At 37.6% G+C, this 60948-nt stretch overlaps 3 protein-coding genes across 5 annotated transcripts in view; 2 read left to right on the forward strand and 1 right to left on the reverse strand.

Moving 5' to 3' along the window:
* LOC136827747 (death-associated inhibitor of apoptosis 1-like) overlaps positions 1 to 587 on the forward strand; it is a 6497-nt gene extending 5910 nt beyond the window's left edge. The window contains exon 5 of one of the 2 annotated variants that reach the window (XM_067085217.1): positions 432 to 587. In XM_067085217.1, coding sequence (XP_066941318.1) covers positions 432 to 462 — 31 coding nt within the window. In that variant the 3' untranslated portion in view covers positions 463 to 587. The remainder of the gene's footprint in view (positions 1 to 431) is intronic. The other variant, XM_067085210.1, reaches the window with a different exon arrangement.
* A 2854-nt stretch (positions 588 to 3441) lies between these two features.
* mRpL53 (mitochondrial ribosomal protein L53) lies at positions 3442 to 10972 on the reverse strand. The gene is made up of 3 exons (XM_067085227.1): positions 10393 to 10972; positions 7593 to 7705; positions 3442 to 4669 (listed from the first exon to the last, which is right to left on the reverse strand). The coding sequence occupies exons 1-3, from the start codon at positions 10542 to 10544 to the stop codon at positions 4521 to 4523; spliced, it is 414 nt and encodes a 137-aa protein (XP_066941328.1). The 5' UTR covers positions 10545 to 10972; the 3' UTR covers positions 3442 to 4520.
* Positions 10973 to 18635: 7663 nt separating this feature from the next.
* Positions 18636 to 56279, forward strand: AGO1 (protein argonaute-2). Of its 2 annotated transcripts, XM_067085237.1 has the most exons (19): positions 18636 to 18759; positions 20939 to 21148; positions 23615 to 23820; positions 27103 to 27177; positions 27440 to 27571; positions 27736 to 27910; positions 28197 to 28339; positions 31425 to 31504; positions 33475 to 33583; positions 33722 to 33955; positions 36358 to 36580; positions 37230 to 37373; positions 38050 to 38209; positions 41118 to 41277; positions 45500 to 45580; positions 46812 to 47044; positions 48015 to 48144; positions 52332 to 52531; positions 52690 to 56279. In XM_067085237.1, exons 1-19 carry the CDS (start codon positions 18741 to 18743, stop codon positions 52796 to 52798), a joined length of 2823 nt encoding a protein of 940 aa, XP_066941338.1. In that variant the 5' UTR covers positions 18636 to 18740; the 3' UTR covers positions 52799 to 56279. The 2 variants fall into 2 exon arrangements, with proteins under 2 accessions (XP_066941338.1, XP_066941346.1); XM_067085245.1 differs by lacking the exon at positions 45500 to 45580 and having other exon boundaries at positions 52690 to 53766.
* The last annotated feature ends 4669 nt before the right edge of the window (positions 56280 to 60948 follow it).

The raw sequence follows: 60948 nt of genomic DNA on the forward strand, positions 1-60948 counted from the left end.
CTGAAGTGGAAATTAACAGTAAAAGGTTTGAAAGGCGTAACAGGAGGAAAACCACCTAGTTGCACTAGGAATCAATTGTTAGAGGGTGGAGATTAAGATGGAAGAAAGAGAATATGAAAGGAGGTACAGTAAAAGGAACAAAAGGGGTTGCAGCTAGGGGACGAAGGCACACCAAAGAACCTTAGTGACTACAGGGTGCCACATAAGGTGCTCTGACGGCACTACCCCTCTACAAGGCTAGCCCTTCTGAGATTTGATCTCCTTTGAAATTTAACAATATTAGACGCCCAAAAATACATTTATATTTGTTTCGTTTCAGTAGCTTAGTGGTTAAAGGAGTATTTCATGAGAAGAGATGCACGTCATTAATTGTTTAGTTTTCTAGGATCTAGTAAGACCTCGAAAATATTCAGTCAAAACTTTTGTTTCAGAAGCCGTGCTGCCCGTAAAGGAACCAAGTGAAGATGTAATAATTGTCCATCATGGTGGTTCTGCAATTGTAATGCCCTGAAATGGTATAGTTTATCCCATGTTTAAATTTTTTTCCGAGATGTTAATGGTTGTGAATAAATGTTGAATTAATCATTTTTATAAGTATGAATTTTCGCCCAACTGTAGAACTTGTCTATCATAGGCCTATTAACAAATGGCTGGCACTCTAATCCAAAAGTCTCTCCTTCAAGTAAAACAAACCCTAATCTTAGGCTTCAAATACCTGTACTTTGCATTGTAGGGTCTTGAAATAACTCTTGAGATCCATGTTTTCAATGTGTTGCAAATTTTTTTTCAGCCATGTTTGGAAATTTTTTTTGTATCAGCCATGTTAAAAAGTTAATTATTTTGTATTTTGAAAGCTGCTGTTTTTGAAGGAATTTCTTTGATATGCAGTTCCTTTGCAAAGACTTAAATGTCTAGGCACCATGCATTGATATTACGTAGACCACCATTTTAAATTTCCGTGGCTAATGTAATATATGAATTACATACTCTTGTATTGGTTGCACAAGTCTCATGGAACTAAATGGAAGGAAAGGGTATTTTTTATCCACTTTGAATTGGCAGGTGATCCAATCAAGAGACTTTGATCAGTTCAAATTTATATCACTGCTGGAAGGCAAATCACCCAATCTTTTGCTTTTTTCAGTCCAGGAGGGCTAATGGTGGACAATGTGAATTGCTTTCTTTGAACAGTTATGAGGCAATTTCAGTTTCCTGAGATTTTACCCCACAGTTGTGGTTTTCACTAAATGACTAGCTAGTTACCTTACACAATAAGCAACGGGTAGTTGTGTAAACCTTTTCACAGCTGTATTTGTATAGGAATATTCAATAAGTATTCAGTTAAGGTAGGAGAGTCTGTGTTTGTGATAGGTTTTTGTACTGTGCTTTTTTTTTTTTTTTTTTTTTTTTTTTTTTTTTTAGTACTGTACATTATTTTATCATTATCCCTTGTGGAAAGTTAACCAAGACTGCAGCCTGTCTAGATCACACCCAATGCTGAGAGCAAGCTCTGACAAAGTTTCGTTGGGTTGACTGTGTTAGACATAAGTTCTAATGTGTATTGGTACACCACTGAACTCCTCACTCCGTCAAAACAGGAGTGTTAAAATTAGTCAATTGGTTTGGGTTGGTAGTCAGAAATACCAAGGAACAGATAAAGTGCAAGTTCAAGTCTTTGACTGGCTACTCAGAATTGACTTTAAAATGGTCAAACAGCAATTGCAAGAAAACCTGCCCTGTATCAATTAAATCTTTCTTGTAGTACCATCTAATCCAGTTACTCAGTGCTAGGCCATTGAGGTCTTGATTTTTGTGATTTATCAGTCACCATTCATGTATTTTTGGAAGCTCTCCTATTTTAAGGCATGAGCGGCTTATGTATAAGGCGTGAGGTCTTGATGTTTGTGATTTATCAGTCACCATTCATGTATTTTTGGAAGCTCTCCTATTTTAAGGCATGAGCGGCTTATGTATAAGGCGCCCGTTGCCATCATAACATCTCCCAATCTAGTTTTGGTGGCATCAGTAGAAACATCAGCTACAGTATTGGCCAGTAACCTTCTTCCAGCTAAATAAAAGCAATAAGGGTTAAGGGGCTGGTAAAATTTGTGTATGGGAAGAAAGCGCAAGAAATCAGTCTTTCCCAATTTTATATGATTTCTTCAGTTCGTAATTGAAAATTTATTAATGCTGCAACTTGGGCAGTGGGTATTGTTGTGAAGATTGAATCTAAAAACACAGCCCATTAAATGTGTTCTAGCATTTTCTCTGGTCTGTGGTAGTTCTGTGAAACTAGACTGCCTCATATTTCAGCCAGGCAACTGTACTATTGTACTGCAATCCTGTTCCTGTTTACTCTTCACTAGAGGTATATGATATGCCTTGATATATTTTTGTAATTATCTAGCAATATTTACTGTATATTTATGCTATTTTAGCAGGTATGTTCAGATACATGAATGGCTTCTAGAGAAAAGGATAAATGAAGACTGCTGAAGCTCTGATAAATTTGAAGTGTTATGCCCACATGTGGGGAGAAAAACTACCTATACTTGAAGAAATAATCCCATGACTTTGTGCTTTTGGAGGATATTACAGTAGTTTTTATTTTTTCACAAAGGGCTTGATTAAATTTAAACTGGGACCTTGCAACCCTAGAAAGGGAGACGTAAATGAAAAAATGAAATCAGAATATTGAAAATAGTTTCTCAAGACACCCTGAACTCGAAGGATGAGTCTCTCCTCTCATTGTGAACTTAGTCTAACAAGCCTTTGTACTTAAAATGAAAAACAGATTGACAGCATTGGTTTTCTGGCACCAGTTTATGTCCCTATTAATGATACATCACCTACTCACCAGGTGGCTTGGCTAAGAGTTCACAGACCAGGGTTGAGTGTCTTGGCAGAACATAAGTGCACCAATAGAATTGTATCTGCTTCAGTATTCAAAACAAAACTACTTGACAAAGGAAATAATTTTCTCCCAACGTAATATACCAACAGCATAAAGAGTTCTCAGTCTGTTGGGTTTACAGTTCTTTTGTGGAGACTGTCTCCAGTTGGGAAGATAGGTATACCTAATCCCTGATTGCATATTTTTTTGTGTAGAAAAATTTGATGAAATTCACACAAAAAATGTGATTTAAAGCGAGACCTGCCTCTTTTGGAATTGCCAATAAAATGGGTTTAGTAGTACTGTAGTAGTAGCTTTACTGTCATTATGAGCTTCAGAGAATTTCATAGTGCATAATTCAGAGAAAGGTTCTGCGTGTGTCACCTTATTTTACAGGTGCATTAAAACCTTTAGTTTGAAACCTGTAGCTTTTAAACTTCATGAACCTTAACTTAAAATGTCATATACTCGCCACACAACAGAACTTCATTGCCAGCACCAAATCTATAGACTATCTTTTAATTATTCTAAGGTTATAAAAATTCTCCTACGAGGACTAACTGTTTAATGGGACATAAACACAGTTATGAGTAACAGTAAAATGCGCTGTATTTCAAATATAAGATCACCTAGACTAGAGGTACTTCGAGAAGTATCATGGTAATGGCACTTGGCTATTTGAAATGTTGGGAACACTGTTCTTAAAAGCACCAAGATGATTAATTTTTTTGTAGATATAAAATGATAAAAAGTAACAGGAACAACCAAAGGGGCACCACAGTGGTATGAGATGTGAACAGTAATAAATGGACGGTAGTGGTAACTTATAAACAGGCAATGAGGAGAACTTAACGGCATCAAATGTTACTTTGCAAAGAAGCAAACTGCACTTCAGCAACTGCCATTACATGCCTAGTCCAAAAATTTGAATCTGCCTTTTAAAAGTATTAACACTAATATACTTTCATCATTAAAATTCAGGCTTGTAAAAGAGTTACCCTTGCACAGGTCACTTCATTGTAAATCTGAAAGGCGTGAAAGATTACAACACTGGGACATCAAGGAAGAAAACTTTTGGAATGGTGGTTTGCAATAGGAAATTTCTAGTCATACTTAATTTCCACTCAAATTTAAACTCGACAGTAACTAAACCTCAAATTTCACTATAATTTAATTTCTTTGATTTTACCTATGACTAGATCATAAGGATAAGTCATGGCAGCATTTGCTCCAGACAAGGTTTGAAGACAAATGAGGTGGGATAGAACACATTTCTGCCAACCCGCAAAATCAGTCCACGGGTTTCAGGGTAACGAATTTTGATGCAACCAACGAAAGAATGATTGTGGCTGCAGTGAAGCAGCCAGCAAATATGTACCAGCTTTCTTCATCGAAGACATCGGTGAAGGCTGGCACACTATCATAAACCTTGTTGACAATACTCAGAGTAGCTTCGTATTTTCTCTGTGCCTGAGTAGACATTTTTTACTGTGTATTGACCACTTTGATGTAGGAAAACTCGAATGGCGTGCAGTAGTTCTTTTCTACGATGTCTAAGTCCTCTGTTTTGTTATTAAATACAAACCTAACAAAACTAATTTATAACTATTTACAAATTTAAACTAACTTATTTCTTCTTCTTCAGAGCTTTGGTCAGTTTCACTGTCGTTGCAATTTCTTCTGGCTTAAACTGGCTGCTAACAAATTTGTTGAACAACTGCAATATTTCTAGTGTTTTAAGATGTTCTGTCTTGACAAGAAGCTTCTGACCTGTTTCTGGAAAAGAAAAAAAATTACATAGAAATATTTCCATGCCAGATTCATTGCTGATAAACACTGACCACCTGATCACTGCTTTACTTTGTTCCTCCAGTGCTGGTTTGAAAGCAAACACAGGAGACTGGGATTAATGAACATGATACTGAGTTGAGAGTTGAAGAAATTCAATGTTCTTAGTGTTCTGTATGCTTCAAGATCACTTTGTGATTTATGCTATGAAATATATTCTAACACCCTTCTAAAGCCAAGCTTACTCCACTTTTCATGAAAGCTTCTTTAGACATATAATAAACTGATAGATAATGCAAATCTATCCAAGGAACTTTTATTTATAGAAAGTTGGACAATCTAACAAAATAAGGAGCCTTTTCTGTAGTAATATTAATTTTTATCTCATTGTAAAGGTCAGAAAATATCACAAAATAGTGAGCTGTTAAGTACACATTACAATAGCAACACAATAGGCAAAGAATAAATTACCTATAAAGATAAAAAAAAAAAAACAAATACACCACTTCCAAATCTTCTACATAATCCTTATTGCACGAAAATTTGAACTACGATTGGTGCTGTAGGATTCGGAAAGAAATTATGATTGCAAATGTCAGAGTTACCAGGTAAGACTGCAAGGGAATTTTTTTTTTTTTTTTTTTTATCCTAATCGCAACCAAATTCAAGAGTGACAGTTGCCAGTTGACTGCAGTGATAAATTCTCAAGTTACTTCAAAAAGGTTTTGGCTGGCAAAGATTCAGGAGTAAAGTAATACAGTATTAGACTACGCTATCAATCAAGCCTTGCAACATTTACTCCGGACTCGAAGTCATGCTGACAAGTTACTGCTTTGAGACCTCAGAGGGACTCGGATGAAGAGTACTGGTGGTGTTTGCTGCGAGGGATTTTTGCCAGGAGTTTGAAATTTTCTCCAAATAAGCTGCTCCTTGATGTGTGTGGTCCACTGATATGACTATATGGTACTTGATACAAGAGTTTTAAGTCCCCATCTCTTGCTATGCTAAACAGTGTACAGGTGGGTTGCAAGAAACAAAAAAATTGCTAATGACAACTTAAAGTACTGCAAGATGAAATAACAGTTTGGTTAAGGGACTGGAGAAGAATTATGGAATGAGTATAAAGTACTTGTTTTTACCTATTGGAAAATAACCCTTACAGTGTAAATGGGAAGGATATTTTACAACCACTGAAAAGCATGGCAGATTAAGCTCCAGGAAGGATGGACTTCCTGAAGTAATTTATGACAAATTAGTAAAAATTATTGGCGTAAATTGACCACAGTGGATGAGGATGATTTTCCTCCAAAATAGAATGTGAAAATTTGTAATTCAAAACCAAAAGTTTACAATCCTGAATTCTTATCTAATCCTGCATAAAAATGAACTTTGTCTGCCTAGTAACAGGTTTAAATTATTCCACTTCTGGAACAATTTAGTGTAGTATTCCCAGGGATGCCTCATTCAAGTTATAGCTGTGGTTTTCCATGAATGTTGTCCTTTAACCACTAAACAACCCATCAATGTGCATGCTTTGGTCATGGGCCTTGCCATGCATCCTAACTTCTAAACCAGACAGAGAGATCATTTCATCTATGTGCCCTAAAGGGCAGTTAAATCTGTAACTGGAGACAATTTCTATCTTCTTTCACAAACTGATGACTACTGGTTCAGGGAGAAATGCTGAATTCGTCACTTTTGATTTCCTGACCACTACTATGCAGTTTCTTATTACTGAAAAGCTAAAAAGTCACTTTTTCTTACGCTAGATTTTGTATTAAAAAAAAAAAATCGTCCTGTTTGGTATGACAAATGCTGCTGCCATCTTTAGGCGACTAATAAATAACTTCACCTCTGGCTTGGATGATGGAGGTGCCTATACTGAAGATGGTTTTGCAAGGATTTTTGGTGTAGGCACCTTAAGAGATCACTATTTTGTAGGAATTTGAGAAGCATGGCTGGTGGTCAATTTAGAAGAATATTTTCACACAAGAAATGTTACTTTGCGGGTCACCATTAGCATTTTAAAAACTGAATGAATGAAAACATGATTTTAAAAAAATTAGTATAAATTTTAGGATAAATTTTTACAAGACATCCTATGAGAGAGTTCTCTCTCCCTGGTCTATGACAAGTCCCATCATCGCTACCTAGCCGTAAGCAAATGAACAATGAAAAATACAAATGGTACAAGTCCCCAAAATCTGCAGAGTCACGAGTGACTCCATGGGGAGCAGAATCGCCTATTAGTGGTACCAGATTTACGAAAGGTTTCACTGAATGAATGGCTATGAGTAACTTGCAACTTTATTAAAGCATGCAAATTATCTGCTACATTACCCTATGAAAAGTCAAAGGCTACTACAATTTCCCCGAGGTACAACTGTGGGGTAGGCTGCGGAAAGACTCCCTCATCATTATTTAGAGCCAATGGAAACCTGGCACCTTGAGAAAAGCACAGGCTTCTTGGGTCAGAGAATGGCACAGTTGCCTCTTGGTAACACGATTACTAAAAATACATTCCTTTTAGCAATTAATTACAAAATAATAATTTACATGAAAAATTCTTGAGTCAAAATGTTATTTAAAGGCACCAAAACTAATACAAGAATAGGTACGAGAGGTACTCTTAACTCAGGACACAATGTGTTGTGACTTATCACTGTTGGTAGAGCTGGGGTCCCATAATGCTTTGCCAACCACAGATTATTGTTGTTCTTATTCATTATAGAGTGTGTCTCTCTCGGAGAGCTGACTGCACAAACAGGCTCATGTCCGCTAAGGGGTTTTATGTTGAAACGAACATCATGCGAAAAATAATTTTTTATAAATAACTTCTTCAAATCAGAGGGCTAACATTCAGACTGAAACTTCTGTTGATTACAAACCTGAAACTTGGAAAAATACTTACCAAGTGTGATATCTATTGTAGGATTTGCTCTGGTACTTATGATATTTGGTCTGACAATACACTTGGGATTTGTATCTTGTGCATATGATGTGCTCATGTGAAACAGGGCATCCCTGACAAAGAGAAAAATACCATCTTAGTACATTGTAAAGTTCTCCCATTAAATATACACATTTCAATTCATAAAAAAAAAAAACTAGTTACAATGACATTTTCAAAAACTGTCAAAATATAAACCCTTAAATATGAATGAATTAAGAGGAGCAAAAATGGTAGTTCCAGATTCTGTTTTATTTTACAAACATTCTACATTCATTCTGAGATCATAAACACACAGGAACATGATTACTAAATATGCAGAACATAGTTAAAGTTGGCAGCTACACCTCATCTAACTTTGCCCAGAAAATACACAGTACTTTATATAACAACACATGGGAAAATAAAATGTAACAGAAAATAACAATGATTTGTAGATTATATAATGTAAATTAAACCTTAACCTTTGTCACTTGCAATACTGTATGAACAACTGTCCAACTCTAAGGCCAAAGGTGTATTTAAAATTACAATACTGTACTAAAGAATTATTAATTGTCAATGATGCTGGAGTTCACGCTGAGCAGTGCGTGTATTGAAAACACTATGGAATACTGTTTACACTGAAACTACATTTAACACCAGCTGTTTACCAAAACTCTTCGGAATTATGATGTACATCCCCAAACATCCCCATTGGACAATTTTCTGACAAGTGGATTTAATTCTCTATTTTTCAGCAAGTAACTCTGCGACTGGTTAGTCCTTGGCACCAAATTATACATGAATGGATAAATGTGCTGTATTTGTTATTTAAAAATTTTATCCATTTATGTCTCTTTAAAGTGTCCTGACTCCAAGCGCATACGACACCCTTGCTTAGTAAAACCTAACATGAGATGGCTGGCAGCCTCTCTTACTTGTACAATGGTATTCACGTGAATTTGATCTGTGCTGACTCGCATTTCACAATTAACCTGTAAAGCTAAATTTTGCTTTGGAATTGGTTTACCTTTTAATACCATGGTCCTTTTAATACCAAGGCTTGAAATTAACCTATTATATACATCCTTTATATACATATATATTATATACATTCAACTAATGACTGGGTTTCAAAAATGTTCAGTATTTTGGGATGCACTGAATTCTTCACCACCTTTCCATCTAAAGGTGGTGTCAAGATGAATCCCAGCATTTCTAAGGTAGAAGGCAGTTTTTTTTTAATTTAAGGGCCCAATTCTCATCAAAATATAAACCCTAACCTAATGTAGTTTGCATCTACAAGGAAATTATCTGAGCTATCCTATGTGAAAATGGGAATTCAGCCTTAATTTAGTATTCCTATGCCCTTAAATATAGGAATTTCACCAATCTAGGGACTTGAGAACAATAAACCTTAAATAGTTTTGGGAAAATTTTGTAGTTGCCTCAGAACTAGAAATATACTGCACTTCAGACAATACACTCACCAAATCTAGGGACTTGTGAACAATAAACCTTAAGTAGTTTAGCTTAGGTCACTTCAACTTTTTCTTGCCTTGACAAAACCAGTGCATTTGTTTTTCAATACCAACCTTCGCCGTGTTTTTTTCTCCTATTCATATTTACATTGGTACGGGATATCAACCTCGAAACCTCACTTGGGTACAAAACCAACGATTCATTTTTCGTAGGGTAGAGTTCTTACCAGAATAACGTTAAATTGTTAATAAGCCCAAAATCTCTACCATTTATTAAGTGCTACAACATTCTCTGTGCTATCATTAAGCTTCCTTCACGGTATTTATCAAAGTCTGGGTTCTTTGCAAACTACTTACTTAAAACTGTAACAGACTGGGACCAGTTCACTTTGAGAGCCCATGTTTGCCGTTCTCCAAAGATGGTATAAGTCGAAACACTTTGGGTTTTGACAACCAAACAATAAATGACAATGAACGCGACAATGAGGAACGCATGGTAACAACTTGTCGATGTCAGTAATAAACTGCTCAAATTCCAGTGCTTTAATAGGCAAATATTGTTTCTGTGATTTACAGCCTGTGACAATATAGGCAGGTTAGGCTCGGTCAGGTCAGGTGAGTCCCCCAGGTAATGTCGAGGATGGCCAGGTTAGGTTCAGGCAATTTGAGGGGGTACAAGAAGGGGATTATCACTGTACTTTACTAATTTTTGTATTTTACCACAAAAAAAAATTACAATTAGTTTCCTAGTTTAGGCTAGGGGAGGGGATTAGGCTAGATTTGCTACTCTGATCATCTGAGGGGTGTAGGGGGCTAATCGTGAATTCTGTCAAAAATTCAACATCAAAATTTCTCAAAATCGCATCCAAAAATAACAATTTATTACACTTTACAATCATAATTATGCGTGTACAGATTATGCAATATTAGCACCTATTAAATAGCCACCTAGTCTGTGCCTAGACATAACTAGGCCATTCTAATTATCTATATTAATTAAATCAGTGAATTTAACAAAGTGGTCCATCTATATTCACAACCTTGATATAAACCTTGGCATGCCGTAAGGGGGTAATCTGACTCCCGAGACGATTATCCCCCAATTGGGCTGCAGAAGACGGTGGCATGGCCAAACCCAATTTAAATCTTAAATAAATACCAAAATACATATCCTTCACGACCGCTATAGGTCCTAATCAGCAACCAACCAAAAAAAAAAAAGAAGCCCGATCAACTCTGGTCCAGATTCTTCTGCCGACTTGCGGTCGACCCTTAACCCACTTTATTTCGGCCCTTACCTTATGGAAGTCACATTTTCCCCAAAGGGATCAAAAGTGAAGACAATGCGCTTGGCCGGCTTCAGATTCAGGAGCTTTGCTTGCTTGTTCACAGCCGCGTTGATGCCGCCACTCCGTAGGAATGTCCCTGCGTGTTTGTAGGGAAGAGCCATATTGAATTTCCCCGAGTGTCAGGAGGAGGAGCAATTCCACCGCGTTTATAAATAGAATCTCTGATTGAGCAACCACAAGTCTAATTTATCATCTCGCATGTTTAAATTAGCTTGCAAGGACTGCGGAAATAAGGCATTAATAAATGCTATATCGAGCGTTTAGCTAAATGGTATTTATGATCGGAAATTTTGGCCGGGGAAATCGAAAATATTAGATAACGTTGACCAAATTCGAAAATTTGGCATTTGCAGCCATTTTTTTTTTTTGCGTTTGCGCTAGATAATCAACTCACAAAAGCGAAGTCAGGTTTTGTATATTTAGCAGTAGTAACAGAGAACCCACAAAATAAATTATGGGCGAGTACTCTCGGTTTGTAGCAGACGACATCGGAATCGATGATATTGACAGGCCCTTTTCGATCAATGAGTTGAGATTCTGGAATCCGTGAACCTGTTTCACATTCCTGTTTTTATATTTCGCCTTAATTGGTTACGTTTGGGCATTTTTTTTTTATTTTCTTGCTGCCTGGCAAAAACGACCTACCGTTAGGCTACAATATCTCATTCGCTATGTTACCATTTCTAAATAAACTCTCTCTCTCTCTCTCTCTCTCTCTCTCTCTCTCTCTCTCTCTCTCTCTCTCTCTCTCTCTCTCTCTCTCTCTCTCTCTCAATTGCTATTGTACTGCTCATGATTTCTGTCATGATTACCAACTACTTAGTCTATAATACATTCAAATACAGTATCTAGCTGCTATTTCTATTATGGGATTCTTTCTTCTAGCACTTTTTATCTTAACTTTCTTTACTATCACAGTTACTTACCGCTCTTGCGGGCAAATGTTTTAATCATTAAATAGGAAAAGTAATCTATTGAATGAGTTAGTTCAGCGTTCGCCAATGCAAAAAAATATATCTGCGGTTAGTTCAATTACTCATTGCTCTTGGAAACAGTAAAGCACAGTAATGAAAGTAAAACAGTGATAAATAACTGTGGTGAACACCGAGGAACAGCAGTGCTTATTGTAGACGTTACTTGACTGCAGTCATTCCAAGAATCATACTGCGTGTTCCATGGTAACTGTCAAATGCACTCTGCCATAACCTTAAAAGATAACTCTCTTTTCGTGGAGGACTTGATATTTTCAGTCCTCCTAGTATCAAGTTGGAGCTTATTGTGTAATTTGAAGACTCTGAAACCTGCAATCGAGGAGCATCCGTCATTAGTCTAGTGTTGAGCGATTTTGTTGACAGCTTTATGAACAACAAATCTTTCAGTTATTTCGGACATTCAGTCTTGATAGGTTGATGATTCATGACCCATATTTTAAATATTATTTAAATATTATTCTAGCTTTGACTGACAGCCAGTGCAACTCTCGGAATATCGCTGTCGTTTATAGGACCTACGAATATGCGGGTCCATTTCGATAAAGTGGGATCGGATAAGACGCCAACTATAAGTAAAGGGTATTCTTACCCCGAGGCGTGACACTATTAATCTTGGCGCTCTGTTTAGCATATTTTGAAGCTTCCTAATTGTATTTCAGGTAGATTATGATAGACAGAGTTGCAATAATCCACTGCATTGATTATCCAATTAATAATAAGTTTCCTAACAGAGCTCTCGCAACAAGATATCTTTAACTAAGGCAGCATTTCAAAGATGGTGTCCAGTAACCCTCACAACTTATTGATTTGAAAGACAAATTCTAGTCAAGCAGAACGCCTAGGCCACGTACCTTGTTAGTAATCTGGACTAGATTACTCTTCATATTCTCTTGAATATCACCAAGACCTCTTAAGTGACTTTTTCCATATCACCAAGTGTCTCTTCCCAAAAATTGTACCACCAAACTACAGATTTAAATACTGCTTTATTTTCAGATCTTATTACAAATGAAGCAACGTTAATTTTGCAATTAAAAAATACCAAAATTATTAGTGAATAATTCAAAAATCAAAATGGTGTATGAATTTGATCTTTCTATCGAAATTTCATAAATCAAAGTGCCTTTGATTAATCTTAGATTATCGTGAAAGACAAACTATTTAACTACAATGTAAAGTCAAGTCTAGAAAATATATCGGCTTTTCTGTAACTCTTTACGAGACTGAGGGTAGAAAAGCTCCTTTCTCTCTCTCTCTCTCTCTCTCTCTCTCTCTCTCTCTCTCTCTCTCTCTCTCTCTCTCTCTCTCTCTCTCTCTCTCTCTGCAGAAGAAACAGGCAAAGATGCATATATTTGTCAGCCTTCTAGTTACTGGATATTTTTCAGAACACCTTTCTAAAGTCCTGCACACTGACGATAGAGAGAGAGAGAGAGAGAGAGAGAGAGAGAGAGAGAGAGAGAGAGAGAGAGAGAGAGAGAGAGAGAGAGAGAGAGAGAGAGAGGGTCCTTTTCAATTGTATCTCACCTTCCTCTCCAAAGTTTGTGTTCAACTTCATATTCTTCAACATCGGTTATATGGTCAAGTATATAATTTTCATACATATTCAATGCAGGAACCAAGTCCTGGAATGTGGTGCAACTGAAAAAACCTGTCATCAGTGAGCTCACAATGGCTTTGCAACACTGTGATAATTAGCAAATCTATCATGAAACTGAGCAAAGACGGAATCCAAAAATGGCAAAATAAATGGTTCTCTTATAATATTCCTCTACACTATTATATGGGGGTTAGATCTGTATCGCTGACTGATAAGTTTACCTTAGTTTAACCAGACCACTGAGTTGATTAACAGCTCTCCTAGGGCTGGCCAGAAGGACTAGACTTATTTTACGTGGCTACATGAACCAACTGGTTACCTAGCAACGGGACCTAAAGCTTATTGTGGAATACGAACACCACATAGCTAATATATATATATATATATATATATATATATATATATATATATATATATATATATATATATATATTAATCTTTCACCTCGACAGGACTGAATCTAGAACACTGCTTACGTTGTTTTTCTTCTTTATATTTCATAAGTTAAATATAAGTATCCGATCTACACAATATTTTCTCTCATGCAAATAGTCTTGCAATTACTAAACGAGCCATTAATAATTCAGTGAACCTTAAATCATTTGGAAATAGCTCATCAATAACTGTACCAAAGTGGTGCTAAGATGAGGTAAAACTAAGGTACAACCATTTCCAGTACGGTAGATCAGTGGTAACAGAGCAAATGGCGGTCACCGTAAAATACAATTTCCCTTTTTGGACGCGATTGATGGATTCGAAACTGGTCTGCATTAACGTAAGTTTTGACAGTCAAGTGCACTTTTCAAAACTGGCTTAATAATAGCGCCCTGCTTAGACATAGGAAGCTTGTGCTAAAAAATACTGGCGTTTGAAGTTCCCATCATTATATTAGAAAAGTGTGAGAAATTTTTCACTCCAATATTCATTTGCATCGGTCAATTTCACAGTGTTTTGTCTTTCCCATCTTCATAATCCTAATAACATAATTATTATTATTTACATGAAAAAAGAAAATATGAACGGAGATACAGTAAAAGGAAGGAAAGGGGTAGGGGTCCTTCAACTAAGCTTACTCATCGCCGAGGTTCTCATTGATAATGAGATTAAGCTGTGATCAACGTGGAATGAGGATTTTATGAATATGAGTCCAGTGTTTTGGCAACGTAATTTGCACTGACGATGCCCTCAGGTAAAAACATGCAAAAAAAAAAAATACCGTCCATAGAAAAATTTCTTAAAAGCATAGCATTTTTATGTGGACTCAGCTTTATCTTGAAATGAAATACCTTCGTCTGAACAACTACAAAACAACGGCTGACATCTTTTTAGGGCGCCTATTCATAGATGTAGTTTGTATTTTCGATCGCTTGTTAATGATACGGAGCCATATTTGAAGTCTTTTTTTTTACCTGCCGCAAATTAACTTATATCGTGAAGCCGATATGTTAAGCCTGTCTCGTATTAAAAGCTTTGACTGCACTTTTGAACACGGAAGAAGACGAAAACTCGTCTCCTAAAATGGTTAGAGTGCCTTTCGAGAAATACAAATCTTACGGTGTTCCTTCATTCTTTACACATCTTATCTTAGTGTTAATTATCATTATTATCTATTATCGTGGGTTTCAGCAATTGTTTTGCAAAACAATAGCGGTTTATTTTTTTAATCACCTTGCAAAGTATCTTGATTCGTTTCAAATTCTAAATGTTTATTAATAAGATAAACTTGAATATTTCATTATTTAAGGACCTTTCCAATGCACTTCCTTGTTGATTTTAGAAGAGCCAGTTCACGCCGCCGTCCCACATAATTTTGGTCAATCAGTTTTCTTGAAACTGACAACTAGTTGGATAAAAGTCCCAGAAACCCGGACCAGTAAGGGAAATAAGTATTTGGCTATGACACGCTATGAACACCCTTTTCCCAAACACAGCCGAGGTATCACAGCTTTTTGGCGTGAAACAGCAGACAAACGTTTACCTCAGCACTCCTACCTTTTTTTTAATTTACTTCCAGTAGACTTTCCATGCCATCTTTTATATACCCAACTTTTTAGTAATGATTTTGAATAGTCAAAGGTGACAAAAAATTTCAGCTATTTTGTTTTATAAATTATTTATTAAAGAAAGATCTACTTACCAAAAGAAAATGTCAGTCAGGAGTGTCAGAGCGTGGCCACCGAGAGAGCACAGGCGACTCTAGCACCTGATCTCTCGAAGTGTACTCTGCTACAGACAATCCGATAGCCAAAATATCTTCTATAAACGGAGCATCAAGATTATTTTCTCCCCACACTCTAATCAACGGAGTAAAATACAGGTGCTGGCTCAAACTGGACAAAACATAGACATAGCTTTGAAATTCTGGCTTGAACTGTTAAGTTACAGGATTCTAATTCATATCAACAACACCCAGTTTAATGACTTGTTGGAACCTCTCGTCGAGGGTTCATTGACCAAAGAGTACACACGAGGTGGTGTCTCATCGTAGGCCTTTCAGTTCTCAGGTATGGGGCATGCCTGGGAAAGGTCATCGATCTTTTTAGGCTCCTACAATAATATGAATGCAGTAGACAGCATCCAAGAGTTGACAACACCGAGGCCTCACTATACTCAAGCCGGAAGGAATTAGGCCAACTCAAGTTCAGGCAGCGTCCAGTCACACCCGAGGAGGCATACGCAGGATTTGAACCTGGATGAGTAGGGAACGAGCGAGTTAAAGTCAGCTGGACTTACACAGGAAGAATAGGGCTACTGGAGGGGCTAACAAATAGGAATTCTGCATACAAGAGGATCATCAGAGATAGACTGCAAGGAAAATAAGTATAAAAAAAAATAGGGCAGAGCGCGGAGAACTGGTTGTATGTCCTTAGCCTCTTCTTGAGTTTTTCTAAGTAATCCTCGAATTAAAATATTTATTTGTCAACTCTTTCTACAGTTGTTTGAATCATCTGAGAAATATGCGTTCGAACAATATTCGTTTTGAGTCTAACAGAATCTTATTTAGCGGTTTTTCCTGAACTTTGAATAGAAACGGATATAATAATAATAATAATAATAATAATAATAATAATAATAATAATAATAATAATAATAATAATAATAATAATAATAATAAGAGTTTTCTTGATGAAACAACTGTGAATGAGGCAGACAGAAAAAAGAAACAGTTTCGAGTGAATGTTCACAACACAGTCTTAGATTTAACCTTTATTATTCTGCATTTTTTTAAAAAATAGGTCTGGCATTTTGCATAACTTCAGACTGTGGTTGTTTGTTCTCAGTCTCAGAAAAGGATGGTGAACAAATTCAAGATAATTTTATGAAATTTAGTCAAATGATAGAATGTACATATGGAAAATTGTTCAGTCACTTACGATTCATAGATTTTATTTACTTTTCTCCGCCATTGACGACCAGTTGAATTTTATATCATGAAATTATATGAATTCTCTAGACCTGAGAAAACTAAGAATGATTATCATTACTGTATTCGGAAGATGAACCCTATTCATATGAAGCAAGCCTACAGGACCACTGACTTGAAATCCGAGCTTCGAAAGAGCATGGCGTTCATTGAAAGAAATTACAGAAGATAATAGGAAATATAGGAAGAAGAGATTAATTATTTTAAAAAAATATAAATTAACACTTTAGTAAGTAAATAGGTAAAAATATAATTAAATGATTAAAGTACCTACAAGGTGAATTGTTTTATGATAATAATACAATGCATTTTCTCTTGAACTTTTGAGGCTCTAATTGTACAACACGCCCGGGGAGATTGTTCCACAATGCAACGGCGTGAGGGATAAAACAGCATGACACATCTACTGCTGTTCAGCAAATCTGGTAGCTCTCGGCAGGAAAAGAGAATCAACTGTGATAGCGGAAGTTCGCTGTTAAGACAACTCATGGAAAATTGACAGAAGAGACTATCCGTCGATTATCCGAGTCATGACTGCTAGTGTTAGGAAACAGCACCCTACTACCGCGAGCCACTTAATCTAAGAAAGATAAATCTTTATCAGAAGCAGATATCCATACTAGAGAACAGTATTTATAGTAAAGGAAGGACAAATGACCTATAACAGGTTGCGTTGATTTTATAATCATTGTTAATATTGACGCATATTCTCGACAGTAACGTAAATAAAATCTTATATGCGCTTCTAAGAATCACCAAAGATTTATCCTCCAAACTCACGTCTGCGTTTTGAATGAATTTTTGAATAGCAGACAGTATTTGAATGAGAACCACCCACTAATTTCAGTAATTAGAGGAACTGCAATCCTGATCTGCAATGGTCTTTTCCTTACAGAAGTGTTTGAAAGGATTTAAGAAATAAATAACTGAAAATATTTCAAAACATACAAAAAGTTTTCGATATTTATTTACATGGGGAAATGAACTTGAACCTTTAATAATGTATTTGCCTTACGTTGCAAAGGAGCAAATGCTATAAAAAGATATTGGTTCTTGAATGCTTAAATGATTAAAATTAATATTTATATATATATATATATGTATACACACACACACATACACACACACACGTGTTACCACCACTGCTTGTTCAAATAAACATTTTGAATACATTTTTGCTGTGTTCATTGTCACTAGAATATTATAGTAATAATCTATTTTCATACTGACTTTGTACCAGTTAGTACAACCTGAACTAGTGAGAGAAATGATGTTTCTGTTGAAACGGTTTCTTATAAAGGGAATTATTAGTTGTTCCAATTTAGCCATAAAAAGCATCCCCAACTGTTGGCTTCCGAGGGGCAGTAGGCGGTCCTTAGATCCCGCCCAAACCCACGGCCTTTAGAAAGAATTGTTTTTAGATCGTGTCTAAACCTATTTTGGATTCCCCCAATGCTCTAGGCTTCTACAATCCTATGTAACTCTTATTCACCACACCTCGCTCCCCGTATATCTAGTTAATGCCAAAATTAAAAGACTTTTTCATATGGGACCGAGTAACTTGTTAAGTGTAATGGTTGCTCAGTTTAGATTAAGCCGGCCTTATGCCAACACGGGCCTTTACCAAGGCAGCCCGTAGATGCGGGAAGATCTTAAAGGGCATGAGAGGACTCGGGTGGACCTCTAAATCCTTCCAGACAATAGAGACGACTCTTCTGATGTCAGTCTCACCGCCGTTTTCCGAGAAACGTTTTACAAGCTTAGCCAGAATGACTCCTTACCCTTTTTAGAGGATGATGCGAATCGCTGACACCAATTTTCCCAATGCTATGTGCAGACTATTACTGATAACACGAAGAGGCGTTTCAGATTTCGACTTGCAAATTGTCAGGGTAGTTAATGAACAGACTTCATGCCTCACTGAAAACTCTTTTAATATCATCCCCAGTTCTCGTAAATTAATGAATCATCGAGTGACACACCTTAACCTGTCATCCGAGTTTTAGGGAAATTGGAATAGGGAAACGTTTCCTTTGTTCAAAAATCTATGAAAATGAGGTGGAATGTAAGATTTTATTCAAATTACGTATTATTATATAATAATAGATAGGTTTATGAGAAGAGATTATCTTTTTATAATATTCACAATTTGTTTACAACCCACCTTGACTGAAGAACCATCACACCCGTCGTCATACTTCGGGACAGGAAGTAGAGTACGCCATTTTCAACATATCAAATCTTAGTTGTTTCGTCCCGAAAGTTATCAACTATTGTAGAGTTCATGTACCCCGTTGGGCAGCGTAAGTATTCCCCCACCTGGACAGTTTGTGAAACCGGCCGAAAATACCCCGTGGGCCTTGGCATTGCCCCGAGAGTTTTGTGGATCATTGACACACTCCCCGTTTCCCTTGTTTGCGGAGGGAGAGTTGACCTTGTTAAGTTGAACATCGTCGAGTCCCCCAACGGAAATAACCATTTTATTTCGTCCCGCTGCCGTCGAATCGAAGTAAAATGCACGTTGCCAATCGAGCGGAATGAACGAAATCTTTCTTTCGACTTTTACTGAGCTGCGAGGTTAAGAATTATGATTAGAGAAAGCAGGTTAGGAAGAGTTAAAACCAGCCAGGCTTGGTTCGGGTAGCGAATAAATTTTTTTATTTTAATGGTTTTCAAGGTTTTGCAGACAGAACCTTGCGGTTTCTGCCGTGTCTGAAGGTCTGTCTGTTATTCGATGGTATTTTCCTTTCACGGTGGTGATTGGTGTTGGCCCCTAGAATTTAGGATGAAGCTCACTTCCGTAATGTCCATCCTAGGTAGCCTTGGCCACGCGATGCTTATAAACCTAGTGGCTATTGTAGTCGTAATCTTTATTATTCTTTCATTGGATTTCCAAACTTTTGTCCAAATAGGACCCCTTTTTTCAGGTTACTTGCTCCCCAGGCATAATGGTGGGGATGAAGATTCAAAGAACAATTTTTCTGATGTAGCTTTTCTCGAGACTCCTAATTACTTCTTCAAAGGATTTGCTTTCAATTTCACGTCAGTATTTTCATCACTTAATAATTTTGACATTTTTGAGACGACCGTTATTTATTTACCCTAAACACGAGAATGGTTTTATCAGTTCTCTTTTGCACTAAGAAAATGATCTGGTAGGTCACTGAATTTTTCAAAAACGATGATTCCTTAATATGTTTTTTTATGGTTTTCAACTCTTAACGTTGACTTGTGGCATGGACGCCAAGTGGGTTCATTATACTTGTTGCAGAAGATATAATAGTGACAAACATCCTCATTAAAACTAGGTCTGCGGCCACTGCGAACGTGTTATTGTTTAATGTCAGGTTTCATACTAATCACTTTGCTTAGAGTTTTATCTTGGTAACAACTAAACTGTGGAATTGTTTGCTTATTGGTTGTGGAATTTTCTGATCTCCAAATGTTTAAGCTGGGAGCAAATTCATTCCTGTTTTCTGTTAGTGTCTCCTGAATTCAGTTGTATAAGTTTTATTTTCTGTTTTCTTAATTATTTATTTACTCAGAACTTTTTCCTATAACTTGTCTCTGCCGGCTAATTCCCCTCTGGAGTCTCCTTCGATTTATACAGGCAGTCCCATAGTGGAGCCTGAGTTCCTTTCCCGAGGTGCGACTTGAGTCGGATCTTAACTTTTATCCGTTTATAAAAAATATAAAAAAAGTGACGAAAGCCTTACCTTTACTCCTGTGGTTGGCTTGCGCGCTAGAAGGAGGGAGACTTAGTTATTCACATTAAGGAGCTCAGAAACTAACGACGCCTTAACTTTGGAATTTCGCCATACTTGGGACTGCCTGTAGTCTGTTGACTCTGTCCAGAAGGGTTTTCAGATGGAGATTTAAAGAAAGAAATAAGATCTAATCAAGTCATACAATCATGCTTTGAATCTACTGATTTAGAGATTTATTGTTGCAGGTTGATAAGTTATTGTTAAGCTGTTTGATTTTTCAGGCGTATAATTAACATTTTGTAAGAAGGTTGTGTACACATGAATGTTAGCTGCACATGTGTAATAATACATTCATAATACAGTACCTATTTCCTTACACCATGCTAGTTCAACATTTATATTAAATAATTTCTTATAAATGTACATTGACTTTTATCCCATAGGGGGCTAGTGTCGTCAATTCACCTTGCTTACAGTGCACTGTAGGCGTTACATAAGGAGCTTTGCAGTGTCCCTTCAGCTCCTAGGTGCAACCCCTTTCATTCCTTTTACTGTGCCTCCTTTCATATTCTTTCTTCCTTCTTACTTTCCACCCTCTTCTGACAATAGTGCAGCTGCGAGGATTTCCTCCCGTTGAACCTTTGTAACTTTTTACTCCCAATTTTCCTTTTGGCACTGAGTGACCTCATAAGGCCCCAGTGCTTGGCCTTCTACCTAAATTGTGTATTCTGTTCTATTTTATATAACTTTTAAAAAACTGTAATTTTTTTTGCAGCACCTGGTCCTCCTGGCCCCCCCGGCCCACCTGCTGGCCCGGGGGGACCTCCAGGACCAGCTGGCCCCCCAGTGCCCCGCCCCTTGACGCTACCGCCAGGACCTACCCCAGCTCCTGGACCGATTACCACAATTGTTCCGCAAGCTCCAGGTACTCCAGCCGTTGCCACTGGAACTGGCATCAGTGCGTTGCTACCTCCTGAACTGCCAAGTGAGTTGAGTTTGCCGTGTGTGACTTATTGGTGTGAGAGGGTCTACCTCTTTTGTTGCTTGTTAAAATTGTGGTACAGTAAACCCCCGTATTCATGGTTTCACTATTTGCATATTCGTGGATTTCTCTGTGGAACGTATCTACCCATTATTCGTGGAAAATTCACCCATTCGTGGTATTTTTCGCTGAGAAATAGTCACTAATCGCTGTATTATCATATTTTCATGACGGTTTGCACATTTTGTGATAAAACAATTAAAATACTCGGGTATAAGCATTTCTAGAGGTTTTTTTTTTTTGTGTTTAAACTATCAAACTATCAAAATAGGCAGTTCTAAGTGTTTTAGAGGGGTTTTAAGTATTCGCGGATTTTAGCTATGGGGGGGGGGTTGCAGTATGCATCCCCTGCGAATAGGGTGGTTTCCTGTATCTTGATTTAAAACCTTTTTAAATTATAGCATTATGCAGTGAAAGCTTTTATCCAAGGAACAGTTTGCCTCGTGAACATTTATGTTTGGAATGGCTAATACATAAAATTTTGCAAAAAAAAAAAAAAGGGGCTGAATTTGTACAGGATTTTAAATATTATCAAAGGTTTAGCACAGCACTGTTATATACGTGTTTTATATAATTTGAGAAAAAATTGATGCATTTCTGGCGAGCAATTGAACGGTACTGACAGTGAAAAAACGTAAAATCCTTCAACTCACACTTTGAATATATCTAAGTTACCCTTCTGTTAAAGTAAAAGAAAGCCTAAAGTAGTAGGTCGAAGATAATAACGGCATTTTTGTGAATAATCATAAGAGAAAATTACACCCCAATAACGTTAGCTGATGAAAGCACACAGGGACAGATGAACAAATGTAGCCAGTGGATAAGTGTACGTCGTATGATCAGCCGATGAGGAGGGGGAAGGTAGAGGTCAAGGGTGAGGGAGGTTTCTTAGGTCAAGGCTTAGTAAGTAAATCTGGGGTTGATTGAATAACATTACACACTTATGATAAATAACCATGTTTACTGGAGTAATAAAATCTGAAGTTAATCGATTACTCTGTGTAAAGTTTGATTTCAGGTTGTTTGTGCACGCCAAAGTTATCAGCTTGAATAATTTTGGAGTGCTTAGAAAACCTGATATCAGAACATTAAACTACATTTCACATGAAATTCAATGTAAAATAGGAAGAACTATACATTTTATTTCTGCCAGACAGGTCTTGAAACATCAGGGGTATGATTTATTCATCCAGGGTACCGGACGTTATAGTTATTAATATAATAAAACGTTTTATTCTGACATAGAACACTATGACCAACAAAGCAAAATATTAATGTATTTTGGTGATGCTGAAAGAATAAGTACAGGTTTCTTTCGTAAGTTTATTACAGACATGAAATACTTCAAAACATTGGGCTACAAGTCACATAGTGAAATTATAGTTGATACAAGATTTTAGTATATATATGATGTTATAATGGGTACACAGTAAACACCCCATATTCGCATATTTCTCTGTGGAACGTATCTACCCATTATTTGTGGAAAATTCGCCCATTCGCGGTATTTTTCACTGAGAAATATTCACTAATTACTGTATTTTCATATCATTTTCATGACTTAATGCACTTTTTGAGATAAAACTATTAAAATACTCAGGTATAAGCATTTTTAGAGGGTTTTTTTTGTGTTTAAATTATCAAAATAGGCAGTTCTAAGTGTTTTTAGAGGGGTTTTAAGTTTTTGCGGATTTTAGCTATTCGCAGGGGGGTGCGGTACGCATCCCCTGTGAATACGGGGGTTTACTGTGTGTGCAATGATATGCAATAAAATTCAGGCAAGATCACTCAGTTTTTTAATGAAAATCATCTAGTTCCTGTACATTAGGGTCCATTTCCTGTACAGTAATTGTTTCGAGCCTTCGTCAAATGAATTGAAAAATAAAAGTATGTAAGATCTTCGTTCTGAATGTTCTGGTGGTGATCTGAAGAGTTATTTTTGACTGTAGTGGCTTTTGTTAGTTTTCCTTGTTAAGCTGGCTTTTACAAATTAAAACAAAATTTTATGGTTGGGTATTTTCTGAATTAATGTATGCCTTGTATTTTATATGTAGGGGAGCCTGAAGTGGGTTCAAATTCAGCTTTTGACATATTGTGTAAACTTGTATCTTCTCCATTGAGAGCCCCATTTCGTTAATTTCATTGAGAATCGTGTTGAGAGATTAAGGGGATAGACAATTGCTTGCACAATTAATAAAGTGAACACTAGCATAAGGATGTGTTGAATGGTGGATGTATGATTTACTCAATTTACAACCAAGTTAGAAATATAAAACACTCTAGGGATGTTGTGCTTTCCATCTTAATGATATAAGTGAATTCCAGATTTTCTTATTTTGACTTCCCTTTTGTATTTCATTCTGTGTGTTCGGTAATGTTCTTTGTCTAAACCAGTTTTGCTCTTCACAGCTTTTGTGGCACCGAGGAGACCCAATCTTGGCCGCGAAGGGCGCCCTATCACGCTAAGGGCAAATCATTTTCAGATATCTATGCCCAGAGGTTACATACATCATTATGATGTAAGCATACAACCGGACAAGTGTCCCCGGAAGGTTAACCGGGAGATTATTGAAACAATGGTTCACGCATTCCCAAGAATATTTGGCAGCTTGAAGGTTGGTGCATTAATATTTGCTTTCGTAATTTTCAGTACTTGTTGTTATTGGCCGGTTAAATGGCTTTTTTTTTTTTTCTCAAGGTTTTAGGCAGTTCTGGATTAACTGTTAAGCAGAATAGCTTTTTGTTTTGGGTCTCAGGGGAAAATGGGTCCACAGAACTTTGTTCCTGTGCCAGATTTACTATGGACCATTATGTGAATGTTGAGCCCCCAAAAAAGGGGCTTACAATTAGCAAAATACAAATGCAGGAATATTAATAAGAAAATATTACTGCAAATATTATAATGTTGAGGGGTTAATAATGTAATATATTCTTGGGGATATAGCAAAATTTGATTCTGCAACTGCCACATGGTCCATGGAGGAACCTAAACTCACTTCAGATTTAGCCACCTCTGTATTCTCGGTCTAACATCTACTGATGCTGCTGTGTGTACTGAGAATAAATCTTACTATAAGTTTTGTTCATTATATATAAGTAATTTACCAAGTAATTACATAGCTATTAGTTCACTTACACGGCAGCTTGAATTCAAAATTTCACGGGTAACACTTCACACATCTGTATAGGTCACCAGTTCCGCCCACTAGCGGGAATATTAGGAACAACTTTAGCAAATAAGTTCAATCTGTTCCTGCCGTGCTTGGGTGAACACCGAGTATGGCGGCAGCTGTATTCATTATTTTCAGGATATAATATCTGGATTTCGGTGGCGTACTCATCATGTGAAACTAGTATTAGTAAATGTCATGAAGTCTCAGGATGAGTTTTTTTCCTTGTTTTGTTATTATTAAAGCGATTCATGAACAGAATTTTGTCTAAATGTCTTTTAGGTTACATCTAGACTTGCGAGCCACCAATAGCAACTCTGCCCTAAAAGTAATCCTCGCATGTGTTACGCAGTTCCTTTAGGCTGAGTCTTTTGCATTTTGTTTTGTTTACGGGTCTAGACTACTTGCAAGCCTTCGGCACAATTTTGTCCTAAAATTAATTTTCGAATGGTGTTTTCCGGGCATAGGCACTTGCAAGCCGCCTATATAATTCCTTTAAAGTAATTCTTGTATGTTTCATCATTCTTTTAGGCTAATCCAGGCCAAACTTTTTTTGCCACGGCTACTTGCATGCCGCCGATGTAATTTTGCTGTAAAAAGTAATTATTGCATCTTTCATAGATAACTTGCAAGCCTTCTGTATAATTTTTCCTTGAAATTAAATTTCGAATGGTGTTTTCCAGGCATAGGCTCTCGCAAGCTGCTGATGTAATTGCTTTAAAAGTAATTCTAGAAGGTTTTGTCATTCTTTTAGGCCAAAGATTTGCATTTTGTGTTTGCTAGCCGTCAGTAAATACTACTACCTTAACCCTCACATTTTCATTTGCAGAGAATTTAAGGGCATAGTTGCAGTTCCTAGATTATATAGGAAGCTCTTGCGCTGAGGCAGTTTGAGGATTTGAAGTCTTTCAAAAGGAACCTTAAAACTTTTTGTTTATCAATGTTTTGTTTATCAATGCTGTGTTGTGGAATATCAAACAGTGAATATGGAACATGCAATGTGATGACACATTTCATCTGATGAATGAACTTTCAGTTTGGTAATGGAGTCCCTATTGAGCACTTTGGAAATAGTGGGGACTTAGATAAGTGTCAAGTAATACTTTTTCGGCCGGCCGAGAATTGGTCCCAGTATTTGCTCAGTAGTGGATGGCAGTACATTTTGTTGAAATGTTTTTTGAGAAATCTCATGTCTCTTGTGCAAGGATGACACATATCCAGGTTAATGCACAGATTGTCTGAAGTTGTTTTTATTTTGCTATAGATGGCGCACACTGGCGCCAACTCGTGCTCTGAGCAGCCAAAGGCGCCCATAAATGGCCAAGTGCCCCCATGGGCGGCAACTGTAGCAGACAGCCAGGCATGTACAAAGCTGACATACCCTTTTCCTCTCCTTCTACTAGCCATATGCGTTTATCCGCTTGTTTCCGCACATGGCTCCCTAGCTTCCTTCCCATACCAAACTTGTGTCTGGGCTAACAGAAAATTAACCTTCCAAAGTGAGTGGCAGTGGAGGAGGTGAAGTTCTCCCCAGACCTAAGTCACTGTCATACTTCTCTAAACTGGGAGGAGTCATACTTCTGAAAGTCCAGTGGAGGCTGGTGGCAAGTCCCCGGATAGTTGTCCCTCCTTTGAACCTTTCACACATTCCCAGGTATCGACATACATCCACTGAAAAGGCATCTTGTTGGATGTGTTGGAAGAGATGATTGCTCAGCTAGATCTGTCAGATCCCTAAAGAGGCATACTGGAAGTCCAGGGAGGTCGGTGGGGTTTGCCCATTTCAGTGACTGGCAGTAACTGTCTCTTACCTTGATAAGGTGTCGTAGTTTTTATGGAGCGGAGCCGGTAATACAACTCACCACTCTCACTGGATGGGTTGTGGTTTTATCTCAGTGTAGATGACAAAGTTGTCTGGTTGTTTTTATTTTGTTTTCAGGGCAAGGGCAATACCTGTCATGCTTTGTTAGCCATCGGAATACTTCCTTCTCTGCAAAGTAGGAGGCGACCCATGGCTTTTTGATGAGCACCTACCAGAATATAGTCCATGATAATACCACCATTGGTTTTCATTGCTAGCACTTTTTTCTGTTTTCAAATTCATTGCATACTTAGTATTTTTGGAGTAGAATATGTCCATGTATCCACCTTGTATCAATGTGGGAATCAGTTATGTAATTACTTGGTAAGATCCTTATATAAAAATGACATTTTTATAATAAAATAAAGGATTAAAAATATTTACCAAGCAATTACATGATCAGAGTCCACCCTCCTCCCCGCTGATGGACCTAAGGCATGAACAGATTGAAGTTATTTGCTAAAGTCGCTCCTAGTATTCCCGCTAGCGGGCGGAACTGGTCACCTACACAGATGTGAGAAGTGTTACCCACAAAATTTTTAATTTAAGCTGCCGTGTAAGTGAACTAATAGCTATGTAATTACTTGGTAAGTATATATAAAACTTTATTATAAAAATGTCATTTTCCTAAGAAAGTTTTGTTTTAAATGTCTATTATTTTTATATATATATATAAAAAAATAGAAACATAGGGCTTCCAAAAGTCCTAATCCAGCCCTGATATCAGGAGATAGCTTCAATAGGCTAACTGCATCAAAAGATATTTACTCTTTGATATTTCACACTTCTTTTGAGGTTTCAGACGGTTTTGTTTTGCAAGAAATCATGGCTCAACAGGTTTTTTTTTCTTTCTTCCTTTTTTGTAGCCTGTCTTTGATGGGAGAAGCAATCTGTATACCAGGGATCCATTGCCAATTGGAAATGAGAAGATGGAACTGGAAGTGAGTACTGTATATCTCTTGTTAAGAAAAATTAGTACAGAGAAGAACATAGTGTATTTTTTCTATCAAGTGCCCAATTATATTCTGTTTGTGTGTTAAGTGTGAACATATGAAAATAGTTTTTGTTAAATTAACGTCAAGGTTTTGCAGTGTAATTTTATATTGCTAGTTGCAGTCATAGCTGTTATAGCTGTCAATGTTGTCTGGAGGTATTGATTTGCAGGAAGGTTTTCGGTTGTTGAAAGTTTTTGTCTTCTGTTAGGTTACCCTACCGGGAGAAGGTCGTGATAGAGTCTTCAAAGTTGGTATCAAGTGGTTAGCCCAGGTTAACCTATATACTTTAGAGGAGGCTCTGGAAGGACGAACTAGAACCATTCCATATGATTCCATTCAGGTATGGCACAGTGCTTGTTTGATTAAGCACGATAAGTTTATTTATGTTTGAATATAAAAATGCTGTATGTTTGTTACTGTAAGCATGCATTTTATTATTTTATTAGCACTCCAAGTTTGAGACAAATATTATACTAATAATTATTTCCTTATTTTTCATGGCAGGCATTAGATGTAGTAATGAGACACTTGCCCTCCATGACATACACACCTGTTGGCAGATCATTTTTCTCCGCCCCTGATGGGTATTACCACCCATTGGGTGGTGGCAGAGAAGTTTGGTTTGGTTTTCATCAAAGTGTACGCCCATCACAGTGGAAGATGATGCTCAATATAGATGGTGTGGAAAATACTCTTTTGTTTTCTACTGTATTGTGTTCTGACACACTGTGGTCAACACTGAGAAAAATATAAGATTTTAGTATATTTACATTTTTTCACAAAATCGTTTTGATACAGTTGTTAGAAACTTTTGGTTTATTGTGCAATTATGAAATTCTGTTTCCTAATTTAGACATTTGTCATTTCTGTAACTAAATAAATAGATGTCATACACTCTTTGCTGTAGTCTGTTTGGGTTAAAACTTTGCTGTTTTGTAATAAGATTTTATCATTTTTCTTTTCAGTTTCTGCAACTGCTTTTTATAAAGCCCAAGCCGTTATTGAATTTATGTGTGAGGTTTTAGATATTAGAGAGATTGGTGAACAACGCAAGCCCCTGACCGACTCCCAAAGAGTAAAGTTCACAAAAGAAATTAAAGGTCTCAAGGTGAGTTAATGCTGGAAACTTTACATTTAGAATATTGGCTCTTGTGTCTGCAGGAGAAAGGTTTTATTGTCTTACCTTTACTGGGATACTTGTTTTGTGGTGAACTTGCAAACCTCAGCTGTCATTCAAAAACAGGATGACGTCTCAATGCATACTCCATTAGATTGTTAAATTCTTGCACATAGTTTTGCTGAAATTCAAGGAACTTAAAGTTAATTTTCAAATTCCAGTCCAGTTAATCTGTTATTAACCATGCCATGCTAATGAAATTGGATCAAGTCAGATTATATATGCAGCACAAGTTGTAGCTTAGCAGGGAAAGGCATGGGTCATACTTAAGCTCCATCCAAGGATAGGCATTCATTGATGGAAGCAGGTGAATGGGAGCCTGAAGGTCCCTGCCAGCTGGAATTATTTTTTTTTTCACATTCCAATTTGAGTATTTATATCTCTGGCAAGATGAGTGAGAGGGAATGAATCTTAACCAAGGGAGACAAAAAGACTTCCTGCCTTTCAAGTACACTTGATGTATGGTTAAGAATTGATTTCTGCACGCATACACAAGCCAACATCTCTTTTCTTAATAAATAATTTTACACTCGTCCCCAAAAAGCACACCAAATTACTCATTTCTAGCAATTGTTAATAATTACTTGACTTTAAAGCAAGTCTGGATTTACTCAGCATGTCCTGATAGTAAAAGGTAGGAGCTCGAAGTATTACCAACTAGTGCTTGAAAAACTGAGTAGCTTGAACTTGAAAACTACTTGCTCAGTTTCCTGTAAATGGAGATGTACGTCCTTTTCGTTCTTTCATATGAATAATAATTCAAGTAATAGGAAAATGAAAAGAAATTTTTAGCCAGGTCTGGAAAGAACACAGACTTGAGCAGAAGAAAGTTTACCACAAAACAAAGTAGACACAAAGGTGATGGCTATCACAGAGGCTGTCAGGAGGAAGTTAGGATAAGCTGTGAGTGAGCAGTGAGTTCTATGTAGTTGCTCACTTGAATCAGTGATAATTGGGAGAATAAGCTGAGGGTATGGACTTATGAATTGGGAGTGGTCTTTTACTGAAAGTCACGTTAGTGCAACTGGGATATTTTTACTTGGAACAGTATAGGCATCTACTGTTAATTGGTTATTACTATAATGGATTAAGGTTTGTAAAAACCTTGTCATATAGTGCCCACACCATTCCCGTACCTTTAAATTAAGATAATTGGAAATGTGTGGTAGAAAGAGATTGTTTTTCTTACACAAAATACAAATCGTTGGTCTTTACATAAGGAATATGCTTCAGCGCAGCTGGAAATGGCCATTTAACTTTTAAACTTGGTGGTTAGCTAGTTAACTACTGTCTGACTGCTGGGAGTCCCACCCAGATGGTAAGTATTCACTTTGGTTTGGGCACTGTGCAGTTGCTTGCCGTTTTGCTTCGTTTTTTCCCTGTGGGATTTTTTTTTGTGTTTTTGGATATACTTTCTTAATTGTGTTTGTGATATTGAGATGCAAACCCACGAATCACCCAAGCCCGATCAGAAGGACAGTGCCCAGCGTGTTTGCCCTGGTACTGCTTCTAGACCATGTACGCATTACCGCTCCCCAATTGATGTTGACCCTCATGTCCTCTGTACCAGTTGCCGGGGGCATGATTGTAATCAAGACTCCATGTATGACAAGTGTTGGCTCTGGTCCCCTGTGCAGTGGGTGAAGTTTTTGCAGAGGAGGAAATACAAGAAGGCTTCCAAGGCGTCTGGGAGTAATATGCCTCCGACGACACTGTTGGTTGCCAACCCTCTTTCCTCTTCCCTTATTCCTGCGAAGTTTCCCCGCCTTGGCCGCATACACGAGGCTGCTCTCCCAGACCTGTGCAGTCTTAACCACTGTGGGTTGGCAATCGCCCATGGCTTTACTCTCCTGCTGGGGCTTCGACCTCCGGCAAGACAGGAAAGAGTGCTCGATCCCTCTCACCTATCCCCTCAACCTCCTGGGGTTATACCAGGAGGCGTGAGTCAGATAGGAAGGACTCCAATTGGGGTGCCTTATCCCAACGTAGCCCCACCACAAAGGTTTATGTTTCGGGTTTGGTCGTAGGATCAACTTGCACGTATGCCTAAGTGGTCGAGAAGGGATCCAGGGGTTCTGCTGAGGTTCTCCCTCCTGCAGGGAGAGTAGGCCAGAGAACCGTGCCCTCCAAAGAAGTAAGTTTTCCTTAATGTAAAGACCGAGGTTTGTATTTTGTGTAGGAACAAATGACAGATTTTCAAAGTGATATGTGTTTTTCCTAACTCTACTAACCTGAGGTCTTTACAGTTAAATGCCCACCTCATGCCATCCCTCATTCTGATACCTGGGCCGAAAGGCAAAGGGAATGCTTACCGTCCGGGCGGGCTGGACTCCTTCCAGTCGGACCGGTAGTTAACTACCTAACCACCTTGTTTAAAAGTTAAATGGCTGTTTCCAGTTGCACTGAAGCAGATTCGTTGTGTAAAGACCTCAGGTTAGTGTAGTCGGGAAAAATACAAATTACTTTGAAAATTTGTCATTTTTATTGTTATATATATATAATTTTTTTTGCAAACAGGCGTGATTGAAGAGGATTGGTTTTTGTAGACAAGTGTGATTGAAAAAGAGGTTTTTTGCAAATGTGTATGATTGAAATGGGTGTAATAAGTATGCTGTGTATAATGCTAGGTAGTTGCAATCCTAATTCTTATACTTGTTACGGTGCATATACTGTACATATTTCAGGTATGAAAAATTTGCAAATACTGTAATGATATTACTGTAAGTGAATTTGTACAGCAGCTTGGCTGGCTGTTTATCCAGTAAAAGGAAAATGTTGATACATGTCAACAGACAAGGCCTGTGTAGTACTCTTTTGTGATATTCATTTAATGTCCTGCTCTCCAGGACAGTCTGAAAGTTATGCAACGTATATCGTTAGATTTTTTTGAGGCCAGCCAGGTCAGATCAAACTATCCTTCAGAAGTAGCTAATGAATGTATAATTTTAATAAAGCTTAGCTTTTGTTTAATGTTGAAGGTTGAAATTGACTTTATATTTTTATTTCCTTTTTACAGATTGAAATTACACATTGTGGTGCTATGAGACGAAAGTATCGTGTATGTAATGTTACGAGAAGGCCAGCACAGATGCAGTCGTAAGTTTTTTTCCTTGTACATTGACGGCAACTTTTTATCCTCACATTTTGGGAAACTGATGCAGAAGATTACTTATCTTTTTATTTTTGCAATGCTAGGGACCCAAGAGGCAAGTGACAGTTGTGATGGGGATTTTGATGAATTCTTAAAAAACTTATCTGAAAGTATTCATGTAGGCTGGATGATAAGAAAACAGCAAAAATTTGAACCTTGCTGATAGTTAAATATCTTTTTTCAGTTTTTTTTTATTTTGTTAAATGCACATTTAGTCCTTAAAATCTACATAGATTCTTGCAAATCCATTTTCTTTGTTTCCATTTTGCATGAGGTTATATTGAAACTACTAAATTTTTAGGCTTTTATACAATGCAGGAAATACTGTCAAGTAGGTTTGTAAATTTGCCACATTTCAGGAAGATGAATAAAAAACAGAATTGGGGAAGGGCTTTTGGTCCAGTTGTTGTATGTGGCATTAAACATAGCAATTAAATATAGGTCTTTTGGGGTGTTAGTGGCAGAACAAAAATGAAGTTTGATAGGTTACCTGTATTGAAAATATTTTTATGGTAAGCTTGAATGCATGGGGTGATTTGAGCACACGCGTGCATCACATATACAGAAAGATCATAAAAACAGTGTTATTACAATAAAACACCAGACACCAACTAAAGAGATTTGAAAAGAGGAAACCCCATTGTGCATGTGCCAACTAACTCCATCAGGTTGTCTAGAGATTTATCAGTGCTGTTCTCCATCTGGAGAGTTAGGGAAGGGAGTAAGGCACTGGAAATAATGGTGAATTGCAGTATGGGAAGGAGGATCAAGCCTGCAAGCCCTGGAAGAGACAGGTGAATATAGCATTCGAAGTCTATTGCCCATAAGATGGAAAATGAAATATATAGTACTTGATATTGAGCTGCCATCAGATACATAAAATGAAATTGCAGGTGAGACAGAATTGAGAACTGAAGACACCTGTAACTCTAAGAAGGGAAAAAAAGCAAACTACTACTGAGCTAAGTTAAAATCTTAGTTTAAATAAGACCACTGAAGCTGATTAACAGGGGCTGGCTCAAGGATTAGATTTATTTTACAGGCTAAGAACCAGTTGGTTACCTGGCGGGACCTACAGCTTATTGTGAAACCCGAACCACATTATGGCGAGAAATGAATTTCTATCGCCAGAAATAAATTCACTCTTATTCTTCACTGGGGTATTGGAGATTCGAACATACCTGCCAGAGGTAGCTGAGAACGGAACCCAAACTTGCCCAACAAGGATTTTGGTTAACAAACCATATTGAAACCAGATTAGGGAAGGGTTAAGAGGCTATGCTGTACTGCCCATTACTTTCTGCCAAGAAGAGCCTTGATTTATCATTAAATATTGAAGAGAATTACTGAAGTTTTCAGAAAATCACTGGAAAAAGGAAAAGGGGAATAGAGTAATAGATGTGATGTGTCAGTCACCTTCGAAAAGTAAAAATAAGTAAATAATTTGCTAAACAGCAGTCATCACACTAAAGTGAAGAAAGGGGAACAAAAAGTGAATAATAGAAAGTAGTAATGTATGTGATGGAGCACAAAAATGCAAAGCACTGCCCAGGCAGCATTTCCAGACACCTTAAAGGCTTGGGAGAGGAAATGAGAAGGGTAGTCTTGTAGTTGGCCCTTGTACATCCAGGTTTTTGGTACAAATCTCTCCTTTGGTATGTCTGGATCTTTTCAGCTTGGAATAAGGTTATTTATTATGATTAATAGGATAAAAAAACTGCAAATTATTTTTGATTGAGGGTTGGCCAGAAGGCAAATAGTCCCAGTAATAATATTGTTTGTCAACATTAGATTGAGAATTATATTATAGTAAACTTTTGTTTGTTTTAAGAATGAATCTGTTTTGTGTGAGCTTAGAGGGTATTTTGTTGTAATAAAGGTAAACTGTTTAAGAATTTGGATTTCTCTTCCTCAGGTTCCCCTTACAGCTTGAAAATGGTCAAACTGTAGAGTGTACGGTAGCTAAGTACTTCCTTGACAAGTACAAAATGAAACTACGGTTTCCTCATCTGCCTTGCCTTCAGGTAGGTGCCAGAATTTTCCCAGTTCACTGATAGCTGTCATTAATGGTATTGTAGTGTATAGTGTTTGTGCCAGAGCTTAATAATAATGATTTATACAGTCTTTGCATTGAAGTAATGATTACGTTTTTTCTCATTTAGGTGGGCCAAGAACACAAACATACATACCTTCCGTTAGAGGTGTGTAATATTGTCCCTGGCCAGCGATGTATAAAGAAATTGACTGACATGCAAACGTCAACCATGATCAAGGCCACAGCTAGATCTGCTCCGGACAGAGAGCGTGAAATCAATAATTTGGTTCGCAAAGCAGATTTTAATAATGATCCGTATATGCAAGAATTTGGGCTAACAATAAGCACAGCAATGATGGAAGTAAGTGGTTTTTTTTTTTTATCCCATCACCATCTAGTGATTGACCTTCTGTTTGTTAGGGTTAAATGTTTATAAAGCAACACTAATATTCTAATAGCAATGAAGTTGGAGACCTCAGACTTCTATATATCTGTCTGCCTATCCATCCATCTGTGAGTTAAAGTAATAAGAGGAAAAATCTAGTAGGGATAGCACCAAGGTTATTTGGAAAAGGAGACAATTAAGAAAATAAAAACATTAAAGAACACAGAAGTCCATCTAATTATAAGTTTTATATACGTAACTCACCAGATAATTACATAGCTGTTAGTTTCTACTTGACGCAGCTGCTCAAAAATTCAAAATTCACGGGAGCTCTCTTGTTTTGGGTGTAGGTATACTGCCCCGCCCACTTTTGGGGAAGGATAGGTACAACACAAGTAAAGAGCTCAATTCACATCTGCCGGTCAATGACTAAACACTTGGTTATTGAGCAGCTCTGAATTTTTAGTTTTCACTGGATGGTTGCTGATATTCTTCATTTGATGAAGTACTCTTTCCTTTTTGGTAGCATGCTACCAATAATTAGCTTAGCGAATTCAGGATTCGTAATTGTGACTTTCCCTGACTTTGACTATTTTTGGCTTTAGTGATGGCTGAAAGGGTTGGTGAGCTGCATGCCCTTGATAAGAGGGTAGGATTTGCTCAAGGTGACACTTGTTTGCTCGACCCTAGGATTCACAGCGAAGAACAAGACTCTGCTAGACCCTGGCCACATTCCTTTTCAGTCAGGAACCTGTCTAACATTCTAGGTCAAACAGATCAGGAGAGAATCCTCTGCCCAGTTCAATCTCTTCATGAGTATTTACGGAGAACCAAGGGAATTAGAGGTTCTTCTCCGAACCTGTCATGTTCGGTTAAAGACCCCAGTCGTTCTTTATCTAAAAATGTTTTAACATTCTTTTTGAGGACTGTGATTTCTGAATCACACTCCAGGATTCAGGAGAATTTCCTTCCCTTATGTAAGGTCAAGGCACATGAAATTAAAGCAGTTGCGACTTTGCTGGCCTTCAGACGTGACCTATCGCTGACTTCTCTCCTGCAGTCCACGTATTGGCAATGCAGATCAGTGTTTGCAATGTTCTACCTGCGTTATGTTGAAACAGTTTATGAAAGATGCAGTACTTTAGGCCCATACTTTGCGGCTGTTTAGTGTTGGGGAATGAGGGTTAGAGGAATGTCTTATTTTTCCTCTATGCACTCTTCTTGAATAAGGATTGGTATTTTCTTTTTCTTGGGAAGCCTGATTGCCACTGTGTCATGAGTGCCATCAGTTGATTTGAATTTTGACGTGTTATGTGGTGCAGGTTTTAAATTTGATATTTGGTCATATTTTTGTACTGTGCCCAGGGGAAGGGCACACACATTTTGATGTGTCTTTGGATTGTTAGCTTTGGCAACCTGCGATTGACTCCTACGTTGCAAAGCACCCACTAAAATAGAGGCAACTCTTGGCTCTACCGCCACGCCTGTACGGGTCGAGAGGAACTCTGACCAGAAGCGGTACCTACCTGGTAAGATTACAACAAGCATTTTGTGATGCTAGCTAATTTTCTATTTCAAATTCGTCTCCATCTCTGAATGTTTTTGAGTAGGTTTGTCCACGTATCCCACCAGCTGTCAATGTGGGATTCAGCTGTGTAATTATTTGGTAAGTTATGTATATAAAAGACTTTTTATATAATAAAATATAGTTTTCTATATACGTACCAAATAATTACATGATTGGAGCCCTCCCACCTCCCCTCTCATTGTACCTCTCCTCCCCCGAAGTGGGCAGGGCAGTATACCTACACCCAAAACAAAAGAGCACTCCCGCAAATTTTGAATTTTTGAGCTGCTGTTTAAAGTAGAAACTAAAAGCTATGTAATTATTTGGTAGGTATATATAAAACTTTATTTTATTATGAAAATGTCATGTTTTTACTTAGGTATAGTTAAGTAGATATTTTTATCTACTTATTGATATTTGTTGACTACAACCTTATTATGACTGTAGATTTCGCTTACAGAAATCAAGCATGGTTTTTTGCAGAAGAGTACCAAGCAGAAAAGGTGCCATATCTCAGTCATTAATAATTATGAAAAATAACTGTATGTAAACATGTTGATGTATTCTAGCATGCTCGGAGGTATGCAGAATTGTAGATGTTCTGAAAAAAATTCCATGAAAGTTTTTGGCATCTGGCCTCTTCAAGGCTGAAGGATAGACATGCAAGGATTTTATCTTTTTTAATTATAATGCAGTTTAACCAGACCACTGCATCACATGTTGAGACACTTTTATAGTTTTACCTGAAGGGAGATTATTCTTAAATAAATGAGGCCTAAAAACATTTCTCAATTTTGTTGTTTTTGCTCAGGTTAGAGGTCGAGTTTTGCCGCCACCCAAACTGCAGTATGGCGGTAGAACAAAGCAGCAGGCATTGCCTAACCAGGGTGTGTGGGACATGAGAGGGAAACAGTTCTTCACTGGTGTAGAAGTTCGTGTTTGGGCAGTTGCGTGCTTTGCGCCTCAGCGAACTGTAAGGGAAGATGCACTGCGCAATTTTACCCAGCAGTTACAGAAGATTAGCAATGATGCTGGTATGTTTTTTTTTAGTATATTTAAAAAAGCCAAAGTAATTGTTTTCATTTGTGATATTTATTAAATGTAACTGGAGCTTATTGAGTCACATCAGCATAGGTTTATTTTCTTTACTGTTTAGAAGTTGCATATTAAATTTTTACTCTTACTGAGTATGTTGAATGCAAATTTAAGGCTGGTATAGCAGTGAAGCTTAATTTTATTCTAATCCTAATGACAGTGTAAGGGTAGGTACTCTTGTCTTTTTCCTTCACAGTACAGGCAGTCCTGGTTATTGGCTGGGGTTCCGTTCTGGGGGTTTGATGATAACCACGAAAATCGCCATTTTAACCGAAAATTGCGATTTCAGCGCTTATCTCCTCCGATTTTTGGGCTTATCGCAGCGAAAAGTACGATACCTAACAGTTAGGCGCCTCTGTTAGCTATGTATTGGTGTACCCAATTATCTTTGCCGATAAGTGGAAATCGGCAACAGCAATTTTCAGCGCCAAAAATTGCCGATTTTCGTTGCTAGACAAGCCCCATAAAACTGGATCGATCGCCGTTAACCGGGGACTGCCTGTACTGTAGATTGCATCCTAATTTCACCGTTAGGAATTTTACTGTACCTGTTGGAAATTGTCATAACATGTTTCTGCTTCTCTACAGGAATGCCCATCATTGGTCAGCCTTGCTTTTGTAAATATGCCAATGGCCCAGACCAGGTTGAGCCAATGTTCCGGTATCTCAAAAGCACGTTTACGGGGTTGCAGCTTGTTTGTGTGGTGTTGCCGGGGAAGACTCCTGTTTATGGTGAGCTGTTCATTTGTAAAAAGTGATAGTTTAAGAAATTGTATTTTTCTTAGCTATATAAACTAAAGCCTTTAAGCTTAATCCCACCTCAACCATTCTGTGGAGTCCTTGATGCCGTCCCGACCCACCCATCTTCTACCAGTCAACTATTTTGTTATGAAGTTACAACTGGCTCCAGATTGTGCCGAGTAATATACATATGTAAAAGGTTCATTTTTTATATACATATAGGAAAAATACAATGTGCTTGAAAAATTTGTGATATTTCTGAGTCTAAAGAAGTACAGTAAACCCCCTGTAATTGCAGATTTCCCTGTGGAATGTATATATACACATTATATTCTCGGAAAATTCACCCATTTGCCGTATTTTTCACTAAGAAATATTCACTCATTACTGTATTTTCACATCATTTTCGTGACTAAATGAGCTTTTTGTGATAAAACTATTAAAATACTCAGGTGTAAGCATTTTTAGAGATCTATTTTTGTGTTTGAACTATCAAGATAGGCAGTTCTAAGTGTTTTTAGAGGGGTTTTAAGTATTCGTGGATTTTAGCTATTCGGCGGGGATGTGGTACGCATCTCCCGGGAATACGGGGGCTGTACTGTAATCTGGTAACTGATGTGCAGCTTCAAAAGTTTTTTCATCTATGTTTCATTTATGTTCCTTACAGCTGAAGTGAAACGAGTTGGGGATACAGTTCTTGGAATGGCCACTCAGTGTGTACAGGCCAAAAACGTTAATAAAACCTCACCGCAGACATTGAGTAACCTGTGCCTGAAGATTAATGTTAAATTAGGTGGCATCAACTCTATCTTGGTACCTGGAATTAGGTAAGGTTTACAGCAGTGTTCAGAACTTTATTCACAAATTGTACTTTACCCTATGAAGTTTCAATATTGTCATCTATTTCGAAATTGCACTAGCTATCAAAGTGTCTTGGAAAGTGCAGTAAAAAGGGATGGGTCAATGTTATGTATGTAGTTCTGTGCACAAACGTGCAGTAAAGTAATCGTTACCAAAGAAAAAATAAACACTTTCCTTATTCTCCTTACACCCATTTCCACCTTATTAGTGTTTTCTTGATATGTTGTAGCAGTCCAACAAATATTTCTATGGTGATATATACTCGAGGGTAATTCTTGTATACAAATTAAGCGCCAAAATTCTTCCTCCCCCAAAATCTAACTGATGTTCAAATTTTTGTATAAACAACGAGAATTTAGAGTTAATCTTGAGCATTCCCTCCTCACTTTCCCCTCCCTCCAAACCTGCCCATGTATTATTTATGTTATATAGTATTCTGGCAAATTTGTAACACTAATCCCTTCCCTTTCAACTCCCCCCTTTCCCCACCCAATATATGAATAAAACTGAAATTTGTTCCTTACACAAAATGCAAACCATTGTTCCTTTACATAAGCAATTACTTTCCATGAAGCTGGAACACCTGTTTAGCTTTCGAACAAGGTGGTTAAGCAGTTAACTACTGTATGGTAGGCAGGAGTCCCGCCTGCCCGGATGTAAACAATCCTATTTGCATTCGGCCATCGTACTATGCAGACATGTTTTTCAACTCTGTGCCCTGATCATTGTTTCACTCTTTTTCCTGGTGGGATGTTTTTAGTTTTTCTTCCATTATTATCTGCTTATTTGTTTGATAGTATCATGCAAACCCACTAACCTTCTAAACCTGTATGGAAGGCCGTCACCCAGCATGTGTCATGGTGTTGACAGCAAGGGTTGCACGCACTTCTGCTCGCCTGTTGTTGTTGACCCTCATGTCCTCTGCACTAGTTGCAGGGGGCATGACTGTAATGCAGAATCTACTTGTATTTAGTTGTTCTTGGTCGCCTGTGGAATGGGTGAAGTTTAGCGGCAGGAGACAGTACAAGAAGAAAGCTTCCAAAGCAGCGGCCCCTGGGGGTTTACATGCCGCCGACTATGCCTTTGGTTGCCAACCCTTCTTCCTCATTTCTCCCTCCTGCTAAACTTCCTCACTTGGCTGTCTCTCCTTCGGGAGCGATCTCTCCCTCTTTGTCTTAGCCTGCTTAGGTGAAGATTGTTGGGGGGTGGGTGACCATGATGACCTTGGCTTGGAGGTCTCCACTCACTTTGAGGGGGGGAAGCTTCTCCCTCGGAGTGAGAGGAGTCTCCCTCCCCTCACCCTACTTTGCCTTCTCCAGGTCAGGCGGATGAGCTCTGGAAGACTTGGGTCGCCTTGGTGCTCTTGTGAAAGCTTTGGGCCCTCTTTAGCTTCCAGTTGTTACTCATGCCTGTCACCTCCACCACGACCACTGTGACTATGACAGCGTTCGCCAAGGTCCCACATTGGTCTCGACTCATGCTCCGACCCTGATGACCCCGGTTGTGGTAGACCAGACTGCTGTTCATGCTCCTACTCCAGATTATGAAGTAACACTCCTGCCTACTGTCTTTGCTGCTCCTGCTGCTCCCTCCTGTATGGGAGACCAGTTGCTGACTGCCATCCTGAAGATGTCAAAGAAGGAATCGAAGGAGAGGAGTCATAAGGTGTCATTGTTGTTGTCGTCTTTGTCTGCACCTACTTCCTCCTCTTCTGCTCCTGAGGCTTTTGGGCTGAAGAAGAAGAAAGAAGGCTGCTTTCCCCTCTCCCCCTCCCAAGAAAGCCAGTCATGGAACTTCTAAGGGGCTGCTTCCTCCCACAGAGGAAGCAGAGGGATCTCTTGTTGGCTCTTCCTGGTCTTCGGACTCGGAAACCATTTTGCGTACCCTTCGGGGGTTTCACATCTCTAGAGCCTCATGCACTCCAGACCAGCTTTGGGAAGCACGCTTTCAAGACTGGTTCTATGCCTGTCTCTTCCTGAGTTTCTTCGGACACTGGTAGAGACAGCTCCTGTTGATCGTTTTGTACAAGATTCAGGAGCTTCGAGTGCTCTACAAACCTGAGGTCCTTTACAGTTTTATCCCCACCTCACGCCACCCCTCAAACTGATACCTGGGCTGAAAGGCAAATTGGAATGTTTACATCTGGGCAGGCAGGACTCATGCCTACTGGACAGTAGCTAACTGCCTGACCACCTTGTTCGAAAGTTCAATAGCTGTTCCACCGTCGCTGGAAGTAATTCCTTATGTAAAGGACCTCAGGATTTATAGTGAGGAAAATTACAAATTACTTTAGAAATTTGTTATTTTAAGATGTTACAATAACAACACTTTTTATCGTTTGTTTGTTATGAATTTCTTATACAAACATCTAAAAATGAATTTGTTTATACAGAGTAAAAGAGACTTATTGACAGGCATATGATTACTTTCATGTTACTTAGAAATGGTCTGATAAAATTCTTACACAACTTCAGTGATACACACTACATTATTAACAGTTTATCAAGAGATCTGTATAAAAGCTTACTCTGTCACATTATTATTACTTATTACTGAATGTATGGAGTTTTCAGATGAGACCTTCATCTTTCATCTTTGTTTTTTAATGAAAATAACTAAATAATAGTTACATACGGATTCATCTTATATCAAAACATGTTGCCATGTCAGCCACCAGCATAACGGTGTGGGAGAGGAACCTCAAATTTGTTTTCAAGGATTAGGTCCCTCCTTTTTTGTTTTTAAGAGTACTGTGCAAATGCCATAATATGAAATGTTACTGGATATGATATATTATTTGTATTGTATAAAGTCTTTTAAAACTTAAATGTAAGACCTAATATTTTATGAAAGTTTTATTTTCATTTTATACAGGCCCAAAGTATTTAATGAACCAGTCATTTTCCTGGGAGCTGATGTCACTCATCCTCCGGCGGGGGATAATAAGAAGCCGTCAATTGCTGCTGTAGTAGGTTCAATGGATGCTCATCCGTCCCGTTATGCTGCTACTGTACGTGTCCAACAACACAGACAGGTGAGTTTATGCGCCCGTTGTTGCAGTAAATGGTGGAAAGGAAGAATTCATGGTAAGTTGAGTCAGCTTAGGACCACATGGTCAGTTTTAAAAGCCTTTTTGACATGTTTGTTTCATCACAACCCTGTTAATTGTATGTTATATCCATGGACAGTACATAACTCAGTCGCACTAACTTATGATACTTGTCTTTATGTCTTTGGATATGTGATGAATTAGATAATCTTGTCGTTGTGTGTAGTTAGGAGACAAAGTGTTTGTAGTTCAGAGACAGTGTTGTTACCTTTCCTGTATGGGGCTACTGTGAGTACTCATTTGATTTTGCATTGCCTTTTCTATGTATTTTTATTTTGTATACACCTGTACATTTTCTGGTATCCATTCAGTTACTCAGTTTTCTTTTCCTGTCAGGCTTGGTATCTTTAGATATTTTTTTGATGCAGTTGACAATAACTGCTGTTGTGTAGTATTTTACTGGTTTTCTGTCATCAGTTATTTTGAGGTTTCTTTTTTTTGTGCACCATAACTTCTTGCCTTTATTTTTTTCAGAAATTTATTATTTTTCCTATATTTATGTTTATAGTGATCAGTGGGCCAGCAAATGGCGTTGTGCATAGGCTTCAGTATTGTTTACCGTGACCTGCTGCTCCACAGCACACTTTTCAGGATCAGCCTGGTTTTGCTTTTAGCTTCTGTGGGCTTGCATGATAAGAGATCCTGTTTCTTGTGCCCATTTTGTTATAGTTAGTCTTCAGTTCATCTAAGGAGTAGTGCATGCTGTAATTGGCCCCTGGATCAGTAGCTTCTCTTTGCCGAGAAAAGTTCTTGTGAGTGCTACGCTCCAAAGTTATCTGCTGATGTCTCTGTGGACTCTCCCATTTCTAAATGTGTCTGTCTCTCTCCAGCTGTCTGCCAGGGATCAGGTTTCTTCAAGTGGTGCCAAAGTTCTTGGCATGCCGCCTCCTCTTCAGTGAAGCTTCTTAGCCAAATCTACTGAAAAGCCAGTAGAAGGGCTTCACTACTTGTGTCGCGAGATTTTCTTGATTGCAAAGAGACTGATCACTCTCTCAATATGCACTAAGATGACTCCCATACACGGTCACTTCCAGGAACATTCCTTGTATGTGTTCTGCCTTTTCGTACCCCTCATTGCTAGTTATCTTTTACCCTCGAACTTTTCATACTTCCATCTCCACCTTTCCTAGTCTCCTCTCCCACTTGCTTTTTATGATGTTTTGTCTGCATTGTGTTCATATTCCCTCCCTACATTGCTATTCAGGCTCATAGTGATCTATGGGGTTGTGATGAAACAAACCATGTTTTTTCACACCACCTCTAAGCATAGAGTGATGGCCTATTCCCTTCCCTGCACTCTGCTGCTTGATTTTTTAGCACATGAAAAATCAGGGGAGAAATGTATGACATAAGCAGATCTGGCCATGCATAGTAGAAGCTTCTTTCCACAACAGTATGAGTTGGTGAGACTGGATATATACTGTCCAAGTAAATGAGGCAGCATATGATTAATGGGCTTGTACTGTATAAACATGTCTTGCATTATAAAAATTTATATTTTATTGTGTTAGAAAATTGTAGAAACTGGTGACACTGGATAAGGTTCAAGTTTACATTTTCCGTTTTTAGCACAGAACTTACAGGGAAGCACACTTGGCAGAATTATCCAGCGTGTACGCTCATTAAGACAAAAAGAGAAAGGTGTCTTACAAATTATCAATGTATTTGTATAGTCTCCCTGTTGGTTGTATGATTATTCTTATTGAAATGCAATGTGGCTTGTTTGAAATTCTGAAAGGAAGTGCATTATAATGTTGATGAAGTATTTCAATGTTGTTGATGATTTATATGTATTCTGTTTACGAAAAATAGTCAAAAATGGATTTATGGTAAAATATAAGAGTTCTTGGAAAATGGTGCACTTCAATGTAAAATATTTTTAATTGTGGATCAGTTTACCCAAAATTTGCTTGGAAAAGGAAATTTATATTATTCACAAGATTTTAACTTCACAATCATCCTAATATTTGCTGTCAAAGGAACAGCATTCAGCCGAAATTAATGTGTATGATGATTAAAGTGTTATATTAAGTATGCCATATAGTGATCAGCGTGTAGAAATCAGACGAGTATAAACTGTGATCAGCAGTAAGAAGCCAATAGATTACAGGTCATGGTAAACTTACATTTATTAGACAAGTATGTGGTGGTCAGCTTGTAGAGATGAGTCAAGTGAAGACTGGTTAGTTCATCGAGATTAAGTGAGTTGGGACAGTAGTTAGATCATAGGAAGTTCAAAAGAAGGCAGGTGGTGACAAGCTTTTAGAGATCAATTTATTGGAATCAAGAATGTAGACATTCCAGCACTTGTAAACATTATAAGCGTAGAAAAATGTAATTGGTAGTCATTTCAAAGAGGTCAAAAGACTTCAGACAGTAATTAACATATGGAAATTGAGATTGCAGTCTGCTCACTACTCTTCTCTCGTTTTGTGAAGACCCTTTATTAGATGCCAGGTTAATAATTCCTTTTGAAAAAGTTATTTTTTGAATTTTCAGTAAAATGCATATAATCGGATTATGGGTGATAAGTTAAATTGTTTGAATAAATGTGAAAACAAGGTATCTATGTCAAAAGTACCTTTAAAGTAGTTGTTTGAATTGTAGATTGAAATCTGCTTTTAGAGGAAATTTACAACCACCCCATTTCAAAGTAAACTTAGTTTGCATACAGATGAGTTTATGATGAAAATGGTACATACAGATGTTTTGAAGGATAAGAATGTGATATATTTAATGTTGTAAATAGGAGGAATTTTATGACTATTTAGGGCTGGTTATTGAAATTGTCATGTGTAAGTCATAGCTTTCATTATCTCAGACCTGAAACTACTGTAAAGAATTTTTCAGTCTTCTGTTAGTTTTCTGGGAGGCTTGAATCACCCTCGGTGGAATTTGTACTAGAAAGTAGAAATTATTTGAGCTCATTTTAATGTTGGTATGGTATTCTATGCCCCAATGTTGGTTTATTACTTTATCCAGACGGAGAGCATAAAATCTGTATGAATATATTTTCCTCCGCTGATGTTTGGAATCCAGGAAATGCTGAAGTATATTTTACATAATAATAGAGAAAAGTTGCATTGCATGCTCAGTTACCAAGTTTTATTTTTCATGTGCTTTACATTTCGAACATTGCTTAGAATAGGTCATTAATTGTAACTTTAACAGTACTGGAATAGCATTGTTAGTGAAACAGTAACAGTAGACACCTTATTTTTGCTTCCTTTTCACAGTCAAGTTACACTAGATTATCTTAGATAACAAATGTGATTCAGTTTTTCAATTGATTTAGCTCTAGAAATCTCTGATTTTGTCCTACTAGTGACCAAGCATTTGTAAAAACATCGTGTTTCAATAATTGCATTAAATCTCATTTGAAAGAATTTTTGATTTTTAACGATCAGCTGAAGGTGGGTTGACTTGTGTCTGTCTTTCTGGATATGCCACATTTATCTGAAGACTTTGAATTTCTTGATGCAGTGTTACATGTACTTTGGTTGTTAGCACTGATTGCTACAAAGTCTTGTGTTGGAAATAATGTCATTATTGTAATTGTCACTCATGTCATTATTTTACTGTTATATTGTTATATATGGCATTGTTCTGTAGGCGCTGTTGTCACCAAAATTCTCTGCAGTGTAAGTTTGGCCATGTTGAGTTTTAGTAATATAAATGTTTAAATGCTTTTAATAGATTTTATTTTGAGAACCGGAGCATCGATAGACTCAAATCAACACATCCTTTTGTAAATATGGGGATGGAAAAATATTTTGTATTTTCATTCATTGTAATGAGGGAAAATGATAAGTTTTTTCCATTAGAGCTGTTAGTTCCTTTTTCTGTAGAAAACACACACCATTCCTTGTAATTTGGTAGAAATGAAACAACAGATCTTGTGCAACCTTTGTTCAATTATCTTTTTTGTATAGTTCTGGGTATTTTGTATTCAAGTGAAATTTTGATTTTTGGGTTTTCAAACAAGCTATTTTAACTGCATACCCACGAGCCTTCTGTGTTGTTCAGTCATGGCAATTATTTCCTTCTGTTACTGTAAACATGTTGCTAAGTGCAAAATCATTGATTATAACGAGAGAGAAAATGTAATTGCAAGTGAAAACCAATGAGTTGAATTTGCCATTGACAGAATGGATCAACAACACAAGGCCAAAGTGCCGGTGACAGCTCGCGACCCAGACAACTGACTTTCGCGAGGACGGCACACGACGCAAGTATTTTTCCTTTTTTGAGCCATAGGTAACATTGCCATGATTTTTAATTCTTGAAGATTTTCCTCCACTTCCTTTCCTTCAACTTGCAGAGTACTTGGATCTTGGTGATGATTTGTTTATAGCTTTCAAATCTGATGGTAAAGAATGTTAAGGAAAATCTCAGAAATATATTTTATTGTGGCAAATCCAAAAGACAGGCACTTGCTTCCCTTCCTCCCCCCCCCTGTGTACCCCTCATTCACGTGTGTAGTGCCATGTTGAGTTAGTTTCCAGACTTTATATGCACTGCATCAGTCCAGTCTAGTATTTCTTAATGCAGCTTAGGAATTGCCAGATGAATGGAAGTGTGGTTGGTGTAGCAGAGTACAAAAGTGTCCAGGTGCATCCTCAGGTGTGTTGTTTGGGTGCTAGCTAATGTTTTAACTATAAAGGTCGTTTTATGTCAAGTGCTACAGATTTGTGGAAATGGAGTGAGAGAGTTATTTGTAGGTTTTGCATTTCGTGGCGTTGTCCGCAATGCCATTGAAACTAGTAGAACATCTTCTTTATATATTAAACTGGTATTTAGAGTGTAATATATGGTGTACTGTATATTTATTTCAAATAAGGTTGGTAACTGATAACTATAAGATTTGAAGGTAAAGGGAAAAAATAGTAACTTTTAGAGATCAAAGCTGTCTTTATTCAGAGAAGAGAATTTTGCCAAAAGTAGAGTAGATTACATTTGTGTATACAAGAAATAAAAAATGAAAGTACGGTATGCAGTTATTACCTACACACACGAAATCTAAAGCAAGAAATTACTACATTATAACCAATTTTTGAGATATGGTTACACAAGTACATACGATCAAGGAAATTACCATAAAGTGAAAAAATATGGTACTTAAAATGTTATTGTAACTGTTATGTAAATGGTGGCATTTCAAGTGTACTCCATCTTACAAATGGTGGTTTAACAAGTAATTTCTTGTTTATTCAGTGTTTTAATTTTCTTCTAGTTTATATATTTGAAGCTTGTGTATCATGTGTTAGGGAAAAAATATTAAGATGTAGGTCCTATACTTTCTTGCAAGTTGTGTTAGTTGAATTAGAGAGTGAAAGATTAATGGTATAAACTCATTCCTCATCATTGCTAATTTCCTTAAAAAAATAAAAATAAAAATAAACTCTTTGATGTTCTGGTTTGTGAAGAAATTCATGGAAATTGTTTTTATTGGTTAACAGGAAGTTATTCAAGAATTGTCATCAATGGTTAAAGAGCTCCTGATACAGTTCTATAAGTCGACACGATTCAAGCCGAACCGAATCATCCTGTACCGCGATGGTGTCAGCGAAGGCCAGTTCCAAACAGTGTTGCAGCATGAGCTAACAGCCATGAGAGAAGCTTGCATCAAGTTGGAAGCTGATTATAAGCCTGGAATCACTTATATAGCTGTTCAAAAACGCCACCACACAAGGTACGTACGAGTTTTCTTAAGCCTCCTCTCTTTTTTTTTTTTTTTTTTTTCGGTAGAGCTGTGGACTAGGACTCGCTAGGCCTGAGTTTGAGTCTCTGGCTGGCTGATGAAGAGTTAGAGGAATTCATTTCTGGTGATAGAAATTCGTTTCTTGCTGTAATGTGGTTCGGATTCCGCAATAAGCTGTAAGTCCCGTTGCTAAGTAACCAGTTGGTTCTTAGCCACGTAAAATAAGTCTTAATCCTTCGGGCCAGCCCTAGGAGAGCTGTTAATCAGCTCAGTGGTCTGGTTAAACTAAGGTATACTTAACTTAGGCAGGTTGATACATTGATACAGTAGCTTGCAGCTACACTGACTTTATATTTGCACAGTCAGACAGGTATTTTTGCACAATCAGGTAGGAATCGGCTATAATGCAGTGAGGTTATTTTTTTTAAGCATAAAATGTTGACAGTAGTTCATGGGAGACACCTAGGATTGTATCATTGACCTTGAAACAGTTGCACCGAATCAGACAATGAAAGGCTGAGGGTAAATATGAACAACATATCTACACCACAGTTTAAACCAGTTAGCAGTCTTATGTTTGCACATGTGTGTGATCAATGTATAAGTGTTATTTTCTTACACCCTTCAATTGTTCAGTCTGATTGATATGACATGGCCATAAATATTACATCTTTTTTTTACTTGGGAATATTGGTGTAAAGGAAGTTGGTTAATGTTAGACTGTAAGGTTAATGGCTGGCTAATATCCTTGGGTGAAATTTCAGTAAAGCCTTATGGCTTTATTTGGTAAACAATTGTGAGAAAATATTTGGGTATTGAAATTTCCAACAGGGGATTGATTCACTTATATTTATTTAGATTTAAAGTTCAAAAGATGGTACTGAATTTATTCGCATTTTGTATTTATTAATTGGTACGGGCCATTATTTTTAATGCAAATATTAATCATTTTGATTTCCAGGTTATTCTGCTCCGACAAAAAAGAGCAGAGTGGGAAAAGTGGAAATATTCCAGCTGGTACAACGGTGGACGTTGGTATTACACACCCAACAGAATTTGACTTCTACCTCTGCTCTCATCAGGGCATCCAAGTAAGCATCTTTTCATATAAGGTGGCTCTTTTGTTAACTTTTTTCTGAAATGTAGAATAATATTAGGAAAGCATAATTCATCTGGTTTGTGGCTTCTTAAATTTATTTAGGTAGGAGGTTCTTGATTAATAACCCACAAAAATACAGTGTGCAGTATCTTATCGAGACAGAGGGAGGTAGTTGCTGTATTTAAATTTTTTTCCTGTCGAAATGCAAACCATTGCCGTCTCTGCAGGAATGTCCTTCAGCGTGAGATGGGTGTGTTGTTGGTTTCTTTAACAGGATCGTTATGTGATGATTGAAATGGGTGAGTGGGGAAACCCCCCCCCAACTCACCCACCACCACTGAGCTTTTTTCTTTGCCCTCTGTGTAGAGCAAATTTCTTGCTATGCTCTATCTCTTTCTGCTGAAGCCTGCAAGTTCATTTTTCTCTGCCGCTGTTATTTCCCATCTCACTCTTGTGTGTGGATACTTTACCCTTTGTGTCCAAGGCATGGAAATGTGGAGTGAAGATTGCCGTTCCCTCGCTCTTGGTCGGGGGGAAGGGACACATGGGGTGAAGGCTGTCGTTCACTCGCTCTCAGAGGATTGATTATTCAGGTGTTCTGGATGGTGCCTTCACTTGTCTTGTACTCTAGCCCCTTTGGTCTCCTCATACACGTAATGAGTTTGATGTTCCAGGTAACAAGATATTGCCCATAGAGCATCTGCAGAAAATCTGGCCGACCATCAACATCCTTGGTATCCTTCTTGGATAGTCTATCCTCTGAGTAGGAGGAGGGTTCCCCTTATGTTGTTGATGCTGCTGCTTAAGTTTCTGCTAAGAAGGTGCACCCTTCTGTAGCTGTAATCCTCCTGGTGGGAGACCACCCCATGCTTACTTCATATATTGTGATGGCTCTACCTGCCTTGACCTGCCCTCCTGCATCAGAGATGGGCAGGGCTCAAGAGAGGAAGGACAAGAAACGTCCTTGAGGATCTGTTAGACCCTGAAGGTCCTTTCCAAAATCTCAAGTGGCTGAGCTTGAGCGAACATTTTGGGAAGATTAGTTTGCTGGTCTGTGATTAATAGTCTTGGGAGGCCTCCATGACTCCACACTTCCCTTGGGAATTATTATGTGCAGAATAGGTGTGTCCTGCAACCACACTACTATAATGAAAGAAACCTTCAGGTGTGTGTCCTTCCTTCCTTCAGTGCATCTGTGAACGGGTGGATTTTGGGAAGAGGAGAGTTCATATGCACTCCCGCTAAGAAATTCCTGTTGCCTAGCCACCACACTAGGTCCTCCCTAATTTCTCAAGTCAAGGGCACAGGATGAGAGGGGAGGTCATGAGAGGCTTAGTAGTTTTGCTTCAGCTGCTACTGCTGCAGTCTCAGGTGGATCTGCCTATGGTTCATGATCATCCCTGAAGATAAAGATGGTCTTGGACCACTTGACAACGCTGAGGTAGTTGTTTCTGCTGGGCCAATTATTGCACCAGTACCTCAAGTCTGCTTTCGATTGTCGGATGGGAAGACGCGTTGCTACCAAGGCTGTGTTCCCAGGTGCTTTGCTGCTTGGGTGTGAGATCCAACTTTTCCAGGTTTACATCAATCCATAGGTTGTGGCAGAAAGAGAGCAGGTGGTCTCCATTGTGGAGCAAATAGCCTTTGAGGATGCCAGAACCAGCAGTCATCCAGGTAGCACAGCAGGCTTATACCTTGTAAATGGACCACAGCCGAAACCAAGGTGAAAAACCAGGGTCAGCACCTTTGGGGCTGTCACCAGTCCAAAGCAGAGAACTTTAAACTGGTAAACAGTCCCATTGCAGACAAAGCAGAGGTACTTCTGATAGCTTTGATGGGTGGGTATTTGAAAGTATGCATCCTTTAGGTCTACCCAAAACATGACATCACCCTCCCTCGTGAACTTCAACATTGACCATGGTATTTACAGGCATATGAGCCTTTGGACTATGAGGGGGTTGTTTGAAGGAACCAAGAGATTCATCTGGCATTTCAAAAAGGTCACTTACCCTCCTAACTTGGACCTCTTCCAGGTCCTCAAGATTTTCATCAGGTTTACAGATGAAGTAATTCAAAAGGGGTTTTTTTAGATTTCGTACTGAAGAATGCCTTTCTACTCACATGTGCATCCTAGAGACAGATCGGTGAAACACTCTTATTCAAAATATGAGGCCTGACTTGGTGGGACTGTGCACCTTTCTCCATAGCAGAGATCCTAAAACTACAAAGCCTCAGGATCAAACCACAACACCCTTCAGGCATCCTCTGCTTCTCTTCAATCATGAGTAATGAGGACCATGTGCATCTTAGTGAGGGCTGTTGAGCACTGCCTACAGAGAAAAGGGCTGTCAGGCGCTGCCTACAGAGAACCAGATAACAGCAGTGACCACTCCAGGAGTTGCAGTCTGCAAGGCACAAAGACGAGTGAAAGGAAAAGAAAGAAAAGGTGGAAAGGAAAATCCATGATGTCAGAGCAAAGCCATTTGACTATAAAAAAGAAATAGAAAAAAGAAACCTCATATTGCTAGGGTAAAAGAATGAAACAGCTCTAAATGGTAACATATATCTGTTAGACTCCCTAAATTAATTTGCAGAAAACCGTCTTAATGAATGGGACTCGATCAGAGAGAGAGAGAGATCAATACAAACTGGTAATGTCTATGTACATCGGGAAGAAATGCGCCACCTACTGCTTCCAAGCAAGAATTCTACAATTTCCAGTAATTCCTCTTATCTTCAAGATAAATCCAGTGGTCAAGTCAATATCAATCTCTCTTCTGACAGAGAAGCCAGAGATTGTTCCTAGATTGTGGGAAGCGATTTAGACCCATTTCCTGAAAAAGCCAATGTACTCTTGTGTTCATTATTTCCATCATATTTTAGGTGCAGGGGTAATTCAAATGAAATGGTTCTGACTCACTCGCTGATAGGTCGGAAAGTTTGGTAAAATTCGCTGGTAGGTCAGTCGGTACCACCCTGGCCTGTCACTTGTGAGACCGAGATTCAGTCACGATGTGAGTGAGCAATATATCCTTAATTGTTTTAAGCATGTCATCCTAAAAGCCTATGGGAATGTGTCAGATGGGAAAGGAGAAGAATGCTAATCCCTCTACTGCTTCTCCTTTTGAACACAATTGAAGTGTGTTTTCTGTTTTAAGGGCAGAAATCTGGAAGTGCCAATATATCTTTGCTAATTTTGTTTAAGAGTTGTTAGTCACAAATTGTTGAATTTGTAATTTTTGGGATTGATAGCAACCAGCTAAATATTACCTCAGCGGGAAGATGTGTGGGGAGTTTTTTTATCTCCTCACTTCCATATAACTCCATTTCCATTCATCTGTTCTTGGTTAGCGCAGAGATGCAGAATCCTGGGTTATTTGCTCCTATGTTTCATGCAAATTGCAGGTTCATTTTGTTAATTTCTTTTGTGTACTAAACCTCAAGAGACTTACCAGGTGCAAGCACCCTGACACTGGGTTTATCCATATATGATTAGTTTTATTTAGTTATCAGAGATTTGGTCTCTTAAGTTCTCAGCTCCTGGATCCCTCAGGCATGTCGAAAATTCTTAGGTATTCAGCATGCCAGCCTTCCACCTAAATTATGGTGAGTTGTAGAACAAACTTAGTTTTATTAGATAATTTTTTGTTTCAGTAAAAACCCATGAATCATATAATGAGTTCCCTCCTCTCATGTTCTTTAGTATTGCAGTCTTATTGCCAGGCTAACCAGATTATGAGGTAGGTGGTAGAAGGATACTCAAGGGTCCCGTTGAAGCATACAAATTCACAACCATACTACTTTGGTTTATTAGGCAAAACACTGAGTCTTGAGATGTAAGAGACCATGAGTTTTGCACAAATGGTTTAGGGTGTGTGGTAGTTTTTAAGTGTTATGAAGTTTTTTTCTGCAAAGTTTTTTATAACATTTACATTGTGGGGTTAGTCTTTAGTTCATGAAAATGTATGTTTAAAGAATAAAATTATAGGTCAGAAGAAAAAAAATTTTGATTCAGCCAGTGTCTAGTGGCCTTATTTTGATAAGCATTCAGTTTTTTGTTCCTACTCATAGTCCTCATTGCTAATTTGTAAAACAGTATATCACTTATTGTTACATTACTCAGTTTTATCTCATGGTTCATAAATTTGGACAACTGCTAAAAGTTACTGGTGATTACAGGGAACAAGTCGACCTAGTCATTACCATGTTTTGTGGGATGACAATCATTTTGACAGTGATGAACTGCAGTGTCTAACGTACCAGCTGTGCCACACGTACGTTAGATGTACGAGGTCCGTTTCAATCCCAGCCCCAGCCTACTATGCTCACTTGGTAGCATTTAGAGCTCGCTATCATCTTGTGGAGAAAGAGCATGACAGGTGAGGTCTCTTTTGTTGTCGGGCCTATTATTGGCTTAAATTGTTAGATTTAAATGTATCGATAATTGTTTTTATACTTGACCAGTTTTATTGTTGAGTCGTTACTGAGTCAGTGAGTTACGCGAAGATTTAATTTTATTCAATTCTCTCCTTAACAGTGGCGAGGGATCTCACCAGTCGGGCAACAGTGAGGATCGCACTCCATCAGCAATGGCACGAGCTGTCACAGTGCACGTTGATACAAATCGTGTAATGTACTTTGCTTGAAAGACTAAATGCTATTGTGCTGGAAAACTGGAGTTTAGGCTCTTCTACAAATACTGTATACTCGTCGATGGTATTTATATTTTGAATGGTTTGTTGGTTTGTAAAGAAAATTTTACGGCACAGAGTTGGGATGTGAGTGTGCGTTGCTTGTGGTAATTGTTGTCGGTCGGTTCTTAGCCTGCAAAAGGTGTTTTTTCTTCCATTAATAAGTACCTTTGTAAGCTGAACTTGTGGCCGTGGAATGTAATAGTTACTTGTGTTAAATGGTGGTAGGAATTAGGTGAATGGATTCTGAGGACCACCAAGCTATATCAAGGATATTTAAGAATAGAAGTGCAACATAATGACTCATGTGTTGATTTGCACACTCTAGAAACGGAGGGCAAATACTGAACATATGGCATAGTCTTAGGTTTTATCTTAGGAGTGCTTACTGAAGCGTACATTTTTGTAAAGATTCTTGTTCAAGGTTTTCATAATCATATGCTTCTCCATGCAATGAACTGAAGTGAAACGTGAAGTGGAATATTTACAGGAAATGTATTACCTAAGAAACAGTTTTATAACATGGTTCATAGCTGTTATCAGCAGTACTACACAAATGGAATCTTCTGATTGTCAGGAGCTCTGTTAACCAGGGAGATGGATCTTCTCTCTGATAAATGGTGATCACAGCCGGGAAATCCATTGCCACAATGACATGGGTTTAATGTAGTGTACAGTTATATTAAGGGCACGTGTAGTCTCATTTTTTTTACTGCCAATTTTATTTGTGATGGGCCTCCCAGCCCATGACACTTACTAGTACCTTTGTTGAGGTGGTGAAAGTGCTCCAGTTAGGTCCAGTGGGTAAGTTATTTCTTTTAGTTCTGAAAATGTTTTAATTACAGTTCATAAAATCGTAAGTTATATCTGCGTAATTATATGTGCCATTAATGAATTATGTTATGATACAAAGCATTCCTTGTCCTCTCCCACCCTTTGACTCTCTCCATCTCCCACGGGGCCTCAAGTGGACTGCACCCCTCCTTCACCAGTTGCACGTGTATAATACTAGTCTTTGACAGGAGATTTTGAATCTCGCTTGAATGTAGAGGAAAAAAGAATCCTATGAATTTTTAAATACCTGTATTAGATGAGATGAAAAAATTTGATTTTTTTTCCCCTTGTCAAGAGAAGTTCAAGTTCACTGGTCTTGAACACTTTGTACGCTCTTTTTCCTCCTCCTTCGCTGGTGAGATTGCGTATGCACTCACATTAATATATTCTCTCTCTCTCTCTCTCTCTCTCTCTCTCTCTCTCTCTCTCTCTCTCTCTCTCTCTCTCTCTCTCTGTGTTCCTTCCACACCATGGGCAATTGCCCAATGCCATATGCTAGTAGAATTAGCTGATGTAAATGTGATATAACTGTCCATGGAAGGTGCAGCTAAGCTCTAGTACGTTGGTCTTGGCAACTTACTATGCCACAGAGTTATTTGCAAACACCGTCTTCCCAAGCCAACATCAAGTCATGGGTAGAAAATTGTGTGGGGGCTGTTGGGGGAGACTAAGTTCATTTGCATGCGTTACTCTGTGGATTCACGTCTCTGCACAAGAAGCCGTTGATCTGTAGAGCATGGAAGTTTTTAGTCCCATGTACTTGTGTGATGTCCATAATTTATTGTTGATGCTGTTTCAACTAAGAATTGTCATTCACCCGAGGGCAAAAAATTCACAGGAAAGTATGTGTTAAGTTAACCATCTTAGGACTTTGAAATATAATGGGTGAAGTTGTATATTTGAGATTTTTTCTTTTCTCTTATTAATGGTTACTAGCACCTAGAAAGGTTTATTGGCTAAATTGAACTTTATCTTAAGACTTCATTGTAGAATAGAAGATTGAGGGAGGCAATTCTGTCACTAGAATTCCTTCTCTCCTTTTTGGGGTTTTGTGAGGTTTCGTCCAGGCTAAGTGGGTTATGGGCTAAACCCAGTTTCTCTCTCTCTCTCTCTCTCTCTCTCTCTCTCTCTCTCTCTCTCTCTCTCTCTCTCTCTCTCTCTCTCTCTCTCTCAAAACCAGCTTGCTGATAATACTATTAGAGTTACAGAATGGTTTTTAAAGTTTATATCATCTATGAAAATGCAGCTCAATTGCCATTTTCTAATTTATGCTGACTCAGTGAAATAGGTAGATTAATTGAGCTTCATGTTGGCATTCGGTTTGAAGCTAATTTACCAAAATTTCTGTACCTAATTCTGTGTCTGATCTTGAAAGGCAAGAAGGTTTTAAATCTTCCGCTTCCTTCTGGTTTTTCTTTGCAAAGTTCTTGGTGCAAAGGTAACCTTGAAAAGGTTTTCATGTGAAGGTCACTTTTTATCGTAAGCCTTTAAAACTTGCTGTTATGCTTAGGCATGTTCTAAAGTTTTTTTTTTTTTTTTTTTTTTTTTGTAAGGGAGCCATTGCAGATTTCAGAGTTGTCATGTAGCGTTAGTCAGTAGCTTATAGAGATTGAAAAACTGGGCTTTTTGATGTTGCCTATTGCCATTTTTTCCTCATCTTTCGGGACAGTTTGTTTTAGGGAAGTGGGTGTAGTGGTTTTTCATAGTTTAATATTTTGTATTTTGGGGGTATAACCAAAGATATGTAATAGAAATCAGATATAACTTTTTAGAAGTATATAGCTCATTTTCTTAAATCTGAGTTTGACAGTTAGGCATTAATATTAGAATAGCATTTACCTAGCATTAAAGAGCGTTCTTGTGAAACACAAGTGCTATGATGTAGTAGAACTACCTGAAGTGAAGTTTGAGCATGTTTCCTGACTCCTCCTCTCCTCCAAAATCCATAAATGTTTTCACAGAGACAGTTTGTTGAGAAGTGTAGGAGTCTAAAGACCAGAGATAACATGGGGATGATGCACAGGATTGTTTGCGTGTGTACATTCTAGCCAAACTGCAAGAACAGTTCTCGAATAATTTTGTAAAAATTGAGAATATCACATGAATTGATTATTTGAGTGTGAGTGGTTGAAATTATTTGTTTTAATAGTTTCTTTGTATGCAAGGAGAATTTCATTGATGTGATGCTCTCTGATTCAAAGGTTTCGTATTAGTTTTCATATTTATTTAGCTAACTTTGTCAAGTCCTGGCTAGGTTGGTGTGCTTGTAATTCACAAGTGTCTGTAAGCTTCAGCTGAAGACTGTTTGAATTAGAGAAATGTGTAATCAGGTAAAATTTTGACTCGTAAGAAGTAGCTGTAAATAATAGCATTGCAACAAAAGATTGAAGATTGAATGCTAAAGTCCGTGGTAGACACTCAAGCCATGATGGCCATGAAGTTGTTAAGTAGGTCGTCTGTTAGCGGAAGCATTCATTTTGGTATCGTGGATCAAATCACAACTTGAGACTTACTTCAATTTAAAAATGAGTTTGTATACATGTCAGGTTAATGTAATTGAGAGGAAGTAATCAGAAAAAGTTTTAAGTAATAGAAAAATAAATAATAATCAGTAATTCTAATTATAATCAGTAATTCTAATTATTAAAGAACAGTAATGAACCAGCATCACATTCATGTGAAGATGGAAAGCAGTTAAGGAAATAAATGCATTCATACTGGACTTGAGACAAGTTAGTGAGTTAGGCCTGAGGTCTCAACCTCCCTCACCACATGCACTTACCACACCTTGTCAGCTTTTTGCATAAATTATGAGTGAGAAAAGAAAACCATAGTAAAAGCAAGAACAGTGATGGAAAACATATAGAGGGAAGAATTTGTGATTGAAAATACTTTATAAAAATCCCCAGACGTATTACGATTGGAATGTTGAAATTGTAACTTACAGTGAGAATCATTCTATATGGTGTGTATTTTGCTAAAAACTAGACAAGTCAGAATCTGGTATGGTCTATGAAACCCCAGATCCAATATGACTTTTAAGGTATTTAGTTCATTGTGACTTGAGTTTCATGTATATCCTTACACGATGTGCTGTATTTTATTGTATTTTTCTATCACTCGGCATCACAAAATCAAAACCTCTCTCTCTCTCTCTCTCTCCCTCTCTCTCCTCAGTGCACATAAATATTACACAGTATTTTTCCTCCTAAAATTTTAACTCTCTCCACTTTCATGAATATTGTTTTCTCTTAAATATATGGCAGTCATTGTCTTCCTAGATTTTCTATGACATATCAGTATTTTAATTTTCAAGTGGTCATACTTTAGAGTATTAGAGTATCTGTTTATCTAGGGTATGTTTACAAATAGTTTTCACATATTTTTATAGAATTTTAAACCTGCCATTTAAGTGTCTGGTATCCCCACCCTAAAATACAAAATCTCCATGTGCAAACAAGTCAGTGACCTTGGTTCTCATCAAGTTATAAGGAAGAAGTTTTTCTGTAGTAATTTCCATTTTGATTATCCTACAACAGCTTTTTTTTAAAAGCACTGCCATAACACAATTTTTTTTCAGTGACCAATAATCCATAAAGTAATCAAGAAAAAAATTGCAGTGTGTTCAAGAGCGATTTACAGTGGCCTGTTGAATTGTAAGATCCCAAAGTATTTAGTACAGTACTTTTAATTCATTGTATAATTATCTTTCTTTGCTTTAAATATCTGCTAGAAATAACCTTGTTACTTTCTCTTTTGAGTAGGAAGTATCTCTGTGTAACAGGTAGCTTGGGTGACTTTTGTACGTAAATTTTGATGGAATAGGACTGGGCATTATCAGTATGAAAGGAAGGTTATATCGAAATTCACTTCTCAGGAACCAGTCTTGAATGTAGGGAATGCAGTACAAAATTAATGGTACATCAAGTTGTGACTAATTGGTTGCAGTTCGTTAGTGGTATTAAAATGATCAGATTTGTATTATCAGAGTGTCAGGTAATTAAATTGCGTGAAGCAACCTGTAGAAGATTTAATTCTCTGTGAACATTAGCATAAGTAATAATTGGAATACTGCGTGAGTATTGGGCAAATATTAAGGTTTTAAGGTAAAAGATTGTGACAGTAAGTAGGAGAATTAAAATAATTTTTTTTTTTAGTGTGTTACTTTTATTTGCTTTTACAAAGTAAATTCTCAATGTCAGCTGAGGGTAAAATTGGGTCTTTGTCTTCCCAATCTAAAGGTTTATGAATATGAAGGTAATTGTTTAGTCACAAAAAAATAGACAAATATTTTTCCATTTGATATCAGTAGGTATGGACAAATGTACACTAGATGAATATTTTTCCATTGTGAGGCCATGAGGTTTGGGCAGGCATTTGGAAGCTAGGTGTGCTGTTTGAATTTTCATTTGAAGTCAACATTGGATTCAATATGATATGTAATCTAACAAATCTTAATAAATGTTATCTAATCTCTTACATTTTTATACAATGTATTCTAAATATTTAGTCAAAGCAATGGAATAACAATTGGGTGTGGTTGAGATGAAAAAATAACTCTGAAATCCTGTCTTGAGTGTACGACAGAAGTTGATGTTTTATTAATGATGGTATATTTTACAATGTTTGTAACCTAGAACTTTCACAACTTTTTTTTATTTTCGTATGTGCATAAGATTGTGCGTGGATATGTGAAGTTTATTCATTTTCCATCCATTATTTAGGTAAAAGGATGAATTATTCCTTTTAATTTTACCAGAATTTTTATAATTGCCAACAGTTATTTGATATACTCAACATGCTATATGCTCAGTTTTGTAATATATCAAAACATTGAAAATATATCTAGTCATGGAATCCCTCCCCCTTTATTCTAAGAAAGTTGACTAAATTATGTAAGTTTTTCAGAAATCGAATGTTATGTTACAGACATTAAAGTTTTAAATTGCTTGTTTCTTTGGACGATTATCTCTGGTGCATTTGGCAACCTCCCCTTCACAAAACAAGGCTAGTCTTTCAAGCTGTGTATGGTTGTGTAAATTGTTTTAAAAATGGTCTGCATTTACAAGAGAGAGTGGATGGTTGAAACTACTTAAGCCATTTTCTGTCATGTCCAACTGGGGCAGAGAAAATGGAGTTGTTTGGATGGTGTCACAAAAGAAAAGAGAGAGAGATATTCCATCCGTTTCAAGTTTTGCCATGTTGAGTTGTCTTGGCATTACTGGTATGTGACATCCATATCAATGCATATATATTTTCCAGTTATAATACTTTTGTATTGTCTCCTCAGATTAAAAGCTATTCTGACGGTATGTGATAAAGGATCGTAAAAGTTTTGTGAGGCTTGTACGTCTAGGAGTAGCGTTAATTTTGTAAGCTAGGAGAAGGATTACTTTGAGTTAGTCAGTTCAGAAATGACCTTTTCACAAGTGTTTAACTTATATTGATGAATACCGTGGAGTTAGGAGGGCTAATGAAGTGTAAAGCATTCCTTGCTGAACCCGTTAATATATTTTTGATAACAAAACCAAAATCATTTTGGGTGTTCCCATATTTTATTTGACATCTAAAGATGTGGCAAGGAGCATTATAAATTACTGGTTATTGTAGTTCGATAGGTAAAACTAGCCAATTGCATATTAAAAATGGAATGATGTGATGTGGGCGTGTATGCTTTTTAAAATCAAGTATTTGCTGCTCTGATGGTAATGCTGTATTTGAGACTTCAATAAGATTGGTTGGTAGAGAACATTTAAAATTTTCCATTGGGTGATTTCAGTATGTCGACTCCACGTGGTGGTGTTATGTTACAAACGTGTAAATTTCATAGCAACCTTTTCTATCATTCCTTGCTTCCTAAAGATATACAAAAATTAAAATACTTCATGAAAGGAAAAAGTATCCTTTCATTTTTACTGTGGCAATTTAAGCCCAACCTAGTATTGTTTCTCATCACTTTCTATTTTTGTGTGCATTTTCTCCCAAGAAGAGGAGAATTTGCTTTGTTAAACTACCCAAAAATAATGTAGATGGTAGTTGTAAGAGGGATATTTTAATTCAGCTGGAAAAATTGCAGTTTTGCCCTTCAGTCCAGTTTAATGAGCCAGTAAGCTAGACGATGCTGTTCAAACGTGGGTTGTCGGCTGGGAAAGTGGTAAGAAATGTTTATGGTATTTGGACTAAAATTGGCTTGTATTTTGGAATTCAAAATTTGAAGCTTGTGATGCAATATTGTAAGTTTATAAAATGTTCCAATGAAAGTATGTATTTTCCTTTTGTTGAATGATGCAGTAAATTGTAATGGTAACGTTAAGCAGTGCAATGTACAAATAATACGTGGACATAAAGGAAGTTAGAAGCTGTTGGGATTGAAGGGTAGTCCTTTGTTGTAATGTTTTGATATGAAAATTGGAAGAAAATTAGAGAGGCTATGCACGGTAATATATAGCAGTTTTACTAGGCAAGTATCAGTGGCATCCATATTTCCCTTTTTGGAATTTTCGTGAAGTTCGTCACGCGCGAAAACTGTCGAGTCTGTGTCACAGATATATTTAACTCATTCCAGGTTAACTTTGTTTTATGGAGTTGTCAGACTCCTACGTGGAGGGTCACAGGTGGAGGTGGGAACAATCAGTTTAGTGACCACTTTCCACCTCCACCTAGTAGTGTCTTAATCCACTTTGTATGCTGTACAGTATTAGCTTCTCACGTTAACTTGTACTAAGGAAAATTGAGTTAAAGTTTTACCCCGTGTCACCAGTGATTTTGATGACATTAAGAACTGATTTTGGATGTTACCGTGATTTTAGTAACACTGCAGGTCTTGTTAAGGAAGTCGATAGTAGGTGGAAATGTTGTCTACATAACCTTTTTAAGTAGCCACGTCTGTCTCTTCACAACATGTTGAGTAGCCATGTCTATCCTTTTAACACCAGTTGTCATGTTATAGTTACGTTTCTCTCTCTCTCTCTCTCTCTCTCTCTCTCTCTCTCTCTCTCTCTCTCTCTCTCTCTCTGAGTTGTCTATATTCTTTTAAGAGATAATAAAGTTTTCAGTTGCAAAATCAAGAAATTCACATCACAGGTCAAACAGGAATGCTGTAATCCAAAATTTCCGCACCATAGTTATTTTCATACAAGTCTCTGACTTTTGTGTGAAATTACCGGTATTTTCATGCATAATGTAAAATCTGAAGGACATTACTAATTTTGGGTCATATGGAAGTCATGCGTACTATTTTGATATTTGTCATAGTATCTCTAGTTTTCTGA

This window comes from Macrobrachium rosenbergii, chromosome 3, assembly GCF_040412425.1.
Source record: "Macrobrachium rosenbergii isolate ZJJX-2024 chromosome 3, ASM4041242v1, whole genome shotgun sequence".
NCBI classification, from domain to species: domain Eukaryota; kingdom Metazoa; phylum Arthropoda; class Malacostraca; order Decapoda; family Palaemonidae; genus Macrobrachium; species Macrobrachium rosenbergii.

Coding starts and splice junctions, on each gene's coding strand:
- mRpL53 (XM_067085227.1), bottom strand. CDS start 10,544: ATGGCTCTTCCCTACAAACACGCAGGGACATTCCTACGGAGTGGCGGC. Junction 7,706..10,392: donor GAAAATGTGACTTCCATAAG/GTAAGGGCCGAA, acceptor TCTCTTTGTCAG/GGATGCCCTGTTTCACATGA. Junction 4,670..7,592: donor TACAATAGATATCACACTTG/GTAAGTATTTTT, acceptor TTTCTTTTCCAG/AAACAGGTCAGAAGCTTCTT.
- AGO1 (XM_067085237.1), top strand. Junction 27,572..27,735: donor TTCCATATGATTCCATTCAG/GTATGGCACAGT, acceptor TTTTCATGGCAG/GCATTAGATGTAGTAATGAG. Junction 36,581..37,229: donor GAAGATTAGCAATGATGCTG/GTATGTTTTTTT, acceptor GCTTCTCTACAG/GAATGCCCATCATTGGTCAG.